Below are 72,089 nucleotides of genomic sequence, written 5' to 3'. Positions count from 1 at the left end.
TGGCAGCCTAGTGGGGTGGGTGCATGTCTCTAAGTGCCTTGCAAACACTCTGGGAGTGGTTCAGGCACTGCACAGAATAGAGCCCAGTACACGGCAGCACTGATCCACTTGAGGATTCATGTCCTGAGAAATTTTGATGGAGAGATCTAATTTCACATCCACAATGGCATTCAATTCGTATTCAGAGAGGAATGCTTTTCTGGTATGGCACTCAGGGATGGGATGCAGAGCCCAGAAAGCCTTTTAAGTCCTTAGTTTTTGTTCATTACCAGTGATACACATTGCTCAAAGAGAAAACCCAGTTAAGGATGTGAATGTTCTGGTTGGTGCCTCTGGGGCATTTATAATGCAGCATCACCAAAAAATGCCTCTTACCAGTAAACCAGCTGAGGAGTTGTCTCAAAGAAGCAGGCTGTGTCTATACTATGCATTAGTAATCTCAAATACCAGTACATAGTGTACAGTTAGTTAAAGAAACACACACACACACACACACACACATACACAGAGAGAGAGAGAGAGAGAGAAACAGAGACAGAGAGAGAGACAGAGAGAGACAGAGACACAGAAAGACAGAGTGACAGAAAGAGATGAGAGACAGGCAGGCACACACCTAGTCATAGATAGATAGATAGATAGATAGATAGATAGATAGATAGATAGAGACAGAGAGAGAGAGAGACAGAGAGAAAGAGAGGCAGAGAGATAGGGAGAGTGAAAAAAGACAGAGAAAGAGACACACAGAGAGAAGACAGGTACATACACAGAGACAGACAGATAGACAGATATATAGACTGACAGACACACATGGATATGCAAAACCCTTGGCAAATGGCACAGTTAGAAACAAGAAGACCAAAGACTAAGGAAAGACGTTTATGGGATGACACTGTCAGAAGAACCATCATGAGAATGGATCAGAGGGTAGCCTTATAATCATTGGCTGTGTAGGGATATCAGGAAGAATTTGAGTTTTTCTGGCTACTTGCTGGCTCTGTTATCTTTGACTAGTTGCTAAACCTCTCTGCCTCCCAACTGTGTAGGCAACTGTGATGAGATGTGTAGTAGATGCTGAATAAATCAGTGTAACGAAATGGAAAGGGGTGGGAGAGTAGACAATGGAGAAAGCTAAGTGGAAGTGTGGAGTGCAGAGCAATACTGGTGGATGGAAGTGAGGCTGCTGACAGTCTATTGCAAAGGTGATCTGGGGAGGATTGCCAAATAAGGTGAGGGATGGCAGGAAATAGTGTGGGTGGGTCCAATGTTCTGGGACTTTTAGTAAAGCAGAAAAATCAGTTTCCTGGAGCATTCAATTTTCTGGTGTGAGGAATTTATGGGTGTTGATAACCTCCTATTTATGGCCCAGGTCTTCATGCTGAAGTCATTTCACAGCAGAAGCCTCTCTGATTTCCACATCTGTTTTGCACTTCGCTCCTACCACATGCATGGCCCTGGCTCCCCCCAGGGTACTCTCCTGCTTTCTGGCGAGGCTAATACTGAGCCTGATTTTTCACTATGTCTTCAACACATAGCACAGAATCTGGCCTTGCATGGGTGCCTAATAAATAGAGATGGAAGAGAGAGGAAAGGGGTTAAGAAAAGAGAGGATCAGAGACAGTGCATGAGAAACATGGAGATGATGGTTCAGAGAAGACCAATACTTTGAGAGCAGGTGTGGAACATGGAATGAGTCTTTCAATACGTAGCTTTGGGTCCTGAGGAGAACGAGTAAATATTCAGCTTTCAGATACTGATTGGCACAGAGTCTTAGTGCAGTGACTACATAGAAGTGCATTTTCCCAGAAACCACAGCTTCTTTCTGTTTTGTACGTGTTTTCAGTGGCTTTATCATAAATATAAAAAAGTTCTGGTGAGATAGTTCATTGGGTAAATGCCCATGCCTCCAAGCTTGGTGATCTATGTTCAATTACCAGAATCCATGGGGTGGAAGGAGAAGACCAACTCTTACAAGTTGTCATCTCACGTCCACACACATACACTGGTACATGCACAACCATACATATAGACACATGTGCACATACTACATGACAATAATTATTTTTAAAATACAGGAAGCTAACAACTAAAATAGACATATCTTGAAAAATAAGGGAGGGGGGCAGACCCTAAGCCCCACTGCTCAATTTTGCCAATTAGCACTAATTCTAAAACGTACATGAGGGTTTTTTTTTTGCCATATTTCACATGTCTGTAATCAGAATGTATCTTAGAATCAATGACATACTACAATTATAAATGACTGTGGTTTTTCTTTACTCATAGGAGATAAGCCAGTGTTGTATGCTGTGGTCAGTTCTGCCTTATAGACGATGAAGAAGTAAACCCCTTAACTGACTTGATGATTTGCCAAAGGCCACTCTATAATTTGGTTATAGATCTCATTTGATACTAAGAACCCGGATTTACTCACACTAAGAGAATGGGTAGGTTTGGAATGGCTCTTAAAAATCTCTAATCTTAAAATTTCATATCCTGCATGATAGTATTAGTCTTCATTCTGATGCAATAATCCCATTCTGTTCTAGGGTTGGGGAAACAACAGCTACGAGTCAAAAACACTAATGTTTTCTGATCAGTGTAGCACACAGGAACATCCAGTTTTTATATGCATCCCAGGAGAGGTGTGTAGAATATATTTGCCACCAAATTGGTTCAAAGAAACACAGTTCTACCTGGTGAACCTAGGTGTATGCAGTCTGGATTCTAGGCAACATCCATTTTCATCATCCTTCTTTAGCCATTTATCAGCCCTGTCAGCCTGTACACTGAGACCTTCACTTGTGGGGACAAGATCAAATTGTTAGATGTTATTGTGTTCAGTGACAATGCGGATTCTAATGTTGTGATGCCCTGCATGGCCTTGCAGGACAAGCTAGAAGCCCCAAGGAAGTACATTTCTTTGTATTCAGCTTGATATGTGTGTCTTGCAGTCAGTCACCCCCAGCTCCAAACAGTGAGTGAGCAGATACAAGTCTCTGAAGGGAGGAAGGTTTGGAAGCCTGAGACTTAAGCCAGGCTGCTCAGTGAGTTTCTTGCTGCAGAATGCTCATTCACCTTTATGTAGTTGTTATGTATGTGTGTATTTTGTGCCAGTCTTATAGAGGATAGTTTTTTCATTCTCAAAGGCTCCATTCAACTCCTATGACCCTTTGTCATTTGTGCTTTGTGGAATTTATTATACTAATATATGCGGGATAAGATAAAGGAAAATGTCCTTAAATTTATGAGGAATTTGTTAAGTTGTTGAAATATTTTCAAGGAGCTCATGTAAAGTGGTCACTCACATGGCCGCCTGGTAAGTATGGCAGTGACTGTCCTTTTAGGGTGCCCCATCGAGCAGTCTACAGCCCTTGCTCTGAAGCCATCACCTTCTTTTAAAATTTTCCTCAGAGAATTAAATGACCCAGCCACTAATCAATCAATCAGCTCATTTCAACAGGACCAAAGAAGCAAGTTGAATTCAATGCAGAATTTAGAGGCCTCTTCCTCCATATAAAGCGTTGAGAAATCAATTCACGATGAAGTACACTTGGTTATTAAGGGTGTCATGACCTGCACACATTGCTTGTGGTTGCTTCTCATACACAATAGTCATAGCTATGATCTAAGTACACTTATGTTCCTTTGAATCAAACTTTCATAAGTAAGTAGCTGAGGGTGTGGTCACAGATGTTGTGCTAGAACACCTTGGGGGGTTATCAAAAATTCAAGCTGTGTCTATCAGAATGTTCTTCTTAAGGAAGTTAGAATCAGCATCAAGAAACAGTGTTTTTTTCTGCATCTGTGCCTTTGACAAGGAACCTACTGGTTCATATGCTAATGTGAAGGAAGGAGAGATAAAAATTGAGAGCAAAACATGCAAAAGTGAATATGTAGAAAAGAGGAGAGGAGAGAGCCCTTATGGAGTTTTAGTAATTTCCATTTTTTCTTATTTAATTATTAATGGATTTCTGTTCTGAATGATCAGTATTTCACAGTAATACTAGGGATACATACATCAACCATTTTATGAGCATGGTACCAATGCAGCGCCGCAGAGAAGTGAAAACAATGTATATGTGCCCTTGGATACTCTGCTTTTAGGGCACATGGAATCCTGTTGAGAGGAAGAAAAACACCAGCAGATCTGTCTTAGCTATTGCTTCATTTTCTACATCTCTATCTACCCTCAATCAATGTGCTTTGAATATATAAATGGGAAATTCTGGACATAAAATGCTTAAAAGGGTTAGATTGGGCACCACCCAAAATTGTACGTTGAAGTCTTTCATCATTCCTTTTTTTCCATGGTGTCCACGCAGTCTATACTATCTACCTGCTAGTCACTTAGCAACATCTTATATGGACTGTCTTTTCATACCTCCTGTGCTCAGGTATCTCAAATTACTTATTTATGTGTTCATAAATAATAATAACAACACTATAATAACAAGACTAACAATTTACACATACCTAATACAGAAAACCTACAAAAAATGTCCTTTAGGTAAAAAGTAAAAGTTCTCAATAACAGAGGAAAAAATTGGAAGTTGAAACAGTCAAAGTTTATGGTACAATAAAATATTTTGAGAGAGATGACATTTTTGTAATTTTTATTATAGGATATTGTTACATTTTAATTATTTAATTATTTGTAAACTTTATCATGGTCATGTAAATAGAGGAAAAACATGAGGGTATATGTGAAGTCCAGTCCCATCCGCAGCTCACTGAGAATCTTCAAATGCATCCTCACTTTCAGGTTAAGCTGGATAACTGCGCAGATGGATAACTGCACAGTCCTTAAATGTACTGCCAAAGTGGCAAGCCCATCAATATACATTTAAAAAAGGTAAATTATTGTATAAATGCTGGAGTATGACAGAATGAGCAGGCTCATGGAAATAATTGTGAGGATGAGTCAGTTATGGACAGTTTAAGATTATACATAGCTAATAGATATAATGACATAGGTCATACATGGCTAATAAATATAATAAATGATTATACATGGGCAATAAGTGAATGAGTCAGTAATCATCAGATTGCCCAGTCTTAGGGAATTTAACCAAAACACAGCTCACATAGGACTATAGCAAGGATACTCCTGATAGGTTTCCAGAATCTGCCTCAAAAGAAGGGAAAGACAAGCCTCTTTTCCAGGAATCCTGGCCACGAGACCAAAGGTAGGGCCATTCCAGCCAGGCAGCCTCTGTACAGAGCAGATTGGCATGACTTGCACATCATTATTGCCTGAGTGTCAAATCAGTGTATGTATGTAGTTTAACAATCTTATCTCCTGCTGTTGATAGATTATATTCACTGAAATCTTTAAGCTAATGCTATGGCTGGAGAGTTCTGGGGCTGTGTTTTAAAAACCGTTGACAAGGACTTCGGCAGTGTGGACACACCCACATCTCTGAAAGCTTGAGACTAGGATAAAAGACATTTCTTTGCCATACCCCATTCCCAAACTCTAAAGTGCATGAGCAGCAAGTCTATAGCCTATAGGAGATCTTGTTTTTCTCTATTCCCAGCCCAGTGCTGACACCCAGGGAGTGCTGAGGAGTTAAGAATTGGGACTCAGAAGTCAGAGCTGCTCTTAGACACTGATTATAAAGTAAATGGGAGTCCTGGATGAGAGAATGTCATTTGGTCACTGTGTTGGCAAGGCAGTTATACACCATAACTATTCATCTTTACTGTACTTTAAATGATTATTATCAAGGGTCAAGAAGATAGCATAAAGGATCCTGCACAGTGTGTGGGACACAGCAAGGTAGAAAATGGTATTTTTAATATCCTTTAATAGGAAAGACACATTTATTTAGCTATTCATGTCTTGTTGGAAACAGAGGTGAGAATCTTGACAGTATTCTATGAGATCAGGCACAACAGCTGTTTTTAAGTAGAAAATATACAGAAAAACAATCAAAAGTTTTTTTTTTTAAAAACTTACTATAATTAAAGTTTAATTTAAGATTGCTTTTCTCTTGTATCCAATGAAAGGTTACATTTTTAGCAGCAGTCCCAAAAAGGAGGGAATTGGGACTTCACAGTTTCGGTTCTCTTAAATTTGTATGTAGGTGGGGCCCTGACTGACATGCCTACAGTCCTATGAAGTACATGGAGGAGGGAGTTTTCAGCTACTAGAAGCATTTCTGAAGCCTGCAGACATCCCGACTCTTCTCTGAATGTGTTGTGGACAAGCAGATCTGCAGATACAAGATTTTGGTACTGGTGCAAGCTGGCTGCCAACCAATAGGGTTTTTCATTCCATATATTTGGAGGATGGGAAACCGCTTTTCATTTTAGAGGGAGTTGTGATGCTTAAGTTGAAAATGGACTTGGCAATTCCTGAACTTTCTTAGATCTGTCCATGCAGTGGGCCTTCATTGTATTCTCTAGAAGTTTCCTTTGCAGCAATGATAGGCTAGGAATAATCCATTCAGAGAAGACATGTTCCCAAAAGAGGAGGTCAGAACAGTGACTCAGATACAACTAGGCAAACTCAGGGAATGATGTGGGGGAGAGAAGCCAAGAGAAGCTTTACCAAAACGGCACCAGTGTTACTGGTGGTAGTGCACACATTCAGTCAGCAGCAGAGGCAGGTGTTTTTTGGAGTTTGAGGCCAGTCTGATCTACAGAGTGAATTCCAGGAAATCCAGGGCTACATAGAGAAACCCTGTCTCAGACCCTCCCCAAAAAATCTCCCACAAAAACAAAACCAAAACTCAGCACCAATCAGGTGTCTAAAGAACAGCAGGTGACTACCTCAATTCTAGAAGCCAGAGGCCTGAAGTCTTGCTATCACCAGGGTTGTGTTTCTCTGAAGCCTGAAGGGTAAGGGTTGGAGTCCCCCTACCTTTTTCCAGCTTCTTGGCCAGTGATCTCTGTATTCCTTGGATTATTGTATCCTTTTCAACTCCTGTTTTCATGCAGTGTTCTTCTTGTGTGCCATCATCCTGTCTTTTTCTCTGTATACATTTGTCTCTGTTCAAATTTCTCCCCTTTTGTTAAGAACAGCTATTTCTGGATTAGACCCATGCAGATCTTGTGTTGATCTCTTTTAAAATAGTTTCAAATAAAGACACATTATGGAGTACGAGATACTGTCTCAACGTATCTTTACTTTTTTGGACTGGGGGTACAATTAAATTTACAAAAGTTAACAAGATCATGCTTCTAAGTGGACGGGCCATTCTTACTATGTGGAGCCCACTATTGAAGGTCTGGAATGTGTTTCTTCATTTAAATGTTTGAGGGATCACTAATTATTAAAAATATTATTTTAAAAGCTGAGATACTAAATATGAAGGGAAGAAACTTCTTGAATGGTACTCAGTAAAGGTACACAGCTGTGGACCTTGATATCTGGGAGGATGGGGTGGGGGTGGGGTGGGGTGGGGTACATAATCTTAAGAGACTTTGGTGTCTCTGCATGAGGACCATTTGTGTATCATCTCTGTTGAGCATCCCTGATGAGACAGCTGTGTTCTTCTGGGCTCATCCTCAGAGTCCCTGTTATTTCCCATTTTAGTCCTTTTCATTGAATTCTATCAGATCACAGATACAGGGAATCTCTGGGGTTTCTTCTGAAGATTGTCCCATCTGCAAATAAACAAGAGTATCAACTTTGTAGGGTCATCGTGGGTGTTTCATGAGCTATTTTCTGTAAAACAGTTGACATGTGCTTTGCTAAATATAAATTCTGGGTGGGCAAGATAGCTCAGCAGGTAAAGGCACTGGCTGCCAATCTGTATAACCTGATTTGATCCCTGGTACCCACTCACATAATAGAAGCAGGAGCCAGGAAAAAAGTGCTGAAAAGATTATTCATGTTCACACAAAAGCAGAATCTAGGAAATAATTCTAACTAGATTGAGCTTTTAGAATGAACTGCTTAAATAAACAAATGATAAAATAAATCTAAAGATATCCTACTTAGGGTAAGCTAAGGGATTGCAATAATAAAACATATTTCAAACTTTTAAGACTCTAAATCAGTAAGTAAGTGTTACTTATTAACTGTGCTGCAACTTGAAAATTTGCAAAATGAATATTGGAAAGTAATTTAAGAAAGTCGTTTTAGATTTAGTTTATATTAAAGTTTAAAACAGAAAGTAACCCAAATGGCAATTTCATAAAACCTAATTTCACAAAAGCTAATAAGAAGAACAAAAGTACTTTTCCCTTTAGAGAGAAGTATGTAAAAGAGTAAGGAGTTCAGAAGCAAAGGTTAAAAACTAAATAAAGTATCTTGGCCACATAGCACACTCCTTATCACAGCAGTCTCTGTATTTCAGTTGTCCTTAGGAATTAAGGATTTTTCCAGATGAGAAGTTTTAATCTGTATCATTGTTTAGAGAAAAATACAGCTTTTGATATTTAAACTAGTTCACTTTTATATAAACTGCTGAGTAATTCCATATGGAATGATTATTTTAAAATGCCAGTAAGACACAGGAAATGAGAAATGAAGATAAAAGAAAGGAGAAAGAGAAAGATAAATATAGGGAGTGGGTTGGGGGAATTCTCTCCTGCTAATGCTCTACAATTTCCTGGCCCCAGGGAATGTGCTTTTATCTCTACAGTACTGTGTTTTCTGTAATTTGACTTAGCATTTGTTCAGTAGATTAAAAACCCTTGTCTCTTTAGGTTTATGATGTTGAGGCTGGTACCTCCCCCAGCCTTAGGAATTCTGCCCCTAAATCACTGCTACAGCTCCTGGCTGAGACAGTCTAACTTCATGTCTATATTTGCCTGACCCTTATCTTAGACCATGGGAACTTGGTAATGCTTTCTCCTGCTTGTCTAAGATGTTCTCAGGCCAGAACTAAAGGGGGGGGGGTCTTTTATCTCTAATCTAAATGCTTGTTATCAGAAATATCTGTTTGGCCATGGCAGAGCAGCAATCTGGCTGTGTGCTATGTGGGGTTGGAAGTCACATGACTGTGAGGACACTGAATAGTATTCCATGAAACGTCCCTTATCTTTGCCCCTTCTGGTGTTCCTGTACTAATTCTTCTTCCCATAATTTTCCCTGTGACATATTGACTTCCAACCTTTTATATATAAGTGAACTAGTTTAACTATGAAGAGCTGATACCCAACAGACTGCTATTCTTTCCCACTTTCATGTTCTGTGTTGATGATCAAAGCTTGGTGACTACTACATTACTTAGTGGAGGTGTCTAACAAGGGGAAAACAGTGAAGCAAAGCAGAGACATCTGGGAAGCAGCCAAGGCTGCCACACCAACCAGCTCTAGTTTTGCTTTCTACTGACTCCCACTTTGTTTTGTCTGAGGCAGTCCTGGCCATGGGTAAAAATTTAGTCCTTTGGCTTCTTCTACTGGCCAATGCATGAACACAAACTCTGACAAGGGTAGCATCCAGTTTTCTGTTTTTGTGGAGATTCTCAGCTTGGTCTCTCCCACTGCTCTGTACTGTTGGAGGCAGAAAGTGGACAGTGATCAGGGGAGGACGAGGCCTACCTTCCTGAGTAAATCTAATTCTCCTTCTCTGTGGACCTGGAGTGTTTGGAGATGGGGCAAAGTTGAGAGAAAAAAAAAAAAAAAACAAAATCATGCTTTTACCATGGCATAGTTCGATTAGAGTTGTCAGTTAATTGGGCTGTCAGAGGTTTGAAGAACTCTCTGCCTTGGTGTCCTTTTTGAAGGCTTTCAAGAAATCTGTTTTTCCTCTCCTCAAGCATTTGGTAATAGTATTGTATTTTTCTATGATTTCCTTAACATTAAATTCATTATGCCTTACTTCTTTTTATTTGCATATTATATAAATGGGTTTAGAAAAAAGTTACTCAGTATAAACTGTTATAAAATAATTCACCTTCTGGGCTATAATCCAGAAAGTTTGCCAATCTGTTTGTCTTGAGTTCTCATAAAAAACAGATGGTATTATTTTACAGGGCCTCAATGATGGACACTGAACTGTCTTTTAGTTTATTGCAAATGAATGTAGATTAAAATTTTGCCAAATTTAAGGCAGTAGAAAACGTCAACTACAATAAGAAAGTAAGTTAGTGTTCATATGGAAGTTATTTCCATAACTATAGAGACCATGCACTGCAGTGACTTAAGTGTCATGATTCTATTTGATGAATAATAAAAAGCAAGGCTCAGAAAAAATTAATGCCTTTGCTGATATCATAAACAACATTAGAAGACAGAACTAGAATTCATATCTATCTTGTTCTGATTCCAAATAACAACATGATAATATGCCTTGTAGTGTCCTGAAATAGATCAAAAAAAATTTAAGAGATGTTACTCCATAATTTCAAAATTTAAACAGGCAAAGCTTCAGGACCATGGTAATTAAAATGTTTTCAGGAGACAGGGATATTGTGACCATTCATAGACCTCCAATTCAGTCAATCTGACAGAATAAGTAGGTCCAGACTCTTCCCTCCATATTACTTTTTTTTTCCAAAGAGGAATGAGTCCTGCTAAATCCTGCAACTGACCCTCAATAACTTTCTGGAGATGAATCTCTTAGAGGTCATTCTCATTGGGCATCTTCAAGAAGTGATTCCCTTAGTTTCAATTTGTTTCCTTGATTTTGAGTCAAAGCCAATTCTATCATCTCTATTCCTGCATGGTTTTGTAAATGACAAAGAGCTCATGCCTTTCCTACTCACATGAAGACATAGAATATATAATATTCATGTTCTCATTAAAACTGATGCTTTACATTTGTCCTCTGAGGTGCCGAGTTTTGCTTGGCCATGTGAAAGGGAAGGTGTGATGTAAAGTTTCTTGCTCCTGGAATAGAGCCAGCAAGGTGTGGACCTCCAGGATCATTGGTTGCTAGGCATAAGGCTTGTTCATATATTTCATTTTATGGGTCTCCTTTGGGGAAATGTCCTCTCTGCCAACTTAACAACTCCATAATAATCAGAGACAGCATGAGTCCAGGAGGCAACAGTGTGTCTAATGCCTCAGCAAAATAGTAGAATGCTGAGACCTTCAGGACAGTCCTTAAGACTGTGGGAAAGAACTCTGAAAACAAGAGTTCAAATATATATCATTTCTCAACTATGGAAAATATAAGGATGCAATATGAATTATATGAAGGACATCATGGACCTTGAAAAATAGAGGCAATTGTAGTGTGAGCCAGCTTATCAGAAAGACACAAAGACAGGCAGATTCCTGAGTTCCTCAATTAGCTGGGACAGAGCTAGTTGAGGTCCAGATATGGTCAGAATGGTACTCTCAAGACAGGATCCTACCCAGCTAAGTTTATTGTTTGTACTATAAGGAGATCTCTAAATTCATTTGCTGTGTTTTTTAAAAAGGTGGATTTGTTTACTTTTTCTAAGAATCAAGGGGCTAATGTAATAAAATTCTAATTCATGTAATAATCAAAAGGGAACTTGGAGTAAATGACTGAATTGATATGTAAAGAAACAGCTGGGTTTTTGATCTTCATGAGATGAGCTATCAGAGAGCAATAGCAATTCTTTTTAGATATTTTTCTAGCAAGAGCTGAAATGTTTGAAGATCTCTGGAGAGTGAACACAGCTCTTTAAGAATTTTTCATAGTTCTTTTAAATTTTTTTCTAAGACAATATCTGACCTTGGTTGGAAATCATAAGAATTACTTAGAGAGTTGACACAGCTCTTTTAGGCTTTTTTCTAGCAGCTCTCCAGAGAGATCTGCTTGTGGAGAATTCTTTTAGATATTTTATAGAAAAATCCAAGAATTTTTTTATAGCAGCTTTTCTGACTTTAGTTGGAAAACTCATGAGTTATGCAGAGAGATTTGAGAAAATTCTTTCTAGCAAAAGAAAGCTATCTCAAGCAGAGAGCGCTCACTATCTTGAGAGAAAGCTTTCTCTAGCTATCTCAACTAGACTACAGATCGAAGAGCTAGCTACAGAAAGCTGTCTAGGGAGCCATTTCCAGCAGACTACAGGTTTTCAGCCTGAACTCACAATTTGACTTCAAATTTATTTATTTATTTATTTATTTATTTATTTATTTATTTATTTATTTTTTGCTGCTCCCAAATATGTCTTTCTCAGAACCCCTCTCCAAGCTGAGGCTGGTTCTTAGCACTGTGGTGTGTAAGTTAAAAAAAAGTTAACATAGGTGATTTAATTGGAGCTCACAATATAGAGTACATTATAACACACTGAAAGCTAACAACTGAGTAAGTCCATTATCATCTTCTGTCACTCCTCCTTCGGAATATCCTTCGAACTGGGTCTGGTAGGTCTTCACTTGATCTAGACTAAAATAATTTTATGAACAAAACCCTTTATATCTTAGTTTGCTTTCTGTTGCTGTGACAAATATTGTAACCAAACAGTAGCTTGGGGAAAAAATCTTTTATTCCATCTTACACATTTAAGTAACAGTTCATCACTGAGGGAAATCAAAGGTAGGATAGGAATTCAAGGCAGGAAGTAGGAAGCTGTGCCTAAAGCAGAGGCCATGGGAAATCACTGTTTTTTATCTCATTTCTGTTTCTCTTGGCTTCAGATTGCCTTTTTATGCAACTCAGGACCACCTTCCTCATAGGTCAATCTGATAAGGACATTTTCTCCACCAAGATTCCCTCTAAGCCAGTGACTCTAACTTGTATCAAGTTGACAAAAAACTAACCAATACAATAGGTCAGGAATTTTAATGATCAATAATTTTAATGTCCTCTTTATATATCCTAACAGTCTGTCTTGCTAATGGTTCAGAGTATAGGTATGGACTTGATAAAGTCATGTTGCCCTTTGTCCAAATCTTAGCTCTGGTGCTTAAATGTTGTGTGATCTTGGGCAAATTGCTTCATTTGTCCGGAGGTCACCTGTAAATCGGTGACTAGTTATTTGGTTGTTGGTATTTGTTCATATAATCAGAAATAAGTAATGGGTGATATTAAAGATTTAACATGCCTCACATGTTACCACAGATGTATGGCCTAGGGGATCATCAGCTACAACAATACATATGGGGTCACATTCATATAGTTCAAATTCCTATGATAATGCTGGTTTTCTCTACTATTCACAAAGGATGTTTGGTCTCCTGCCAACACACCCAACAATATTTCTGTAATATTTAGTATACACCCATCAATATTTATGGATCTTAGTAAGGAGTATGTTAGATGCACTCATGAACAGTTTCATGCTGGAGGCTCTTACACTCTCAGGTTCATCCTATCACTGTTCTCCCAGGTACCATGTCTGCCTGACACAACTACAAGTATGATTTTCCTGCCTTGACGTTTACTCTCTTTCTGTTCTTTAACTGGCCATTTAGAACCCTCATATTTCTTTATTCAGCATCCCTGCTAGCTGGATTAACTCACTGTCAAGGAATGCCTAAGCTTGTATCCCAGCAAAGCTGCCTGGGGCTGTGTACCATACAGAAGGGGCATGAGGTAAAATAGAGAATAGACCTTTAAGTATATTCTGAGTATCCTGGTAGAGTAGAATTGTAACAGAATTATGACATAACTTATTAAAAGTAATTATTTTAATACGTAATCACAGCTCCGGCTTCCTCTCTCCATCTTACACTTGTGTGCAGGAGGCTGGGACAATGCAGAGTCTAAGACAAGGCCATATAGAGGATGTTTAGGTGGGGTGAATCAGCATTTTGATGATGTCTTGTGAGCCTGTTCTTATAGCCACACCTTTGTAACTAATTCAACTTATGTTCCTATCGTCTTCCTTGGGATCAGGTTCCTGGAAATAGATTTCCCAGCCTCTGATCTATCTACTTCTGGATCACAAAACCATTCAGTCACACTCAGATATCCTAAGCACCAGCAGGGAAAGTAGCTTAGGTGCTGGTTCTGAGTCTTTCTTGGTAAACAGAGCCTATGTCTAGGTCTAGTTTCTACTATATTTAACTCTTCGGATTGTGCTCCTGACATGGCCAGCACAAGCTACACTAGTGACAGGTGATCTTCTAGGAGGAAATGGAGACCATAGTGGTGTGACTTAGGCAGATCATGACATGTAGATTTGAGACAGCAAAAACATTTATGAAAGGAGACTTTTTGAAACTCCATTTTTACCTTCAGATGATGAAACCTTCAATTCTACTCTAATGGTCACCACTTTGTTCTACATGATTCATTGAAAGCTAAAAAGCAACTCAGTTTTTACTATACTGTACATTAGTGGAATGCCCTGGAACCATGACATCTTCTTATCTCCTTTTCCCTTGGCAAGAGTCAGATATAATGAACACATTGAGATGAGTAATTCCTATGAAGTTTATTTAGTGGGGATAAATCAGCATTTTCATGATGTGTTGAAGGAATTGGATTATAATTGGCAAGGCTACTGCCCTATGGTGATAATTGTAGATTCCAAAAGAAATGAAGGCACCAAAGTGTACAGTTAATTACTTTATAAAACATGCACAGCCTTATAGATGGACGAGTTCAACTTATAGAAGCAAATTAATACAGATAATTTAGAAATATTCTAGCTTTAAACTATTCAGGTTATTAAAATTTTGTGGCATCACTTGAATTACTTAAAACAATAACTATAAAGGACCATTTTAGGGATTCTAATCTGTGGTTTGCTGTCTGTAACATTAGTAGGTTCTTCATGCTTTACATTTTCTCTTTTCATTGGATTAATATTAGTTACAACTCAAAGTGATGGCTGAGTTCTACAGTTACTTATTTGCCTGAGTGTTTTAATTGTACTTAGAGATAGCCTATTCATCCAAGTCCAGTATAGAGTGGATGCTTTGTTCCTAATCACAGATTGTTCTTGTCTTTGGGAAGCACACCCTCTCAGCCACTGTGAGGTTTATCAGCCCCGCTTGGCTTCCTTGCTCCATCAAGACATTCATTCACTTCTCTGTTGCCTAAGTCTGTCCTAGTTTTAATGAAGCCCTGTCCTGCTTAGTCCTGCATGGCCATAGTCTCTCCTGGAAAGATGTCCTAAGCATGGAGTTTTAGAATCTAGTGCTTCTAAGATGTTCTTGGTGGAAGAGTTTTAGAATGTAGGGGAATGCTGCTCTTGCTACATCCCCTTTGGGACATTCACATTGTGATGAAGTTCTGCTGTAAGAAGCTTATTTTGATGAAGTTGATTGGTCATGATTTAGATGCTCAGGAATTGCTCTGTGGAGTGTGCCCTAGGAGCCATGTATTGCAGGTGTGGGAATCTGGTTATTAGGACCAAGTTATCACTGTCAGAGCATTTAGACATTTCTTCCTTACTTTATATAAAGTACTTCTGCTCTTGTATTCCTTTCCCCATGTACCCCCATGGACTTTACTCAAAGGTGACCTTTGATTGACAGGAAATGATTAAGAAACTGAGAGATTATTTTGATCCACCTAAAAGTATGCAACTTGTTTGACTTGAAACGATCTAACCTAGCAACTTGGTCCTCAACTGGCCCTGCCTGTCCTTCCTTTTAATTCTCTAGTCACCACCTTCATTAAAAATGCTGCTAAACACATTCAACTTCAAATACTTGTCATGGGCCTTTGATTTTAGTTCCTATTGCTAAGCCTGGCCTTTCCCGGGTGTGCAAGTCGCAGCTGGTAATGATGGGGACCAGATGATGCCCTAGTAGCACATTAAAGCTTTTTTTTTTTAACCAGGATGTGGTTTGATGGTTTTGCCTGGGTATTTTGTTGTTGTTATTCTTTCTTTTGGAATGTAAGTTGTGGCCAAGAATTATTTCCCCGATTGCATTTTTGTGCAATCCCTCTGCATTTGAGGCTTGAGCATTATACAAAAACACAAGTCAAGCTTATAACTATTCTCAAGATAACTCGTAGACTGTGTCTGGTGACATTTAGCATGAACTTTTGCTTATTCAATAAGTATGCTCTATTATGTTCAATGTCCAAGTGCCATGGCCACATCTTGGTCTTTCCTCTTGTATACAGGCACTATTATTCCACATATTCTTTTTAAGAATTAATTTGTAGGCATAGTTATTTGGCTAATCAAAGAGAAATACTTACCTTTTCACAGTAAGTTCACATCGTAAGGTGATGCAATGTGCATGTGTTTATCACGTGAAATACTGAATTAAATGCATTGTGTACACTGTAAAAGCTATTACTATTTCAACTACTTATTTTGGTTTGTTTCACTATAAAATTGTCACATGTTTAGTAGAGATAATTTAAATAAATAAAAAAGGGCTAACCAAAAATTATAATATTCTTATCACTTGAACACACACACACACTATTTTTTGTGTTTTCAAAAACATGAGGTTAGTAAAATTAACACTCCAGCTATCTGTTTTAATAACATACCTGATAGTCTGCCTATTCCTAATATATGTGCAACTCAGAAACTAATTGTTTCATATTCAGGAGCTCTTGTTGTTAAAGTTACTCCATACTAAGATGCCAGTTTTCTTATATGCATGTTCTCTCTATAATTTACCTTTACCAGTTGCTAGATTTAAAACTAATTTTCTCTTCAAATGTATACCTCCAGCTCTGGAGTCTGAACACATATACTTGACTACCATCTTGATATTTCAATTTCATTGTCAATATCTCAAGTGTAACCAGGCTAGCACTGAGTCTCCAAGGTTCCTTTATCAACATTTTATATTCTAGGCATTTATTCTTCACACTTGAACAAGGAGAATCTCACCTACTTGGTGCTCAGCTATCACCTTCTATAACTCATATGGGTCTGCAAAAATGGTCTGGAGTAATGCCAGATTTCTCAGGGTAAAGCCATTATTTTAAAATGCCATTTATAGAGGTTAACGGTTCACACCTGTGAGAAGAAGATAGAATCCTGTCACCTCTCATGCTGTAGACAGGCATGAGTTTGGGAGAACAAAGGTTTCCATATTGTATAAAAAGGAAGGACCTTTGTGAATGATCAGCAATGGGTATCAGACTTCAACTTTTTTTTTTTTTTTTTTGGCAGCAAAGTCAACCCCAAAGGCTGAAATTTTTGAGCAGTGAATTCCTGCATAGGTGCCAATAAAGAGTACTCAGCAGGTTGAGTGGACAACAGCATTCTCAACAAGGCAAGAAACCAGGACACCTCAATGAGGAGGAATAGGACTTGGGCAGCAGGCTGCCTTCTGGGGTGATTGCTAACCCATTTGCTCTCTTCTTCAAGGAAGCAGCTAGGATGAACTTGTGGAAGTGGTGGTGTTGTGTGGGCTGCTGTGAGAAGAGGAGATGGATAAAGGAAGAAGGAAGCAAAGCCCATAGAGTCCATGACTCTACCACTGTGCCTAATGACACTAGGCACAGTGATTCCTGTTTATGCAGAGTGGTATCCTCACTAGAGAACATTTAGTATCTAAGGTTCTAAGTGTCAAGAGTTCTCACCAGTCATCATGGCAGCCAAGGATGTCTGTCCCTATTTTTAGGGGCGGGAAGCTAGCTCAGCTTCTTGACTGTTTTCATCTTTAGAGAACCCCCTCTCCCCTCCTTTCCCCTTCTCCCTTCTCCTCCCATTTCCCCTATCCCTCTCTCTTTTCCTTTCTCTCCCCCCTCTCTCAATTTAAAAAACAACCTTTTACTGATTATGTGTTTCATATAATACACCCCTGCCCTGCCCATCTCTCTCCCCAAATAACACACACACACACACACACACACACAGAGAGAGAGAGAGAGAGAGAGAGAGAGAGAGAGAGAGAGAGAGAGAGAAAGCAGAGAAAACATCTCAGTGTGGAAGCTGTAATATGCCACAGTGTGTCCAACAGTATATCCCTTTATCCATACATCTTCACTTGCAAATGTTCATTGCAATGAGTCATTGTTCTGGTTAGAGATCTCTAGCTTCTGGGACACCGTCAATATTAGATCCTCACTGGGCCTCTTCCCAATTATCCTGTTGTTGTCCTTTGTCATGGAGATCCTTTAGCTTTGGATCAGCTGGACTGTTCTTTTCACAGTTCTCAATTGCCACTAAGGCCAGTTCCACAGTGCTGCCTGGGTGAGGCACAGGGCCATCTCTCCTGAGTGCTGTTGCAGGTGAGAGCTAAAGCCAGCTCAAGAGACTTGCAGCCAGTGAGTGGCAGGGCCAGTTCTGCACAGCCCCCTGGACATCCATGTGGCCCCCAGAGTCTACCCTGACCAGAGACATCCCCATGTTCTCTAAAGGTCACATGAGCAGCATACATCAACAATGACCATGGCTCTGTGTAGTCATAGGCCCAGACATGACCTTCAGTGGCAACTAAGCCTAAGCCCTTACCATGGTCCCAGGTAGTGGGGCTGGACACTCACAACAGGCTATTCCTCTCCACCCTTGAGTCTCCAGTTCCATTTCTCTTTATAATGCTCAAGCTGCTCCACTTCTTGAGACACTCTCGTAGAAAGAAAAGGCAAAGGAGAAAGAGGTACACAAATAAGTGTTCTTACCTCTTGGTGTGGCCAGGCTTCAGAGATTGTGGTTTGATGGTTTTACCTGGGTATTTTGTTGTGATCGAATGGCTTCACTCATATGAAAGGATAGGCGGGCTGACTAGATTGTATGTCAGCTTGACACAAGCTAGAGTCATTTTGAAAGAAGGGACCTTGATTGAAGTCATGTCCCAAACAGATTGGCCCATGGGACAAGTCTATGTTACACTTTCTTTATGATTGATGTGAGAGGTCCCAGCTCACTGTGGACAGCACTACCCCTGGACTAGTCATCCTGGGCTCAGTAAGAAAGAAAGATAAGCAAACCATGAGGAGTAAGTCAGTAAGCAGTTCTCCTCCTTGGCCTCTGCTCTGGGTCCTGCCTCCAGGTTCACGTCCCAACTTCCCTTGGTAAACAGAAGTCGCTGTTATCTGAAAGTACAGGGGAAAAAAACCCTTTTTCCTCCAAGTTTTTTTCAGCCGTGGCATTTTTACCACAGCAATAGAAATCCTAATTAATACAGAAATTGGTACCAGGGTGTGACAGACATGATCATGCCATTTTGGGAGGGTTGGGAAAGGACTTTGGAACTTTGGGTTAGAAGAGCCATTGAGTGTTTGGAGCTTAATTGGTTATTGTGGGAAATTAGATGCTAATACTGAGATCTATATAAACAATGGAGGCCTTGCTTGTGACGTTTCAATGGGAACTTTGAGAGTCCTTCAAAGACTTTAGTAGAATGGTTTGAGGTTTGAATTAAGAACAACTAAGATGAAAACTTTGTTTTCCTGGGATCCAGTTGATGCTGGTCAGCTGCATCTGTGACTCACAAAAGACCGGGAAATTGAGGCCTGCAAATATGGAAGTATTTCCTCAAGGTCTGCACATGGAAGCTGTGATGAAAGCGCTAAGGCTGTACCTAGTGCTGGCATTTAAAGTTGGTAATTGTTGCGGCCCGCCCGCGGTCCACAACACGAACGGTTCAACTGAGAATGGCAGTTCCCTGCAAAGAGAGGTAACTAGATAGGGCGGAAGAAACAATGGAGTCAAGACAAAACTCTGATCAAGACTCAATTTAATATTTCCAGACACTCAGTTTATAAAGGAAGGGGGAGGGAACCCAATTTCCCGCCAAGTAACTCAGGGTCCAGTAGCAGGACGAACACGTGTGTGCCTCCAGGCAGCAAGGTCAGGTTCCAGCAGTGGGCGTGGCAGGACGAATGAGCCGGTAGCTCCACCCTTGAGCAGGCAGGTTCCAGGCTGGGGGAAGGGAGGCCACATTTCCCCCCATTAGATAACAAAAATAAAAATAAAAAAGGGGTGGCCTGTGGCAGAAAAATTATCTATGTTCAATAGTTCTGCCTGAGTTCCTAGGGCTAAAGAAAAAACCTATTTCCGTGGGATTCCCTAACTATTCTAATGGTAAACTGTATCTGGCTGAGACTGTCTTAAAAGCACTGACTGAAATACCAGCACTGGGCTGTAGGCTCTGACTTTATAATGCTAATTAGTGCTGAATAGGTAGCTACCTGTTTGCCTTTTAAGTAGGGCGTTGGAACCCTGGCTGAGTTTAGCTAAACAATTTTAGAATAACACTGAACTGATAATTATCCACAATTTTGGGTGACAGGCAGGGGAAACAGTGAGAAGCGATTAAGACTGGCTGGCTCCTAGTACAAGGCCAATTGGCTTTTTTATTTTTTGGGTGGGAGGCAGTGAAGGGCTTGCCCTTACAACAGCAAGGTCTCCAATCTCTCTCCCCCCTATTAATTAAGTTTAAATAGGTAATGCTTAACAGAGGTGATCAAATGATTTTTTTCATCCATAGATGAGTGGGCCTTTAACCTTGACTTGGGTGGACATTAACCTGATTCCTCCCGTGAGTATTGTAACAACTCACATCTGTGGCTCTTGGTATCTTTTGGGGAGGGGAGGCAGAGCCGTAAGTATTTTGGTTTTTAGCTGGAGTCAGATACCAACCTCTTTCAAATCAGGTGTGTCGCACAGGGAACTCAGAAATGGTCAAACTGGACCTTCCCTCCGCAGTAATCTCCTGCGCCAAGCGGTCCCCATACCGTATTCATATGATTATGAATCAGTATCACAATTCTGAGTTATTGCGAGGTCTCTATGTGAGACTTGTCAACCTCAGATTTAGCAAGGCCTAGACAAGAATTATGTCAGTATTAACACCATTAATTTTGGTTAAACTAGGAGCTGAAAGTCTTTTCTCTTCATCTCTGTTATTCCCAGTAGCCTGAGGAACTAAGGACACCTTGCAGTAACAGCAAGGGTGAAAAGCCAGAGGCCAGTTAAGGGACTAAGCCTATATCTATCAAAATAAGAACTAATCTTTGTAAATATATATGAAATTTCTACTTCCCTAGCTCTCCTGGTAAATCTAAATCTTATCTTAGACTGAAAAGCCACATGCTGGGATGTCCCTGGAAGGGAGATTAGCAGAACCACCTGTTTGCTCTTAGGGGCGGGGAATGTAGATTGACCTGCTTGAGAGAAGGAAGAATACTAAACAATTAGAGTGTAGTAATGTAAATTTTCTGTTTGGAGAAGTCAAGGTACTTTATTTGGATGCAAATTGTAAAGCTAAAGTTTATCTCCGGCCTTTTGTAGGGGAATTGGCTCAGAGGAAACAGTGTTTTTTGAGAGCTTCCACTCCCAGCTCAAAAGGAATTTTAGTTTGTAGAATGATACTTACGAGGAGAGACAGAATCTGTGTTTACCTGACGAATTAATCTCTCTGGTAGCCACCGTGCTTCATCTTCATCTCGTGAAAAAACACAAACCGAGCCTCTTCCCCAAATTAGGACTGGATCTGGACCCTTCCATTTATTAGTCAGGGGGTCCTTCCATTTTACCAATGCATAAGAATTAGAAGTAACTGGGTGCCAGTGGCGTTCCGCTGCAGACTGACCTTTAATGTCAGTTTGCAAAAAGTTTAGGACAAATAAGGTAAAGGCAAGATGAGCCTTTGGTGACTTTGGGGGATATGCTCTGAATTAACTTTGCTAGGTAATTTAGAATATAGGAATCTCTAATAATTGAACTGAATATTAGACCAGTCTAAGATTGAGTTAGAATGGCTGGTCACACTGAAGAAGAGTGAAAAATCATTATGACTCTATTAAATGACTAATTTTACTAAGTCTGAATATACAGTCTCTGATGTACTATTGCCATAAAGTTAAAAGGCTAGAAGCTAGTCTAAACTGGAAAAATGACAAGCAAGGATGGATCTAAAACATGAATTTAATCCTTTAGTCCTTTTAATCAGGACACTGAGTTAACTTACCTGTCAGCTCAGCACACGAATTACCAATATGCTTCTGTAGAGTTCTGTGGAGAGAACTTGTTTTTCCCTTTCCTAATAAGGTAGCTGTTTTAGGATCAATCTATAAGCCAATAAGTAGATCCTTTTAAGATACTAAAAAGCATTTATTAAATTTGACATTTTAATTTCAAATTTTGAAAATAAAGGTATGTTTTAAATAGTGTGCATGGAAATGCACTAAATAGTATATATGGGGATACAATTTCTCTTTTGTCTTTTAAGAGGTTAAAGTTTAAAATTTTACAATATCTAACCTTTTGAATTAATAACTTTTTGGACAAAACATTAAAATATTTGGCTGTAAAGGGGCAGTGACTAATTGCACTTTCAATTATTTTTCTTAAGGAACGGTTGTAACTAGAAGGCTAGAAAAGTTATTAAGAGTCACACGTGCATAATTTATTTATTTATTAACTAAAAATATGTATAAGCAATTGTAAATTTGAGAATTAATAGTATCTGAGGGACGAACAATTTTAAGTAATTATGAGCTCAGAGATATAGCATTGACTATTAATATATAAATTAAGGTTTGATTGTTCAGCATTTTAAAACACCATCTACAGCACACAACCAGATTATTTGTGCTGGAATAGGGGCAACTGTGTGTCTTAAGACTCCGCTCCACAGCAGCTAGTTGGGCCCACGTGGCCAACGATCGGCTGGGAGGATGAGAAAAATGACTTTACAATAATGTTTTTTCTGGCCAAAGAATTGTCTTCGGCACAACTAATTTTTAATTACCAATTAACAACAATTATAAAAGCTTTCTTTATTTCCTGCAAAACCCCTTGCAGCAAACCAAAACACCAAATAACAAAAGGATACTGTCTCTGAATCTTTTGGGTGAGAGCAAGGATTTAAGGTAAACTTCCCTTGAGAAGCATTAGTTAATAAAATACTTTTCACTTAGGAAACGATATATACTGAAAGATTAAAACTTTTGGCTTCTTATAAAGAAGCAGAAACAATAAACATTTTTCTTATATAATGTAAAGCTATATTAGCCATACGTAGAGGCAAAATTTTCTAGTGATTACCAGTTTACTAGAAGCAAAAATCTTTGAATTTAAGCATTATTTTAAACATCTGAATAGATCTGTAACACTGTTAAAAAGAAATTTTCTTGAACACAGGGAAAAACTTTTTTAGGCATTGTTTGCAAAACAAAAGAAAAGGCCACAAGCCGCTCTGGGACTGCTCAGAGCCCTGTATTGACTCAAAGGTAAAATACTTTTTAATCTGAGCATCAATCTTAAATTTGCAATCAAACTGCAAGCTGCAGTCAATGGAACAATGGCAGTTTTAACCATAATTTTTAAGTTTTTGTGCAAGGTTAGGATAATACCTATAACTTTGGGAAAGCAAAACCTATGTTTAAAACAATTTATCACTGTTAAAATCAATATTAGAAGCATTACTATCATATTACGAAGTTTGGATATCAATTAATACCTATGAATATCTATTAAAGCAAGCTTTAACGCTTTAATAAAGAGGCATTGCTTTATATCTTATCTTAAATTTTACTATTTAGGATAGGAACCACATTAATCATTATCTAAACTAGAAATATCTTAAGAGACTCAGCCTCTGAAGCTTAATCTCAAACTTTAACTCGCTTCAGGGCCTCACCAACTTTCTCCCAGGTTCCACAATCTATCCTTTCTTCTTCTTTGAACCATGGACAACAGCTATCTCTCTTATCTAAAAAATTTCTGACTTTGAACCCTTCTTTCTTCCACCTAAGCAGTTTTCTAAAAAACTGCGGCACACCGCCTGTCTCCGTATCTAGTTCCGATTTACGAACTGCTGACCCCAAGCAGAAACAGTGTTGGGTCAGCACTGCTTCAAACTTGTTCGTATCCTACTGCATCCCCGCAACACTTTCAAAACTGAAATTTTTTAGGCTAGCGCTAGCATGTGTACCTGTCCGTTGCTCCGATGCTCCTCCGATACGACGATTCTTTCCTTTCTTGTGGAGCTCCACACAGCAATCGTTTCTCTTAGCATCTCTCTGCCATTCTTCAGGTCCCAGTTCTGGCGCCAACTGTTGCGGCCCGCCCGCGGTCCACAACACGAACGGTTCAACTGAGAATGGCAGTTCCCTGCAAAGAGAGGTAACTAGATAGGGCGGAAGAAACAATGGAGTCAAGACAAAACTCTGATCAAGACTCAATTTAATATTTCCAGACACTCAGTTTATAAAGGAAGGGGGAGGGAACCCAATTTCCCGCCAAGTAACTCAGGGTCCAGTAGCAGGACGAACACGTGTGTGCCTCCAGGCAGCAAGGTCAGGTTCCAGCAGTGGGCGTGGCAGGACGAATGAGCCGGTAGCTCCACCCTTGAGCAGGCAGGTTCCAGGCTGGGGGAAGGGAGGCCACAGGTAATGAGTAATAGTTTCCCAGGTATTACTGGTTTTGAAGGTGTGGAGTGGTCATGGAGAGTTGGTGAGGTTTAGAACCATGAGAAATCAGGAGAGGCTCTTAGGGAATGGGCAGCCTCAGTTATGTAAAAGCTTCGGAAGTGAAGACGCCATGGAGAAAAGATGAGGCTTGGCACCATATGGTAGTATTAGAGTCCCCAAAGAGAGGTTGCACCAATAGATGGATGTGTTTTCCAGTTGCAGTGGAGACTCCAGCATATTGGAGATGCCAGTGTGGTGGACATTGTAGACATCACCAAGAACAGCAGCAGGTAAGGAGTTGATCTGGCCTGATCCCACTAGACAAGCTATGTGTGGTTTCAAATGGAAGATTCAGAGAGGCACCATTGCCAAATCCCTTTGGAGTCCAGAGGATTGTGAATGGGTTTGAGACACCAGGCACTGAGCTTTTAACAATGTTGGGCTCTGGTTTTGATTTGATTTGATTGTGGCTGTGCCTTGATTATTCCCTCTTGGAATAAGAAAGTATTTAACTTTTACAGGAGCCCATAGTTAAGAGATTATAGAATTTTAGAGAGATTTTGGTTTTAGCAATAATCTGGGTATTTTAAAGATGCTTTGAATGCTGGAAAAGTTTTAAAGAGACTAAACTTTAAAAAATGTTTTAAAGAGACTAAACTTTTAAAAGACTATAGGACTTTTAAATTTATGGGTTTTACATTATGATATTAATATTCACATGTTATACTGGGGACAAATGAGAAAGGACAGGTTCTAACTGAAAAGTGATGTGTCTATATATCAGGTTAATATGGGGTCAATTGTGCTGGCTAGTTTTATGTCAATCATTTTTAAAGAGGAAACCTAGATTAAGAAAATGCCTCCAACAGATTAGCCGGTGGGAAAACCTGTGCTGTACTTTCTTGATTGATGATTGATGTAAGAAGACACCGCTCATGATGGGCAATAGCACATGGTTGGTCTTGTGTTCTATTAAGAAAGCATGCTTACCAAGCCATGAAAAACAAGCCAGTACGCAGCACTCCACCATGGCTTCTGCTTTCAGTCCTGCTTCTATGTTTTTCCCTGACTTCTCTTAGTAATAAAGTATTAAGTGGACATAGAAGGCAAATAAACCCCTTTCTCCCCAAGTTGCTTTATTGCAATGATAGAAACCCTAAATGAGACAACGGATGTATAGGATAATCTTACTTGAAACTAAACTTCCAATGAGCATCTAATTTTATTAACACCAATTACAGCATGACCTTGGACTATTCACTTTCCTGAACCTCCATATTTTTTTCCCTCTGAGAACACTGATACCTAATTTTTTATAATGTTTTAGGAAAGAATAGATGAAATAACTCTATGAAAGAGCAAATACACATTTCAAAAGTCAACAAATGACAAACACTCCTGATTAACTCACCTATTATTAGAGTATTAGATAATTAAAATATCTATGCACATATATCTATACCTATATTCACATCCATATTCATATCTATATTATCTATAAATATGTAGATAGATAGAAGATAGATAGATAGATAGATAGATAGATAGATAGATAGATAGACAGATAGAGAGACAGAAGATAGATATGTTATATACCTGGGGAAAACAAAACCCTAAAGAACCCTGGGATATTCCTTAAAAAGCATGGAGACAGTCCAGAAGGAAGGAATGTATTCTTTTTTTATTTCTATTAAGTATTTTCTACATTTACATTTCCAATGCTATCCCAAAACTCCCCCATACCCTTCCCCCAAGTCCCCTACCAACTCACTCCCATTTCTTGGCCCTGGCGTTCCCCTATACTGAGGCATATAAAGTTTGCAAGATCAATGGGCATCTCTCTCCAATGTGGCCAACTAGGCCATCTTCTAATACATATGCAGCCAGAGACACGAGCTCTGGGGGGGTGAGGGTACTGATTAGTTCATATTGTTGTTCCACCTATAGGGTTGCAGACCCCTTTAGCTCTTTGGGTACTTTCTCTAGCTCCTCCATTGGGGGCAGTGTGATCCATCCAATAGCTGACTGTGAGCATCCACTTCTATGTTTGCTAGGCCCCGGCATAGCCTCAGAAGAGACAGCTATATCTGAGTCCTTTCAGCAAAATCTTGCTAGTGTATGCAATGGTGTCAGTGATTGGAAGCTGATTATGGGATGGATCCCTGGGTATGGCAGTCTCTAGATGATCCATCCTTTCGTCTCAGCTCCAAACTTTGTCTCTGTAACTCCTTCCATGGGTATTTTGTTCCCAATTCTAAGAAGGGGCAAAGTGTCCACACTTTGGTCTTCGTTCTTCATGAGTTTCATGTGTTTTGCAAATTGTATCTTGTATCTTGCGTATTCTAAGTTTCTGGGCTAATAACCACTTATCAGTGAGTACATATCATGTGAGTTCTTTTGTGATTGGGTTACCTCACTCAGGATGATGCCCTCCAGGTCCATCCATTTGCCTAGGAATTTCATAAATTCATTCTTTTTAATAGCTGAGTAGTACTCCATTGTGTAAATGTACCACCTTTTCTGTATCCATTCCTCTGTTGAGGGGCATCTGGGTTCTTTCCAGCTTCTGGCTATTATAAATAAGGCTGCTATGAACATAGTGGAGCATGTGTCCTTCTTATCAGTTAGAACAACTTTGGGATATATGCCCAGGAGAGGTATGGCGGGATCCTCTGGTAGTACTATGTCCAATTTTCTGAGGAAAGACCAGACTGATTTCCAGAGTGGTTGTACAAGCTTACAACCCCACCAGCAATGGAAGAGTGTTTCTCTTTCTCCACATCCTTGCCAGCACCTGCTGCCACCTGAATTTTTGATCTTAGCCATTCTGACTGGTGTGAGGTGGAATCTCAGGGTTGTTTTGATTTGCATTTCCCTGATGATTAAGGATGTTGAACATTTTTTCAGGTGCTTCTCTGCCATTTGGTTATTCCTCAGGTGAGAATTCTTTGTTTAGCTCTGAGCCCCATTTTTAATGGGGTTATTTGATTTTCTGGAGTCCACCTTCTTGAGTTCTTTATATATATTGGGTATTAGTACCCTATCTGATTTAGGATAGGTAAAGATCCTTTCCCAATCTGTTGGTGGTCTTTTTGTCTTATTGACGGTGTCTTTTGCCTTACAGAAGCTTTGCAATTTTATGAGGTCCCATTTGTCAATTCTTGATCTTACAGCACAAGCCATTGCTCTTCTATTCAGGAATTTTTCCCCTGTGCCCATATCTTCTAGGCTTTCCCCCACTCTCTCCTCTATAAGTTTCACTGTCTCTGGTTTTATGTAGAGTTCCTTGATCCACTTAGATTTGACCTTAGTATAAGGAGATAGGAATGGATCAATTCGCATTCTTCTACATGATAACAGCCAGTTGTGCCAGCACCATTTGTTGAAAATCCTGTCTTTTTTCCACTGGATGGTTTTTGCTCCCTTGTCAAAGATCAAGTGACCATAGGTGTTTGGGTTCATTTCTAGGTCTTCAATTCTATTCTATTGGTCTACTTGTCTGTTGCTATACCAGTACCATGCAGTTTTTAATCACAATTGCTCTGTAGTATAGTTTAGGGTCAAGCATGGTGATTCCACCAGAGGTTCTTTTATCATTGAGATGAGTTTTTGCTATCCTAGGATTTTTGTTATTCCAGATGAATTTGCAGATTGCCCTTTCTAATTCGTTGAAATTTTGATGGGGATTGCATTGAATCTGTAGATTGCTTTTGGCAAGATAGCCATTTTTACTATATTGATCCTGCCAATCCATGAGCATGGGAGATCTTTCCATCTTCTGAGATCTTCTTTGATTTCTCTCTTCAGAGACTTGAAGTTCTTATCATACAGATCCTTCACTTCCTTAGTTAGAGTCATGCCAAGGTATTTTATATTATTTGTGACTATTGTGACAGATGTTGTTTCCCTAATTTCTTTCTCAGCCTGTTATCCTTTGTGTAGAGAAAGGTCATTGACTTTTTGAGTTAATGTTATATCCATCTACTTCACTGAAGCTGTTTTTCAGGTTTAGGAGTTCTCTGGTGGAAGTTTTAGGGTCACTTATATATACTATCATATCATCTGCAAAAAGTGATATTTTGACTTCTTCCTTTCCAATTTATATCCCCTTGATCTCCTTTTGTTGTCTAATTGCTCTGGCTAGGACTTCCAATACTATGTTGAATAGGTAGGGAGAAAGTGGGCAGCCTTGTCTAGTCCCTGATTTTAGTGGGATTGCTTCAAGCTTCTCACCATTTACTTTGATGTTGGCTACTGGTTTGCTGTAGATTGCTTTCATCATGTTTAGGTACGGGCCTCAAATTCCTGATCTTTCCAAGACTTTTATCATGAATGGTTGTTGGATTTTGTCAAATGCTTTCTCTGCATCTGACAAGATGATCATGTGGTTTTTGTTTTCGAGTTTGTTTATATACTGGATTACGTTGATGGATTTCCGTATATTAAACCATCCCTGCATCCCTGGCATGAAAACTGCTTGGTCAGGATGGATGATTGTTTTGATGTGTTCTTGGATTCGGTTAGCAAGAATTTTATTGAGTATTTTTGCATCGATATTCATAAGGGAAATTGGTCTGAAGTTCTCTATCTTTGTTGGGTCTTTCTGTGGTTTAGGTATCAGAGTTATTGTGGCTTCTTAGAATAAATTGGGCAGAGTACCTTCTGTTTCTATTTTGTGGAATAGTTTGTGAAGAACTGGAATTAGATCTTCTTTGAAGGTCTGATAGAACTCTGTACTAAACCCATCTGGTCCTGGGCTTTTTTAGGTTAGGAGGGTATTAATGTCTGCTTCTATTTCTTTTGGGGAGATAGGACTGTTTAGATCATTAACCTGATCCTGATTTAACTTTGGTACCTGGTATATGTCTAGAAATTTGTCCATTTCATCCAGGTTTTCCAGTTTTGTTGAGTATAGCCTTTTGTAGAAAGATCTGATGGTGTTTTGGATTTCTTCAGGATCTGTTGTTATGTCTCCCTTTTCATTTCTGATTTTGTTAATTAGGGTGCTGTCCCTGTGCCTGCTAGTGAGTCTGGCTAAGGGTTTATCTATCTTGTTGATTTTCTCAAAGAACCAGCTCCTCTTTTGGTTGATTCTTTGAATAGTTCTTCTTGTTTCCACTTGGTTGATTTTGCCCCTGAGTTTGATTATTTCCTGCCATCTACTCTTCTTGGGTGAATTTGCTTCCTTTTTTCTAGAGCTTTTAGGTGTGTTGTCAAGCTGCTAGTGTGTGTTCTCTCTAGTTTCTTTTTGGAGGCACTCAGAGCTATGAGTTTTCCTCTTAGAAATGCTTTCATTAGCTGGGCATGGTGGCGCACGCCTTTAATCCCAGCACTCGGGAGGCAGAGGCAGGCGGATTTCTGAGTTCGAGGCCAGCCTGGTCTACAAAGTGAGTGCCAGGACAGCCAGGGCTACACAGAGAAACCCTGTCTCGAAAAACCAAAAAAAAAAAAAAAAAAAAAGAAATGCTTTCATTGCGTCCCATAAATTTGGGTATGTTGTGGCTTCATTTTCATTAAATTCTAAAAAGTCTTTAATTTCTTTCTTTATTCCTTCCTTGACCAAGTAATCATTGAGAAGAGTGTTGTTCAGTTTCCACCTGAATGTTGGCTTTCTATTATTTATGTTTTTATTGAAGATCAGCCTTTGTCAATGGTGATCTGATAGGATGCATGGGATAATTTCAATATTTTTGTATCTGTTGAGGCCTGTTTTGTGACCAATTATATGATCAGTTTTGGAGAAGGTACCATGAGGTGCTGAGAAGAAAGTATATCCTTTTGTTTTAGGATAAAATGTTTTGTAGATATCTGTTAAATCCATTTGTTTCATAACTTCTGTTAGTTTCACTGTATCCCTGTTTAGTTTGTTTCCGCATTCTGTCCATTGATGAAAGTGATGTGTTGAAGTCTCGCACTATTATTGTGTGAGGTACAATGTGTGCTTTGAGCTTTACTAAAGTTTTTTTAATGAATGTGGCTGCCCTTGCATTTGGAGCATAGATATTCAGAATTGGAGTTCCTATTGGAAGATTTTTACCTTTGATGTGTATGAAGTGTCCCTCCTTTTCTTTTTTGATAACTTTGGGTTGGAAGTTGATATCATTAGATATTAGAATGGCTACTCCAGTTTGTTTCATCAGACCATTTGCTTGGAAAATTGTTTTCCAGCCTTTAGTTCTGAGGTAGTGTCTTTCTTTTTCCCTGAGATGGGTTTCCTGTTAGCAGCAAAATGCTGTGTCCTGTTTGTGTAGCCAGTCTGTTAGTCTATGTCTTTTTATTGAGGAATTGAGTCCATTGATATTAAGAGATATTAAGGAAAAGTAATTGTTGCTTCCTATTATTTTTGTTGTTAGAGTTGGCATTCTGTTCTTGTGGCTGTCTTCTTTTAGGTTTGCTGTAAAATTACTTTCTTGCTTTTTTTAGGGCGTGGTTTCTGTCCTTGTTTTCTTTTGTTTTTTTCTCTGTTATTTTTCCTTTGAAGGGCTGGATTCATGGAAAGATAATGTGTGCATTTGTTTTTTTTCGTGGAATACTTTGGTTTCTCCATCTATGTTAATTGAAAGTTTGGCTAGGTATAGTAGCCTGGGCTGGCATTTGTGTTCTCTTAGTGTCTGTATAACATCTGTCCAGGATCTTCTGGCTTTCATAGTCTCTGGTGAAAAGTCTGGTGTAATTCTGATAGGTCTGCCTTTATATGTTACTTGACCCTTTCCCCTTACTGCTTTTAATATTCTCTCTTTATTTAGTGCATTTATTGTTCTGATTATTATGTGTCAGGAGGATTTTCTTTTCTGGTCCAATCTATTTGGAGTTCTGTAGGCTTCTTGTTTGTACATGGACATCTCTTTCTTTAGGTTTGGGAAGTTTTCTTCTATTATTTTGTTGAAGATATTTGCTTGCCCTTTAAGTTGAAAATCTTCATTCTCATCTACTCCTATTATCCATAGGTTTGGTCTTCTCATTGTATCCTGGATTTCCTGGATGTTTTGAGTTAGGATCTTTTTTTCAAATTTGCATTTTCTTTGATTGTTGTGCTGATGTTCTCTATGGAATCTTCTACACCTTAGATTCTCTCTTCCATCTCTTGTATTCTGTTGCTGATGCTTGAATCTATGGTTCCAGATTTCTTTCCTAGGATTTCTATCTCCAGCGTTGCCTCATTTTGGGTTTTCTTTATTGTTTCTACTTCCCTTTTTAGGTGTAGTATGTTTTTGTTCATTTCCATCACCTGTTTGGTCGTGTTTTCCTGTTTTTCTTTAAGGACTAGTAACTCTTTAGCAGTGCTCTCCTGTATTTCTTTAAGTGAGTTATTAAAGTCCTTCTTGATGTCCTCTACCATCATCATGAGATATGCTTTTAAATCCTGGTCTAGCTTTTCAGGTGTGTTGGGGTGCCCAGGACTGGGTGAGTTGGGAGTGCTGCGTTCTGATGATGGTGAGTGGTCTTGGTTTCTGTTAGTAAGATTCTTATGTTTGCTTTTTGCCATGTGTCAATCTCTGGAGTTAGTTGTTATAGTTGTCCCTGGTTAGAGCTTGTTCCTCCCGTGATTCTGTTAGCCTCTATCAGTAGACCTGGGAGACTAGCTCTCTCCTGAGTTTCAGTGGTCAGAGCACTCTCTGCAGGAAAGCTCTCCTCTTACAGGGTAGGTGCACAGATATCTGGCGTTTGGACCTGCCTCCTGGCAGAAGATGAAGGCTCGAAACAGGGCCTGTCCCAGAAGCTGTGTTGCTTCTATAGTCCACACTCTCACCTGTGCAGGCTAGTCTCAGAGGGATCTGGGAACCAAGATGGCTTCCCCAGGTGCTCCGCCAAATCAGACACCTCTACTCTGTCATGGAATGTGCCCGGATGCCTGGAGCCTGAAACAAGGTCTGCCTCAGAAGCTGTCCTCTAGGGACCTTGGGGGTGTATGCCAACTCTGCGCCCAAGGTGACCAGGTGCTGGCGCCGACCGGAAGAGTCCTGTGACCCTGGTCAGACCGGGTTTTCTGCTTCCTTAATGCTGTCTCAGGTCCTGCTTGATTGGAATTGAACAGAAGTTGTGTTCCACTCACCAGTGGTCCTAAGTCTCGTGGAGAGTCCTCTAGGGATCTTGGGGGTGTCCGCCGACTGCGCCTAAGGTGACCCGGTGCTGGTGCTGACCAGAATGGATTTGTGCAAGGAATGTATTCTTATGTTATTATAATAAAACATAATTAGTATTGTTACATTATAACAATATAAACATAAAGAAGATAAAAGTAAAGCGGAGAAACATAGTAATTCATTAAAAATGGTACAGATTGCTACTGGTGCTGCCTTCATGGCATCCCTTCTTATTCAGACATTGTTATCTGCTCTAGCTTAACCCCCCTTCTTTTCTGCTTATTCCTCCTGATTATTTAGGGGACATCATTCCTGCACATTTTTCTCTTTCAGAAATGTTCCTTGAACCCTATTAATATTCACATTGTCTTGAAATTATAAGATATTACTATATGTTTATTCAAATGTGAATCTAAGTAAAATAGCTAAAAGAATTGCTGGAGTACAAAATGTAAATGCCTCATTCTTATATAATAATTAATCAGACAAATACACGCTTTCCCTAACTGCTTTCATTTCATGTTACAATATCAAAATTAATGAACAATTCAACTAATTTATCTCAGTTGGAGCCGAAAGATCACGATACCTAGTTCTGACAAGAAATACTTTAATTTCTTTTAATAGGAGCTGAAAACATAGGAAAGGGGCCAGTGATTTCTGCTTCTCTTCTAGTGTCTTCTGTCTTAGCCCCAGAGTGAAATATACCCATCTTAGATACGAGTCTGGCACTCAGGTGACCTCACAGGGGCTGAAAAAGGAGTAGAATTATCCAGAGAGACAAGAAATAAACATGAGGCCATTGCAGAGATTTATGTTATATTTGAGCTGGGTGGTAATGGCATACTTAGTATATATATGCCTTTGCAGCTGCTTTAGAGGAATGCTATATATTTATCTCTTGGCTCTAAAAGGGAACAAAGAAATATAAATATCAAATACCTGGCAAACACCCAGGTAGTATATACCATGTCTGTGAAGAAAATTAGAGCACAGCCACCCCCAATGTGGCAAGGATAAGACCAGTCAACTCAACAGTGATACTTCAGCTTCAGAAAGATGGGCAACAGCAACAGATAAGAAAGGTTGGCTTGGACCATGTTGAGCATCATAGTTGGGCTATTGTTATCATTGGATTGATTGATGAGATCATAACTTTGGTTTTACAGAGAATTTCATGAAGAGTCTTGCTGTAAAGAACTGAGGATCAGGCTCCTCTGACAACAAATCTCAAAAAAAAGTGTTTACCTTCCCCTATTCCCTTTCTGCTTGTGGAAGAAGATGAACCATAGACTACTCATCTACCTACTCAGGGTTGTGGTAATCCCTCTACCCTGCCAGTGGTAACCAAAGGAAAGATTGACTTGGCTCTTCTCAGCATCTGCCATTGGAACACCCCCCCCCTTTAAAAATACAAATTTTACAATAGGAGATTTAAAAGACAACATACATAGAAAATGGAGCAAAACAATGTAAGCTTATTTGTAACCACTCAGTAATTGGTATTGGGAACTGCAATTGTGTCTTGGTCTTGGCCATTCCCATTGCTACTTAAATACAAAGGAACCTGGAAGCTTGTGGGTCCTCTGAGTCCTTGGATCCAGTATTACATCATCAAAGAGTGCAGATCATTTGCAATCACTGATGTGTTGAAATCTACACATTGCTGTCTAGTTTGGAAGATTTTCCTATAAGCTTGATTGTGTGTGAATTTGAAAATGAGCTTGAAAATATGAATTAGATCATATGAGATATACAACTCTCTTTGGGTATCCAGGTAAATCATCACAAAAGCATCCATTCTGGATCACAAGCAGTAGATCTACATTTGGGGGAAGGTACTTTACTTCTTACAAGGCCATGGGCCATTTGTAAGCCAGTGATGTTTTTTGACTCTAAGCAGCACCTGGCTGCTCTACTTCTCATAGGCTAAGAGGTTGCTTCCTCACCTGTCTAGGGTATAACCCTTCCAATCAGCTGCTCTGTTCTGGAGTATGGAGACCGCTGGGCACCTCAAGGTTCAACTGCTCTAAAACCACGAGCTAAGCTGATCCTAAGCAGAAAAAAATCTGCATGTTCCTGGCATGGAAAATAAGACCTGTTTGTTTTTAACATTTGTTTTCTGCCTCCAGAGGAGAAATGGGATGAACACAAATAATTTGTGCAATACGAATTGTTTCTGTATACCTAGGTTTAAAGATCTGATTTTAAATTATAAGATAACCTTAGTCCTTGTGACATTAAAAAAAAAAAAAAAAGAAAGAGAAGGGTACCTATGTTGGCTTGAAAAGCCTTTATGGCTATTGTTTCCAAAGGATCTGTTTTCTTGTTCAGTGTTGTGCAGATTATTGTTGTTGAAGAGAAAGAAGATAACTCCTGTAAGGTGTACATGTCAGAGAAATGGTGTGCTGGAGAGATGAGTGAGAGTGTGCCTTGTGGAGGCAAAAGTGTGGATTGTGAGAGAAAACTTGACAAATGCAGTCTGATTCCAGATCCATTCCAGGCTCTCAGGATAGGAGTACTTCAAGGCCTCCTGCTGTGGATCCACAGGGATTTGTTGTCAGTGCCTCAGTGGCGCCAACTGTGTTGGAAAAGTCACCTTCTCTGTCTAGACTAGACTCTTAATAACTGCCATTCTTTGCCTTCTGTTGTCCCTTCTCTGTCTAGCAGCCAAGAAGGAGCTTTTAAAAGTCTAGATCAGATATGAGTCTCTCCTGCTGGAAAGCATCCAGTGCCTTCCATCTCAGGTGAAATAAAACACAGGCTCTTTGCACTGCCGGTCAGGGCTTTGTGCGATCTGCCCTCTGCCTAACTAGGTAGAAAAGTTCAGTCATTCAGTGGTGTGTGTTGCTTGGGCAGAGCATTTTTTTTTTCAGTAGAGTATTTTTCATCATCAAACATGATAGGGAAATTTATATGTGTGTACTTAGTAATTTCCAAAGATAATATTAACTGGAATGTTACTTGACATTTTATTGGAACATTTATTGAATTATATTTTCCTACTTATCCCTGAATACATTCAACTGTAAAGATTGAGGTTGTAAAATCATACTTTGGTTCCATTATTCTATGTCCCAGACACTCAAGTACTTCCTTAGGAGGCAGTTCTATTCATTACATTTGAATAACTTCTACAATAGCTCCTAAACAAGATATATACTAAAGTGAAGGGCACTTTGGCCTAAGGGTTATTTTGAACTGAAGACAATTGAAAAACAGCAGATACAGGAAGAATTCTTTGGCCTTCACTTATCCATCTAAACATTAGGTATAAATTTTCTTTGGAGAAAGACTCTTTCCTGATCTTCCATAAGAGAGAAAGGGATGTCTTGTTACTATGATGGAAAAAGATGTCATTATCAGGAGGGGTGTGCATACATTGACTTTACTGAGAGAATCTGTCTTTCAGGGACTAGATTGCCCACATAGTTTTAGCCACATTAGCACAGTGTTTAATTGATCATATTTGAAGATCCAGTTTTCTTTCCTTTGTTAGAAGGATCATACCATGATGAATCTAATCACTCTTCCAATTTCACTTCTTAATTGTCAAAAATATTAATAAAATAGGTGCATTTTCTTTTATTTAGTGTATTGTTAATTAAATTAGCACTCTTAAATTTTTTGAAATTAAGACAGTAGAGAAAAAATGTTCTTTCTTAACAAATGCATTTCTTATCTTAATGAGATTTCAAAGGACACCCAAAAAATCGTATTCTAGAAGACAGACTAAACCATAGATGGAGTAAACCAAATTGTGTAAACAACCAAACAGAACCTAACCTTTTACTTGCACCAAGTGCACACTTTGAGAGGTTTTCGTAGTGACAGGGAGAGTTTCTGGTGAACTTGTTAATCCTTTATTTTCCTCTGTAAGGGGCAAAGATCAAGTCCATGATGTTCATCTTCCATGGCCTAAACTCAAGAGGTTCAAGGAGGCAATGGAAAATTATATGGTAAAGTGCAACTATCTAGGAGGATAAACTTCATTTGAAAACAAGTTCGGTGGAATGAACAATTTGACTCCAGCAACCACATTGTCTCTGAAATAAGTAGAGAAATGGTCTCAAAACATGGATGGATAACATAAGCAAAAGTAATGAGAGGAACAGGGATACAATGTGAGTACTGCAGTGCTTTTTAAAGCTAGGGTTAAGTGAGTTTAGGAGCTTATAAAGAAGAGAAGCTTAAAGTTTGAAAGACAGAGTTCAGTGAATAAATCAAGTGTGATTTTAAACTCTTAAACTTTAAGTCATTGCAAGAGTTTAAGGCATTTGGAGAGATGGTGTGCTAAGGTTTGCTTTACATATAGAATGTGGATAAAGTAAGAGACTAGCTGTGACAACAGAGAAGAGTAGCTTCCATTTAGGAAAACATTGAATCCATGGATTTGGCTGTGTATGAAATGTATGAGTTTTTCTTGACCTTCCTGGGAAAGTGGTCCCTACTGGTGGAAGATTGGTGGAAGATTGCACAGTCTCTGATTGAACCCTGTGGTATTTCTGGACTCTTAGGTTCTAATGGCCATGCCGAAATGAATATCTTCAACCCAGGATAGCAGGTGCAATATCTTCAGAAACTGGGACCTGCAGATGAACTACAAATGAACTTTAGAAGAGAAATGCTGAGTTGTAAGTATGCACCATATTGGAGAGCTCTGATGTTATGACATCACAGGGTACTAATAAAAACTGAGCATCTTATTAGCCTACCAACTTTGTTCTTAGGTTTTATAAACTGGTTAAAGAAAATGCAGAAGGAAGAGTAGAGGACTTCCTTATGAATGTGCTAAAATGAGAATAAGGAAAAAGATCAGACATGGGAGAAGAATCCAAGACTAAGGAGGGCATGTCTGTGGAACCCACGGAGTAGAATTATCTCATTGTGTAAATGTCCATCATCTAAAGTATAATGCAAAGATAAAATTACAATGCATGTAGATTTTCATTTATTGCAGACCACTGGTAGGAATATGAGTAGCTCTAATCACTATAATGGCCTTGCCTTCTACTTATTTTCTGCACTTTGGAAAGAACATCTAATGGAATAATTTTTGTTAACATTATTTTAAAAAATTATTCCTACTGCTTAGAAAAACTTTAATGAAGCATGAAAGTCAAATTATTCAAAATAAAGAGTCACAGATTGGGACCTGCTGGTCTTTCTACAGGCTTTTGGTTAGAATAACAGACTATGAAGTATAACATCACCACACTAAATAGTCTTAGGTTTGCACTTCATAGAACCTTCCTTTAGCTCTCATTTACAAGAAGTCTCCATATTGATTTCTTCTTAGGGTTCCTTTGAGACATCATCATCTACAGGCATGCAGTTCACTTGAGGACAATCAATAATCTATTCTGATCCTGATCAAATCACCTGATGTCTGTGTGATCGTGTATCCTCCCACGCTAGAAGCAATCAGGCAGAGAATTATGAGGGCATTGAAAGATTAGCCTCATCAGTTACCTGCTGTGGCCATCGGCTTTCTGGATATTCATGAGGAAGAAAGAGCCTGCTGATTGCCATTTAAATTACATGAAGATATATTTGTCTTTTAGAACTTCAAAGCATTTAAAGGTGGTGTAAAGCCAAAACACATTGAAGAAGGCAAAGAGATGATTTATCAAATATTCTCCAAGAGACCAACGTATACACAAGCTGCACTGTGGAGCAGATAAGGGCATTTTGTGCCTACTCATTCTCAATTTGAAACACAATGTAATTCAACCAATATTAATGTATTTCTCCAGGTGAGAAAGGGCGGGGGGCTGGGACAGAGGCTGTGGTACTCAAACTCCTGGGCACAAAGACACTGCTGGGAGCCTTAGGAGTTGAGAATGAGGGCTCCTATCCTCTTATGTACCCAGACACTGCTGAGAATGCTGAGGAGTTGGAATCAGGGCCCATGGGCCTGTGAAGAGCCTGGGGTAGGGGAATCTGACTTAGCTAAGAATGAGTGCCAGGAGGGCAGAGGGACTGGGAAACTTAGGTATATGTAGGCAAGTGGAGGACACGTGATGTTTGGAGGATATAAATAGGACTCCCTCCCACTCACAGTGATCCTTGATGAAGGAGACAGTCCTTGCTTATCCAAATTGCTTTATCTATAGCAGATGAAGATGCATATGACTTACTCAGGGTGAACCAGAGATTAAATACCTTTTATAGGAAGGAATGCCTAGAAAAGGATGCGCATTGGCTAAACAGTCAGTCTCTAGGAACTGCATTAACAAGGAGAACTCTAGGTTCTATGCTAGGAGACAGGATGTCTTCTTCGTGGGGCATTGGTGCTCATGTGCTCTAGGACAGGAATCAGGTCAAGAACTAGACCAAACTCCTGTTGTTCTCAATTATGAATTTTATTGGGGTTCTGAACTTTGCTAACCCATTCTTCTGTTTGGTGGCATGGTCACCATGGGGTGACCCCTAAAACAAGTTTTTCAAAAATTTGAAAACCTGAATGGCAGTTATAATGACACAAGAAAGAGGATTGGAGTTTTGAAGTTCTTCTCACATCTTGTAACACACACACACACACACACACACACACCATTTTAGTGCTTGGCCATAGTTTCTTCATGTTCTACTGTTCTGGCCAAGAAAATTCTCTTTTGGCCAATGAGACATGCCTAACAAACATGCAGGCCAGGGTTGTAGGGACCAGGGAGATGATGCCCTTGAGTGTAACCCCTAAAGGACAAATGAGGACTTCAGTCCTCTGGTAGGACTGACTCAATCATGTGGAGATACCAAGTAAAACTGGGCTTTGGGTATCCAGACTAATTGGTGCTCACTAATAAATACTACATTGGCTTTCTTCTTGTTTCAGCCTTTCCTATTTAATAATATGTATTTCCTGGCATCTATTCTTAAGTACCATAATTGGGATGATGTCCAATCAAAAACAATGAGCAGTCACAAAGCTGCTTACTTAACAAGTTAGGCAGTATACTTAAAAATTAGAGGGGATGGAATAACTTAAAGAAGAAATGTACCCAAACACTTGGTCTCCTCATTGTTCTGGCAGTTGGTGGTACTGCCAGAGGAGATCATGGAACTTTTAGGGCATGAGTCATTGCTAGTAGAAGCATATAACTAGAGGTATGCTTTGCAACCTCACTTTTCTTCTAGCTCACAGTCTCTTGCCTCTCTCTGTATTGAAGAAGTGATCTCTCATATTTTTTGGCTGCTTGCTGCCATGACTACCCATCATTAATGGACTCTCTCCCTGGAACTATAAACCAAAGACAAATTATTTATCCAATACTTGGATTTGGGCATGGTATTTTATTACAGAGTATTGCAAAGTAACTAATACAGAAGTTACTGGTAACTAAGAGTGGGTTTATACTATAGAGAACCTGACCATATTGTTTTCTGGAGGGATGTGAAAGGCTTTGAAAATTGATTGAATGCTATAAGCAGAGTTTAATATGATGTTCTAGTAGGAGGCTGGAAGGTTTTAAGGGGATGCAAGAACTTTATTAGCAACTGTGCTGAAGTTCATTCATGGGTTATTTGGCAAAGAATTTGTCTTATTTCTGCTAGTGTCCTGAGAACTTGTCTGAGGCTAAATTACAAAAATACTTGTAATTTTCATTTCTTTCAATTCCTACTTTCAATGATGGTTCTTAAATGCTTTAACCTCCCTTGTAGTCCACTACCCACCAGGGGTAGTAGAAAGGGAAGGCTACAGGATAAGTGGACCTCTTTAGAAAGGTTCTTTGGAGCATTCCACATCTGTGTAGTCTGGAAAATGACAGTTCAGTTCACAGGTTAGCAAGCAGTGACAGCTCAGTCCACTAGCAAGCACTTTACAGATACACCAGCAGTCCAATTCAGTAGAGTCATATTAGCAATAGAGGTGACACATCCTAGCAGAAAAAGGTAGGCCTCAGTCTTAGCTTGAGTCAGCAGGAGGCACCAGGAAGAACACCAGGAGAAGTTCTTGGCTGTGCCTCTCTCAGGGAAATGAAGATCAGCAAAGACATGAGACGCACAAGCATTGCACAGCTAGCTGTACTAGCAAGCCAAGCCCAGCCTCTGTCACTGTCTGTCAAGTCCTTTTGTACCCCCCCAAGTATCACATGTTCTCCATGTGCCTTGCCTTAGCACATGTCTTGCCTTCACATGGGTCTCCCCTCAGCATGTGCATCCAATCAGCCTAAGTCTGCTGAGTCCTGAAAAATGGATCTCAACTATGCAATGTAAGGAAGACCAATCCATGCATATCCTTAGCAAAGAATCTGTCATCATGTGTCCGTTCATGTGCTTGCTTTAGCAGAACATCCTCTCTCCTATGTCTGTTTCGATGAAACGTTCCTTCACAAGTCTGCCTTAGTCTTTCATGCCTGTATCTACTTTAACAAAATGTTCCTTCATGTGTTTGTACTAGCAAAACACCCAACTGACTTTCCAAAGAATCCTTAAGTTTCCATGTCAATACTCATTTTTGTAATTTAGTAATATGCTATAATATAATATAACATAATATAGTAATTAGTGTAAAAATACAAATGTGTGGGGCCGTGAAAGGCAGCCTGTTTTGGTTGAATGAGGCTTGTTCTGGAGACCCAGTAGGAAATTCTACAAGGGACAGAGCAATGAGCCATGTTCTCAGAGATAGGTGCCTGACACCATAGAGCCCCCAACTCCATAATTCTGTGACTGTAAGTCACGCAGACAATGTCCCAAGCTCCTGGCATTCTGGTTAGACTCCACCTCCACAGTTACCTGACTATAGCCAGGTATGCTCCTCTCTACAGTTACCTGGCAACAGCAAGGTTGCCTAGCCCACTATAAAAGGGACTGCTTGGCCCCTCAGTGCTCTCTTTAAGCTCTCAGCTTTTTTCTTTCATCTCTAGCCCTCTTTCTCTCTCTCCCTTCTCCCCTCTCTCCACATGGCCATAGCCAGCCTCTCTCCCTCTTTCTACCTTCTCTCTTCCTCCCTGACTTTCTACAATAAAGCTCTAAAACCATAGACTGTCTCTGCTCATCAAGGTCCATTGTGCTTAGATGATGGGATAGGGTTTCCCCTAAAGAGCGGTGTCTAACCTCCTGCTGGAAGGCCTTCCTATGCTCCAGCCATGAATTGGACCAAGGACTCTCACCTGCGTGGGAACCACACAGCACCCCTTCTCTGCCTGTCCTCCCTTCCCTTTGGCCCTGGGGATGACCAAGTTGCTCCCGGGGCCCCCATTTTGTTCTTAGCTTTTCCGTAGTATCCATCTGCGTCTGAGATGCCCAGGACTGAGAACCTGTTGTCTTTGGCCTCAGAGACCTCAGACTGCCCCTTGTCCACCCCCTGGCAGGCTGGGTTCAGTGACTTCCCACAGCCAGACACCCACCGGGGACCGTGTAGAAAGTGTGTGGCAGTTCTTTCACGTCTGCCCTCCCAGAGCACCGGAACTCTGGCTGGGTGGGGGTTTTCTCCCACTCCCTCTATTACCCCATTCTCGGTGCCCTACATAAATGGACTAATTTCTTTGGTACAGAAAATTTTAAGACAGCATATGGTTAAGTATGAGAAATGGTTGTTACTGATTGTGCTTATGCAGATGTACAACGGAAACAAGACCAAATGGGGGGAAAAGAAAAACAAAATGTATGGTTTAGAGAGAAAGAGACCTCAAGAAGCCTAACTTTACAGAAAACTCATGTGTTGAAAGAGATGTTTTAATTGTTAATGAGAATTAGCACCACTAAGGAGTGGCCATCTGTGTTTCCCTAGAACAGTGGGAAGGGTAGGTACCATTAGGGCAAGATCCCACCTTGATAAGCTTCCAATTTATGAAAGTCTTCTCCTTTCATAAGCCTAAAAGGTTGCTTGGTTTTAGAAAGCAATTGCTACAACCTACAAAAGCTATTGTAACTGTAATTCAAGGGAACGTGAGTGTATATTTGTAGCTGGCACCTAAACTTGCTGGTATCTTTTACACAGCACTAGCTTTGGGGGAATGAAGCACAAAAGATTGAGAGGCTCATAGTCTCTCCTCTGCAGTTTTAGAGAACAACTGCAGCCAGGCAACCTGTGTTGTAGAGACTCTTGCATTAATCTGTGAAAATGAAGACTGGGTGATGGTAGAGACCACATAATGTTGGAATTTCCAGAGCTGTAAGACATCTGCTGAGGCAAGTTTTACACAGGGTGTAGAACCAGCCAATAAGAGAGATGGATGTTGCAGACAGCAAAGCCGAAGAAGTAGAGCTCTCTAAATCCATTAACTCTAAAGCCCCACACACTGATTGTGAAGCGACAGGATTTGTTATTTGCCCTGCTGGATTTTAGAGTTGTTTTGGTTCAAATATTTCCTTGATGTTCTTCAATTCTCTGCTTTTGTAATTCTGTGTTTTCTGTGCCATTGTATGTTGGAAATAATGTGATTTTCTTTTTGAATGTAAGGAGGCCACAGTAAAAACATTGCTTTGAGTCTCAGAAGATAGAGGACTTAGCAACCGTGTTGAGGCTGTTTAAAATGATGGGGGCTTTTAAAGTTGAGCTAAATACATTTTTATTGTGATATGGCTATGACTATGATATCCAAACCAGGGAGTGGAATGTGGTGGTTTGAATGAGAAATATGCCCCATAATTGCATGTACCTAATTACTTGGTTTTCAATTAGTGGTGCCGACTGTATAGGTTATGGAACTTCTAGGATGTGAAGCTTTGCTGGAGAGAAGAACATCATAGAGGACTGTCTTTGAGAGTGTATTGCTTGACAGTACTTCCCATTCACAGTTTTTTGGCTCTCTGTGTTAGTATGTGATCTCTCTACTTCCAGTTCCGATGTCTCTCTCTGGAACCAAAGGACAGAAACCCTCTTTTCCACAATTTACTTGGTCACGATGTTTCATAAGAGCAACTAATAGAAAACTAATTAACACTGTATGTATAGGAGAAATAACAGGAGCGAAGAAAGGTTTTGTCTTTTTGCTTTATGCCATAAATTCTAGAAAACATTGCAATTTTAATTCTACTTATCAGAAAAACTTTTACAAATTATGTACTAGTGGAAACCAAAGGCATGGGGGTAAATTAAGTTATAGATGGCCGTGTGCCTATTGGATGAGGATTCAAGTCCTTTTCTCTGACATGCAGGAAGAACTTTGAAATGCAATGTTTTGTTGTGTCTCTGGTGTTTTTTTTTTTGGGGGGGGGGTTACATATCCCAAATGGAGAGTTCTTCCTCTCTGGGGCATGTTCCTGAGACAGTCACAATATAACACAGGAATGCTTCTGTGCTTGGGTTGGTAAATGGGAGGAAGAAAATTATTTTTATATTATTATTATTAGATGTTTTCTTTATTTGCATTGCAAATTTTATCCCTTTTCCTCATTTACCTCCAACCCCCCTAACCCTGTCCCCCCTCTCCTTGCTCACTAACCTACCCACTTCTACCTCCTTGTCCTGGCATTCCCCTACATTGGGTCATTGAGCATTCACAAGACCAAGGGCCTCTCCTCTCATTGATGTCCCACAAGGCCATCCTCTGCTACATATGTGTCTGGAGACATAGGTCCCTCCATATGTACCCTATGGTTGGTGGTTTAGTCCCTGGGAGCTCTGGGGGTACTGGTTGGGGCTGCAGACCCCTTCAGCTCCTTGGATACTTTCTCTAGCTCCTCCATTGGGGACCCTGTGCTCAGTTCAATGAGTGGCTGTGAGCATCCACTTCTGTATTTGTCAGGCACTGGCAGAGCCTCTCAGGAGACAGCTATATCAGGATCCTGTCAGTAAGCACTTGTTGGCATCCACAATAGTGTCTGGGTGCACTCTCAGACTTCAGAAAACCTAGTTTTGAAATCTTTTGGGTTTATAAGACCACTATCCAGGAGTTTAGTAATGTAGCCACACTGAGAATACTAGCACCTGTGAACCAAGGCATGCTTTACTCATACCCTGAAAAGTATACTAACTGAACCACAACAAGCTGAGTTTGTGGGCATGGGGCAGTTTTTGGCCTGCCCGTGTACATGCAGAAGGCAGACAAAGCATGTTTCACTAACAAAAGCTCATAGTCCATGGAAGGCAAATTAGAATGATTTGGATATTAATAAAAAATGATATTGTATACTACACATTTTCTAATATAACTAACACAGTGCCTTTTTAAAGTAGAACTTGAGATGTAGGATTCCCTCAAATAACCACCCATAAGCTGTGGATACTGTCCATTGCAAAAGAATTTAATTAGTGTAAAAGGTGTTTGACGATAATCTCAGTCTATGGCTATCCTTGAGAGAATGCAGATAAATGCAAGCCACATTTTCTTGCCTCTGCATCTGTAGCTTATAATTTTATCAGAGAAAGAGAGAAAGAGAGAGAGAGAGAGAGAGAGAGAGAGAGAGAGAGAGAGAGAGAGAGAGAGAGAGAGAGAGAATAGCATGCATGAACTGTTGAGATATGGTACTGTTTTGAGGAAGCAGGGAGATGGAGCATGAAGAGAAAGAACATGGCGTCCATGAAGGAAGGTGTACCATGAACAAGAGTAAAAACCTAGAAACAATTTAGGGCTGACACTGAGAAAAAGCTGGCCTAGGAGGAATGAGATCTGTTGAACGCCATGCCAAGCTGCCATGGCCTCATCTACAGTGAGGCCACAGGATCACAACTCATGTACTAGACTCCAGATTGACAGTTCATGGAAGGCAGAGTACAGTCTCTGAAATGCTGGGTTTAGCCACTTCATCTCTTTGTCCAACCTCTCCCTAGTTTCCTTTCTTTGGAAGGAAAATCAAACCTTCAACATGGTCTCTATAGCCTGTGTGTTCTGTACCCTCCTACTTCTTTAGCTAGCCTTCTTCACTGATCCTTCCATCCAATGATCCTCCCCAGGAATCCTTGTTCAGGTGGGCCTTTAGCCATGCATTATCTCCAGATCTACACAGGGCCTTTGCTTGTGCCAGAAAGCCTTCCCCTTCACTTCTCTCCATTTGTGGAGCTGGCTGATGCTCCTGTTCAGACTGTAGACCAGAAAGGATTTTCTAAAGCAGAGACCTCTGTCTGCCTAGAGTTATTCGCTAAACTAGATGCTCACAAGCATTTTAATTCTTAGATTCTTGAGACTAAACTTGTGGTTGTGCCCACCATGGAACACTGCGGCTACTGCTCCACTGCACTGGTTTACAGCCGAATGGACTAATTGGTGAAGGGAGAATAAGCATATTGCTCACAGGGACTTGTATCAGATTGATATCCACAGTATTGTTATTATGAATTTGAGGAAATATAATTGCTTGTTTTATTTAAGAATGTCCTTTGCCTGTTCAGCCTTTCACCTTGTTTTTTGGAATGATTATTAATGTATTGGGGCAGAAATTCTATATTCATCCTTATCTTTATTCCATGAAGTCTAGGGTGCTTTAAAACTGAAATCAGGTGGGAAACACTCCAATTTTGTGGTTCAGTTCACCTTTCAGTTTCTTGCATTTCTCTTTTATTTTGAACATTGTAAGTGGTTTGAAGAATACATATGTTTTTGCATTTATATTGCTCTTATCATCAACAGAGCTATAAGATCTTTTAAAAACATGTATTAGTACTTATAAATAGCTTTGTGAGATACAAAAATATGTGCATATGAAGGCTCTTAAGACAAAGATGTACAGTGAGTTCACCGAACAGCAAATTGAATCTCCAAAATCATCATATTGTCAAAGCGAACGCCTACAGGAAGCTCTGTTGTTCTAAACCCAATAGCAGCACCGCTTTGACAGATACATGGATTTGGGAAGGTCTTCTTTTAAAAACCCCGAAGATTTGAAACACTTGCAAGTAGAGAAGGGGAGGACAACATTGATTTTGCTGTTGGTAACTTCCTACAATATTCAACTGGCCCACAAACTAAGCCTCTTTCCAGATAGGCACCTATAAAGCTTAGATTTCTCCACGACCTCAAGTTTGTCCTAGACCGTGGGGAGTCTGACGTGTTGTAATGTAGTTATTTCACCGCAAAAAAACCAAAACAAAACCCTTTCTAATTTCTACTAGAATATTTTCTTTGACCCCTGTGGTCTCTCAAAAGGGAATATTTGGTTTTCAAATATTTGCTGGTTCCCTGGTTCCCTTCTGAAATTGATTTCACCTTGAGTTCACCTGTGATAAGAGAGTTCCTCTCTGCTGGGTGCCAAGCCTTTGGAATTTCTGAGGACTGACAGCAGTGTTCATATACAAAGACCGGTATTACTTTCTAACTGAGACAGTGCTTTTGTAGCGAGTGGAATCTGGCCTCCAACTCCCTCCTCATGTATCCCTGGTTGGCCTTAAACTTGTAATTTCTCTAGCCATCCAGTTGTAGCTTACAGAAATTTCTGCATGCCCAGTTTGTTAAATATGACAATCTTTGTAAGTGCTTAATATAAAAGTGTATATTTTTTACATGTGTGCATCCCTATGCCAGATCAAATTTGATCATGTAAAATTTTATGCACATATCAATTAGCTAATAAATAATTAATGCAGTTATATCTATCCATTCTCCCATAAGTAACCCCAGTCCACTGAATGAATCACTAGGATGGACGTGGATGGAATTTTGCTTTAATTCTGTGACCTTTCCTATATGGAACAAATAGAAATAAACTCCTCTGGAAAATCAGGGAACAGTAAATATTAAAAAAGATTACTTACTATATATGGGAGACCAAGACAGTATTCAACTTAGCTTGGGTTATAGAATGAGGCGGCATTTCAAAAAAAAAAAAAATCAAACCATAACAAGCAAAAGCAAAAATATGAAAGAATGGCCATGGTTTTAAGAAAAGTTGCTATGGTAAGTAATCATCATAACAGGCATCTCTTGATCATCGTTCTCTTTTTGAAAAAGATAAATTTTTTTATGTGTGTTTGCATATATAGGTGTGAGTGTATGCCACTTGTGTGGGGATGCCTGTAGAGGACAGAAGAGAGCTTCGGAGCCCTTGGAACTGGGGTTATAGATAGTTGTAAGCCTCCTGTTGCAGGTGCTGGGAACAGAACTTGGGTCCTATAGAAGACATCAAATGTTCTCAACTGCTGAGTGGTGTCTCCAGCCCCTGAATACTGTTCTCAATCTTCTGGTCTTTTAATCATTTTAACATACCCATATTGTCTGTCTGTCTGTCTGTCTGTCTGTCTGTCTGACTGACTGACTCTCTCTCTCTCTCTCTCTCTCTCTCTCTCTCTCTCTCTCTCCGTCTCTCCCTCCCTTTCTGTCTTTCTTTCTTTCTTTCTTTCTTTCTTTCTTTCTTTCTTTCTTTCTTTCTTTCAGGAGGGTCGTGAGAAAGTCATTCAACGTTCTAGCCAGCATATAGTTTGTCTGATCCAGCCTTGCAGTCTTTGTCTTTCAATGAGAATACTGACATGCTCGTGCTAAACGTATCTGACGTAGTTCAGCTTTGTTCTTGCCGCACCTTGAAAAATCATTCTAGACTTATTCTTATCACATTTTCTTTGTTTGTTTTCTATTTCTTTCACTTTGTTGATTGCTAACCACATGCATTTTCATTATCTATTTAATAATTATACTCGAAATTATAATTCCCATCCTTAGCTTTTCCAGTCACCTGTAGTGTAGTACTTTGAATTTCCCAACAGTAGGATATTAAGATACTCAAGCCGTTCACTCTCTTTCTTCATTTTATTTTACTCCTGATGCACATTTTAATTCTTTGTGTACTTTAAGCCCAAAATGTCATTGTGTTCTAAAGACAAGGTCAACTTTGATTTGCCTTATGTATTTACCCATTCAGCATTCCTTACTTCCTAAAGTTCCATGCCTCCGACTACAGCAGTTTATCTTTTACTGAAAGATCTTCCTTGGACTCTTTCAGTCTTATCCTGCTAGAAAATATTTTGATAAAAAAATTCACTTATATTGTTTTTTCTTTTATGCATCAAATCCTCTTTACGTATACATGCACAAGAAGTTGAGAAAAAAAGTAGCGTATCACTTTTTTTCTTCATATTTTCTGAACGATTACATGTTATATAATTGTGATAGACAGAATTCTAAAGCAGTTACCCAAGACCCTGCACCATGCATATTTAGTGTTAATTTGAGTTCTATTAAGGAACTATGTAGAAATCATTAAGGTCATAGAGCTGAAAATAGGAAGAGAATCTTTGGTTGTGTAAGTGGACTTGGTGGCTAGCAAACTAGAAAAAAAAAAGGCCTGTTTATAATTTGAAGCAAGTACATGGTGCACTAGGGAAGCAGAGGGTTGGTTATGATGGAGGGTTTGTTATGGCGCAGGCCTGTGACTGCAGGACAGAGGAGGCATAGGTCATGTGTAATAGAAATTTTCTTGATGTATCATGAATGAGGGAAATAAGGCAGCCTATGATTAAAGTTGTTCTTTATTTCACTTGTAAAGTCAAATGAAGTTATTATCTTCACTTAACATTGGCAGTAGAACCTCATTACCATATCCTGATGATGGAACATCTATAAGGAGGGAAAATAGAGCTGTTTCACTCTGTTTTCAGCAGAGTCCTCTTGGCACTAGATTCTCAGTTATGGATTGCATGGTTTGAGGTATTCGATTCGATTTTCAGGTAACCAAGGTTCTGGAAAGCAGAATTCTTAGTCTCAGTAATTCCTAAATGATCAGGTCATCTGAGGTCTACTCAAATAAGCAAACTCATAATTATTTCACAGATTTTTCTTGGAAATAAAAACCAAAACTTTAGACAACAGACTCAGCTGCAGCTACCTATCATTCTCCCCTTTCTTATGATCCTTTCAGAGTTGTTCCCATCTGGAGTCATAGTTGGCAGAAAACTGAGTTACTTGATGCTGGTAACTATTCACAGATTAGTCATTTGGGATGTGGGCTTTGGAGTTGGACAGAACTTGTATAGATTCTGAGCTCTGTTTCACATAGCCATTTATTTGGTATTTCAAAATCCATTTCTCTATTGCAAATGGATTAGCTTATCATAGGTATTGTAATAATTAAATTAGAGTATAAAATGACTGTCTTTAGCAAACTAAGTGATTTAGTCACTTTAACATTACATTGTTATTATATATATATAAAAAGAAACATTGGCCTCACTTAGAATGTATCTTTATTCAGTACTTCCCAAATATCACATAAAAATAGTCCCCAAAGATTGGTTTCTGTGAATTTTTATTGTCATGAAACCACTTTTCTTGTGAGACTTACAAGTCAATCCTAAGTTTATATTATAGAAATTATGGCCCATTCAAAAATCATTTGGAATGGATTAATAATATGGGAAAATAATTGGCTATATAGAGTCACTTGTGTTCTTTTTTATTACAGATTGTAGATTATAAAAATAAAGACATGTTAAGGAAGACATGGCTGAGAACACACTTGTAACCTCAGGATTTAGAAAGTAGAGATAGGAATCCGTCAGAAATTCAAGCTTCATAGCCATTTTGAGGCTAGCCTTGGATACATGAGACCCTGTCTCAAAAACACAACAAACAAAACACATTTTTTAATAAACCTAAGAAACACAGCAGACATGTAGTAGTAACTTCAACAGTAGGTCAGAGGTTTGTCCACAGAACCTAGCAGGCTGGTGCAGGAGAATCTTAAGTTTAAGACAAACCTGGGTACTACAGCCATTTCAAGTGCATCCTGGGTTAAACAGAGTGACCACGTTTGTCTTTTAAAAATACAAAACTATCAGAATTAAAAGAAATGCCCGAGTTTGAATCTTTTCACCAAGTGATGTCTGTACAACTTCCTTTACTTTCTACAGTCCAGTTCCAATACATGTATAATGGTGCTAACCACCTCTTACGGTTGCTGAGCACACGAGAAAGTCAATAGATGTAAAATACACAGTAGAGTGCTGAATATCCAGTTAATATTGATTATGAGTTAACTCTGGTCACAGCAACATCTTGGCTGTTTTTCCTGTGCCTATCAGATATCAATTCCAGTGTTATCCAGGGGAAGGGTAGAGGGATGACAGGCTCTACTGTCCTTATGAAAAAGTAACATTTGCAGGTTCTGCTCTGTTGTTTACTCTGCAGAGCTCAGGAGAAACTTGACTCTTGCTATGCATTACTTGGATGACTTCTTACTTACTCTCCTTAGCAGAAGTAGATGGCCTGTGGGAAAGCATGGATGCAGGGTCCACAGAGTCGCTATGGATCCATTTGTCTTCATCCATCCCTTTGTGATGAGATGCAGGGCTGACCTCAGTATTACACAGTATTTCCCACTGTGTGATGGAAGAGTCCTCCCAAGCAGAAGATGGAGAAACCTACTCCATGTGCAACATGTGATTATTGCTTAATAATGTCTTGAGTCAAAGAATGAAGACTGGACTCTGCCCAGTCAGCAACTCCAAACATCCAACTCTTTCATCATGTTGCATAAAGACCTAACACTAATCCTCCTTAGGCCTTGGGAGGAGAAGGCTCCTTCAACTTTTGTAGAAAATAGACATGTTTTACATAAAAAGAATACAAGTGATGGTGTATAGCCAAATATTTTCAATATTTTTAACCCATTCCAAATGATTTTTGAATGGACTATCAAAGAAATATTTAAATTTTAGCCTTCTCTCCTAGTTAAGTAAATACATCCCAGTTTTAAAGAATCTATTTTATTGAGGCACAACTTCATACAACATAGTGGAATGCCCATCTGAAATGTGATGTTAAGTGAGGTTGACAGCTATGTGCAGTTTCTGAAACCAGCACCAATCATTATGAAGCACATCTCTACCATCCCCAAATGTGCTTGCACCTATTGCAGTGAACAGCTGCATCCTGTCGCCAGCTGCTCACCCTATGGGTTTTTTCTCTTGATACAGCTTTTATTTTCCTTCATAGACTTTCATGTAAACAGCATGTCACTTGTACTCTTGGTGTCTGGATGGTTTTACAAACCATACCAATTTTACCATTTGCAAGGCCACTGTATACACAGGAATTTTGGCTTCTTGTCTTGCTCTCTTGTCTCTTTTATCCTGTAGTATTCTATTTTTACCCCAATTTGTTTAGCCATCCACCTGTTGAAGACCGGGAACATTGGTTGAGGCTACTGTGAACAAGCTGGGAGAAGCATTTATATCCACATCCTGTGTGGGGCATATCTCTGCACTGACAAAATCTGAGAGGAGATGAACATGTTCTCATAACCACCCCCTGCTGTGGCTATAAAAGCCTTGTTTCTGTTTCTAAGATCCATTATGCTTTCAGTCTCTGGAATATGACCCTGCGTCATCTGTTTGGCCACTGTGTTCCCAGTTACCCAGGACACTGGGGGGGGGGGGGTTTGAAATATTTTAGGTGGCTGTTTTTAGCACTTTCTACACTTCTCTTTTTCTGCCTGTGAGCTGTCTAGTAATGACCAAAAGTGGATAGAAATGCAAAGTATATACAGAATTTCTTTGAAGAACTGATTTAATATCTTCCATGGGAAGATTCCTTCCCTTCTTTTGGTCTAATTCAGATGTAGTCCTTTTACAAGTTCTTACTTACTAACCTCCTGGTGTTTTTTGTTGTTGTTTTGTTTTTTTGTTTTTGTTCTTTTTTTGGTTGTTGGTTTGTTTTTTTTTTTTTCAAGACAGAGTTTCTCTGTATAGCCCTGGCTGTCCTGGAACTCACTTTGTAGACCAGGCTGGCCTTGAACTCAGAAATCCACCTGCCTCTGCCTCCGGACTGCTGGGAATAAAGGCGTGTGCCACCACGCCTGGCTCCTCCTGGTGTTTTCTTAGCCATTAGTCTTAGTGCTGAAGCTACCAGGAAAGGAGCCAAGAAGCACTGCTGCAGAATGGAGGCACACATTTCAACCCCCCACACACACACACACTTTTACCTTGACCTCTGAACTTGTGATCTCAGTCTATCATCCATATGAGAGATGAGGTGTTCTTTTGCTCTCTAGATTATGGTGAAATTTCAACTCTTTCTGAAATTAGGGCTTCCTCTTCATTGGTGTGTATTTGTGTGTGTGTGTGTGTGTGTGTGCTTTCAAAATCAATTAAATTCTTTCACTTAAGCCCCACTATGATGATAATTCTAAGACACCTTCATACTTAGCTAGCTAAACCCAAATAATGGTGTATTGTTGGAAACGATCCAGATTAGACTTTCAATGCAAGTGCGAAGAACCAAAGTCAAGTAGATTAGTAGCATCCAGGCCTTCAGCTCCACTTGATGAGAAAGATTCTGAATGTGAAAGACTTTCAGTAATGAGTAAGCCCTTTAGGTCTTTATTAGAACAACACATGAAGGGCACAGAAGATACCCAACCAAACTGTGCCTTGAAAGAGTGACTAAGAGCCTAATTGATGTGAGAATCAAATGAATGTTATGGAACCACTTTAGAAGGAAGGAATTCCTTTCCATTTATGTTTCATTTAATGGAATTCATTGAAGCTCTTCAAATTTTTCTATAAAATGTCCACTAAAAGGCATGAAGTCTTAAAGGATTAAATCATCTTTTAAAAAAGGGATGGTGACACTCTTTCTTTTCCTCAACCACATGAGAGAAAGAATGTTCTGCTGTAAATTCCGATGTAATCTTAACTGTGGGGACTTTGATCTGAGGGAGGAGAGTGTCTTCCTAAAGAGTTCAAGCTGGTGCAAAGCTGCCCAGAGCACGCAAGGCACTGAGAACTCAAGGTTCTCACAGGAAGCAGCAGGATGAAGGTGCTGGACTGACACATTCAATAAGTCGGTCACAGGGGCAAAATATGCTCAGCCGGCCCATAGCTCTACTCTCTTTATGTCAGAATGTTGGTTTGCTGACTTTTTTTTTTTAAATCACTCTCCAGGATTTATTTTACTTATAGATTTTACTTAGGAGTTGCTTCCTGTTTTACATAGGCAGCAGGGGAAGGAGGGAGGGGGGAGTTCAGCCTGATGTTGGAAAAGCCTGAGGTCTCTCATTGTTACAGCTGGACCCCTTCCAATAATATTTAAAGAGGGAGGTGGAAGGTGAGAAGCAAGGAGAACCAACCCTCAGTCACGATGGCAGCCAAGGCTACTGACCCCTTCAGCACACAGAATGTAGTTCTGACAAATGCTTTGATATTCTTGTCCAGCTTTATCATCTGTGCCATTTCTTGGTCAGTTTTTATGGGTGGGTTGTGTTCCTCCTTCTGTTGTTATCTCATGATTGTTTTGCATGGTCTGGAATGTTTATTGTATGTCTGACATTATATGGTTTTCTTTTATTTTGTAATATCTATGAATCTTAACCTCTGCTCTGGAACATGAATGTGCTTCTGGGAAACAATTGCTCCTTTCAAAGTCTGCTTTGTAGCTTTGTTAGGCAATACCACATTAGCTTTTACTCTAATTTTGCCTAGCTGCTTCACCTTCCAGGCTGGAGAGATAACTCAGTAAGTAAGAGCACTTGTTTTTTGAGCATGGTAACCTAGGTTAGAATCCCAGACCCATACACAAAGCTGTGCATGGCTTCTTTGACCTATAACTACAGTATTTTTGGGGGGGCATAGATAGGAGGATTGCTGGCCAGCGACCGAACTTAAGTACCAGTGAAAGACACTGTCTCAAGGGGCAAATGCAGAGAGTGATAGAGCAGAACACCCAGTCTTCATCTGGTCTCCATGTGTATGTGGATGCACACACATATGTACACACACATTCCCCTTCTCTCTCTCTCTCTCTCTCTCTCTCTCTCTCTCTCTCTCTCTCTCTCTCTCTCACACACACACACACACACACACTTTTTTCTACTCTAAGAAGTGAGAATATAAATTTGTGTATAAATGAGTATGAAGACTATTCTTGTTCCTGTGTGAGCATGAAAGCATTTTCTTTTCCCCCATTGCTTTTGAATGGTTATTTCCATGACTGTGGATAACTCCTTGTTTATACTTGATTAATACTTAGTTTTTTATCCAAAGGGGAAAGCCTTTCCAGATACCTGGAAATCTCTCTGTGTGCAGGATTATCTCTAGGATCTTGGACTATAGTTTACAGTGTTTTTGTCTCTCCTCTATTCATCTCTATTGTATCAGCTCCCCGTGACTATTTGGGGCTCCATCCTTCTGCTGGAGCCCGGAAACACCACATGGTAAGTTAAGGAGATCAAGGGCTCTACTTACATGCTTCTCCTCCTTGGAGGGTGTTTATACATTAAGATCCAGTATTTTTCTGTTTCTTTTATGTACTTTTAGTTGCTTACAGCTGGCACTTAAGCCTGGTCTCTGCTTTTCATCTTGGCTAGATGTAGATAGCAAATGTTTTGACTTTATTGCATGTTTTTCCATTTTCCACGAATGGAGTGAATCTAACATGTGTCTTTGGCTATGCCAACTTGGAATCATCTACTCATGAACATTGACATTCTTTGACAGTATGGAAACGTCTTCATGGAATTGACCTTGATGTACATTTTCTATATGAAAGGCAGTTATTTCCATCCTTCGTCATCAGAGTCTCCTAAGCATTCTCCAGCTACTTTTGGGAAAATCCCAAACTCCTAGCTAGGAGAGATGACACATTCCCACTACCACATTGGTCCATGTCTTAGCTAGAAAGGAATCAGATTATAGTGCGATTTAGATATTCTGTAACAGTGGCACCGGCCCACATACACTGCTTGCTCATATTACCCAAGAAGCTCAGATGGACAGCACCCTGTCTATTTCATTATCAGCAAGAGTCCTATCAATTCCCATAGTGGGTAGGAAATGCTTCCTAAGTGGCAACCCTGGTGTCTACTAATGCCAAGTAAAGCTCACCTATTCTTCCCTCCTGTATCAGAGAAGTGATGATCTAGAGTGATGTCATGGAGGATCCGAGGGGACAAAGACACCAGGTGTCTATTGTCCAGCTGTATGGATTCTATTTATACTGTTCCCTGCTCTTCTGGAAAAGGGTTAATCTGTCGGCTAAGAAAATTGATTTTCTTTACGTTTTCCTCCCTTTGCCAGGGCAGATGCAGGCCCATTTATCAACATTTTAAATCAAAGTTGTAAAGACTATGCAATTCTGACTTGCCAACTGATGATGTCTGGCAGAGACTATACAACTTCTGGGGCAGCCGTAGGCACAGTACAGCTGCCAGTATCTTCACTAACACTCCTGCCTTACCAAGTTCACTCTCTCAGACTTGGCTGCCAGCTCACCTGGAGCAGACCTCAATGCCCCTGGAACTGCTGTGTCTATGTTTACAAATGGTGCAACACAGGCTCAAGTGGTCCTTGAGTGAGATGGATAAGCAAGCTCAGGCTTTGGTCTTCTCCTCTCTTTCCAGGGTTGAGCTGCTGTCTACTCCCTGTTTCAACATCCAGTATTTTCTCCTGCTACTTATCTGTCACAGGTTTTAATTTAGCCCATTACAGAAAATGGGTATAAATTCGTAATGAGGAAAAAACCAACCCCCTATTTGCATGTTAGCTGGCAGTAGATTACTTTTGCCAGGGGACACTTGACTGGATCAAAGTAAAGGGAGCGTATCTTAAGAACTTAGAGGCATCTTAAAAATCTTACTGTTATCCCACTTCCCAGCGCCAGTGCAGCTGCACGGGGGTGGGGCGGGGGTCAGTCTACCTCAGCCTTTAAAGCATAATCTTATTCTTCACATGCATTTCCTCTCTGGATCAAATTTGAAATTAATTAGCACTTATTGTGGGCTGATTATGTGCTTAGCACTGAGTAAGTAGTTTCACAAGTTCTTTATGTCTCATTAAGCCACAAAGGCAACTCTGTGAAGTAAATATTTAATCCTCATTTTATAGATAAGCAAACTGACACTGTAAGGGGTTAAGTGACTGTTGACGTTCAAGTTGCTGAGGCCAGATTCTAACCTCTATCTAGTCCCTACACACACACACACACACACACACACACACACACACACACAGTTTGGAAGCAAAAGTAATTAACATGAAGATTTGAAGACTCTGTGCATTAAGCTGCCCACTTACGCTCAGCAGGTCTATTACAAGATCATTATATTTATAATCTATGGAATTATACACACAGTTTGCAATCAGATGCACACAGAGTTCAAACTACTTAGTTGGTCATGCTTTAATCTGAGCACAGGAAAGAACCTCTCTGTATCCATGGAGCATATCATGAGGCATAATTGTGGGTGGTGAGTTTGAGGAGAGAGAAGATATGTGCAAACTTTTAAAGTCTCCATCTGTGGAGACACTGCTGATGTTACAGTCTGGGCTTCTGTACATTGAGAGAGTAGTTTGGTGTAAGTAAAATACGATAATGGGAAGTTATACTGCTCACAAATGTGATCTGCTTGCTCACTGAGCGTATGCTATTTTTATTGTATGAAGAAATGTCGGTGCTATTTTAACCTTCCCAAATTCCATGGCATATGTATTATTTGTGAAGTTGGTGCCTGTGAGAGATAAAGTCAGAGACTCAAGTTGTATGCCTTTGCATGGGTTTTTGGTGTGTAGTCTGTAGAGGAGTGCGTATTTAAAAGAAATTCCTTTTAAAATGTTTGTGAATTTAAAAATTACATAATTTTTTCACGTCCTTTTTCTCTCTCTTAATACCTTTCGTATACCTATATACTTGCTCCTTCTCAAAATCATGGCATTGTCTTTAATGACATTGTCTATAATATATATGTAATACAATATATAATACATAATGCATTCTTCATATTATATAAAATATATAGTGTATAATTATATATAAATATGTACACACACACACATATATACACACACATATATGCTTAAATATATAAATACAACCTACTGAATCTATTTAGTGTTACTTGTATATATTTGAGTTCAGAGCTAACTGCTTGATATTGGATAACCAAATAGGGAGCTCTTCTCTTGGGAAGTCTATTTCTCCCACACTCAGTATTCCTTGGTTGCCTGCAGTTCTTTGTCTATGAGTGAAACGCCATGAGATTTCTCTTTTCTATGCTAGCATATCTGGTGGTGCTGTACTTTTTCAGGTATTGTTTAGGTAACCAAACTGCTAAGGCATTTTGAGTATAGCTTCCTCGTCATTTCTAAGAAACACATCACCATAGCAGATTTCCTCATCCCCTAACTCCTGCCGTCTTTCAATGTTCCCCAACTCTTGAGTTCAGGAGCTGCATTATAGACATAGTAACTGTGTCTGGGTATCTCACAATTACATAGTCTCTGCTTTTTGATCAGTTGTGGTTTTCTGAAGTTATCTCCACCTGTATCAAAGAGAAGTTTTTAGTGAGTGGTGGGCTATGTTACCTGTGTGTATAAAAATAAATATTTAAGATTATACTAGTTTAGTAAATTGGAGGTAGTATATTTGTCTCTAAAATCCATGACGTATTATTTATCCCTGGGTATTTCTAGTACAAAGCATGATTTCCCTCTATTGAGAGGACATTAGTCCCATTAGAGAAATGTTGGCTGCAGCAAAGACACGAGTGCCCCTGCTGTACCCTATGGCTAATGTACCATGTGGTTCTAATTCTGGTTTACGGGTGTCGCAAAAGGGTGGCACTGTGGGTTGGTTCTTGCATAGAAATTTCTATAGTATTCCCTTGGATCTTATATAGAACTTTCTGGTACCATGAAAGCCAGACCTCAGGGAGAAAGCTATCAAATCACATCCACTGTGGGTCCTCTGGGATTTGCATTCCAAATGCAGAATGTTTTAGAAGAAATTCCTTTTATGCATATGTGTAAGGTAAACACTTTAGGGAAATGTTAATACATTTACTGAGTAAGTCAAGTTATTTTATATTTACATAAAGATAAGTAGGTAGAAATACTTACACGTATCTTAGGCTTCTTTACAGTGCTCTGAAATTTAGAAAGAGATGTTACAGACAATTTAGATAAATTAGAGACATATCTCAGAAGATGTGCCATCTCCCCCTCTTCCTTTGACGTTCTGCAGAGGCTGTCTTTAAATCCGTCTTTCCATTTATTTGTGTGTGTGCAAGAGCACACACGTGTGTGCACTCAAGTTGTTGTAATGCTCTGAGCGAAGCAACTGAAAGGAAGAAGGTTTATTTAGCTCAGAGTTCCCTTCAGGGCAGGGAAGTATCAGCGTCCCAAGGAAGCCAATCCCATGCATTGCGACCCCAGTCAGGAACAGACAGCAGTGGTGGCATGCATGCTAGTGGTCACTGCTTTTGTCCTTTTTTTCAGTTCAGGTTCTGAAGCCCTGTGAATGGTGTTGCCCACAGTGAGTGGGTAAGTTAAGCCTTCACAAATATTACTAGAAGCCTTTCTCCAAAGTGATTCTAGATTGTGCTATATTTGAAAAATTAAAGCTAACCATCACAAGCAGTAATAAAAAGAAAAGTTTTGTTACTCAGCTCTTATATGCCAGTCCTTTTTGTTTTTTAATTAATTATGTATCTGTTTTAAACTCCAGATTTTATTCCCTTACCAGTCTACCCTCTGACTGTTCCACATCTCATACCTCCTTCCTGCCCCCTGTCTCCACAAGGATGTCCCCAGCCCCTAATCCCCACCCCACGAGACTTATAAACTCCCTGGGGCCTCCTGTCTCTTGAGGGTTAGATGCATTTTCTCTGACTAAATCTAGACCCAGCAATCCTCTGCTGTATATGTGTTGGGGGCCACATATCAGCTGGTATATGCTGCCTGGTTGATGGTCCAGTGTCTGAGATTTCTCGGGGGAATTATATATAAAAATATTATCCATTTTTTTAGGTTTTCCAGTTTGAAGGAATACAGATTTTTAAAATATGTACTGAGAATTCTTTGAATATCCTCAGTGTCTATGTTCACTGTAATGTTACCCTTTTCATTTTTAACTTTATTAGTTTTGATCTTGTCTTTGTGTCTTTTGATTAACTTGGCTCAGGGTTTAGGTCAGTCTTGATTATTTCTCAGAGAACCAACTCTTCATTTCATTGATTCTCTTGACTTCGTTGTTGTTATTGTTGTTTCTATCCAATTGATTTCAGCTGTGAGTTTTATTTCTATCTACTCTTTTTTTTTGTAATTCTTTTCTTACTTTTTCAGAGCTTTCAGGTGTGTTGATTTACTAATCTGAACATCTCTAGATGTTTTTATGTAGGCACTTAGTGCTATAAACTTGCCTCTTAGACATGTTGCATAGATTTGGATATGTTGTGTTTCCACTTTCATTCAATTCCTAAATATTTTTAACTTACTTCTTGATTTCTTTTTTTTTTCTCTTGATTTCTTTATTGACCTAATTTTTACTAAATAGCGAGTTGTTCAGCTTCCATGAGTTTGTATCCTTTCTGCTGTTGATCACCAGCTTCATGGTGGTCAAATAGGATGCAAGGGGTTCTCTAAATTTTCTATCTGCTGAGACTTAATTTGTAACCAAGAATGTAGTCAATTTGGGGGGGAAAGTTTCATGAGCTACTGAGAACAAAGTATATTCTTTAGTGTCTGGTTGAAATAGCCTATAGCTATCTGCTAGGTCTACTGGATTTCTGAGCTTATTTACCTCCAACACTCATCTGCTTAGTTTTGGTTTGGATGACCTGTCTTTTGGTGATTGTTGGGTATTGAAGGCATCCACTCACTGTGTGCACACCAAAATATGAATTTAACTGTAGTAGTCTTTCTTTTATGAACATAGGTGCTTTTGTGTTTGGGGAATTAATGTTTATAATTGTAATATGCGTTTGGTGAAATTTTCCTTTAATAAGTACGTAGTATGTAGTGTTCTTCCCTATCTCTTTTGATAAGTTTTGTTTTGAAATTTATTTGTAAAAATATTAGAATGGCTACTCCTGCTTGCTTCTTGAAATTGTTTATTTGTAATACATTTCTTCAATGCTTTAAATTTTAAGCGATGTCTATGCTTGATGGTAAAAAGTTATTTTTGGATACATCACAAAGATAAATCTTATTTTCTGATCTATTCTTTTAGTCTGCCTTTTTATTGAGGAATTGAGACCATTGATGTTAAGAGTCATCAATAAGCAGTGTTTTGTTGATTCCTGTTATATTATTGTTAAGGTATCATTCCAGCACACACAGAACTCTTTACTACTTTGATATTTGTTCCTTGAACATTCCTGGGTATAGTTAACCTCTTAAGATTGAAGTTTCAGCTAAGGTCATCCCCACGGAGTCCTGAGAGCCTCTCATATCCCAGGTCTCTGGGATTTTCTAGAGGTTTTGCCTACCCCCCAAACCCCACAGTTACATGTTTCCATTCATTCTCCTGGCCCTCTGGGCTTCTCTCCCATCTCTTTCCATACCTGATCCTGACCCTCCTTTTACCCTTACCCTTCTCTCTCCCACTGAGGTCCCTCCCTCCCTCCCATTGCCTCCTGTGATTATTTTGTTCCTTCTTGTAAGTGGGATTGAAGCAACCTCCCTCCCTTGGGCCTTTATTCTTCGTACACTTTATATGGTCTGTGAGTTGTATCATGGGTATTCTGTACTTTTTGGCTAATATCCACGTATCAGTGAATACATACCATACATGTCCCTTTGGGTCTGGATTATCTTGCTCAGGATGATATTTTCTAGTTGCATTCATTTGTCTGCAAAATTCATGATGTCCTCATCCTTAATAGCTGAATAGTATTCCACTGTGTAAATGAAACACATTTTCTGCATTTATTTTTTGAGCTGAAGGACTTGGCTGTTTTCAGCTTCTGGCTATTACAAATAAGGCTGCTATGTGGAGCACATGTCCTTGTGTTATGGTTGAACATTTTTTGGTATATGCCCAGGAGTGTATACCCAAAGATGGGTCTTTGGGTAGAACTATTTACAAAATGCCCAACAGTGGGGAGATGGAACCTGAAGAGAACACCTCCAGTAGATAGACAGTGCTCCCAGAGGAGGAATGGAGTCACCTATTTTCAAAAAATTTGACCCATAATTGTTCCTATCTAAAAGAAATGCAGGTACTAAAATGGAGCAGAGACTGAAGGTAGGGCTATCCAGTGACTGACTCAACTTGGGATCTATTCCATGGGCAGGCACCAAACTGATACTATTACTGATGCTATGTTGTTCTTGCGGACAGGAGCCTAGCATGGCTAATCTCTGAGAAGCTCTACTGGGAGTTACTTGCAGCCAACCATTAGACTGTTGTCAAAGAACCTAATGGAAGAAATGGGGGAAGGATTGAAGGAGCTGAAGGGGATGGCAATCCCATAAAAAGAACAACAGTATCAACTAACTGGGACTTCTCAGCTCTCAGAGACTAAGCCACCAACTCAAGAGGATACATGGGATGGTCCGTGGCCCCTGGCATATGTGTAGCAGAGGACTGCCTTGACTACCCTCCATGAAAGAGGATGCTCTGAATCCTATAGATTCTTAATGCATGAGGGAAGGGGGATGCTGGGACAGTGGGTGGGTGGGTGGGTGGGGAAGCACCCTCTCAGAGGCAAGAAGAGGAAGGATGGAGTGATGAACTCTAGGAGGGGAGACCAGGATAGGGGAAATATTTGGAATGTAAATAAATGAAATAATTTAATAATAAAAATGACTGGTTTGTCCTCTAGTGTCTTTTATAGAGATAGATAGATAGATAGATAGATATTTTCATGGGATGCTTTTCTTTCTCTATCAATTGCAGCTGACAATTTTACTTGGTATAATAGTCTAAATTAGAATCTGTGGTCTTTCAAAATTTGTAGAACTTATGTCCAGGCCCCTCTGGCTTTCTGAGTGTCCATTGAGAAGTTACGCACTATTATAATAGGTCTGCCTTTATATATTGTCTTTTCGCTTCCAGCTTTTAATTTATTAAATGTATAATTTAATATCTATTTAATCTGCCATTTAGTGTTTTGACTATATGTCATGGGGGATTTCTTTGTTGGTTCTGGCTATTTGGTGTTCTTCGTGCTTCTTGTACCTTAATATGTATATTCTGGTTTAGACTGGAGAAATTTTCTTCTATAATTTTATTAAAATTTTTCTTTGCCTTGCCCTAGGTTTCTTCTTCCTTTGTAACAATTATTCTTAGATTTGGTAGTTTTATAGTATTCCCACTTACCTGGATGTTTTGTACCTGATTTTTTAAAAAAATCTTCTTATTATTATTTTAGATTTAACATTTTCATTGATTGAGATATACATTATCTTGACTTCAACACCTCAGATTCTCTTCTCTATGTCTTTTGATGTGTTGGTTAAGCACATTTTCATTTCTACTTTTATTTGTAAAAATAAAATTTGTAAAAATTTCATTTTTACTTTTATTTCATTTGTATTTTCTTTAGTGATTCTATTTCTTCCTTAAATTATACTTTCATGTCTTGAATGCTTTGGTTATTTCATTCAGCTGTTGGTTCGTATATTTATACATTACATGAATGGATTTATAGCATCTTTAAAGCCCTTGAACATACTTATAGTTGCTACTTTGAAGTCCCTATCATGTGTTTCAGGTAAATTGCTTTTCTCAGGGCCTACTCTAGAAGGTTGCTGGCTTCTGAAGGCTACATGTTCTCTTTACTGTTCCTGTTCATGTTTTTTGCTGGGGTCTCAGTATCTGGCGCTACAATGTTTGAAGTGTTTCTTGGTTTAGATAATGGTCTTTGTTGAATATGTGTTCTGTTACTATTCTTTGGTTGCTGTTGTCCACTTTAGATCCTAGCCAAGAATGATGATGACTTGGTCCTTGTTAGAGAGTGCTTCTATAGTTCAGTGGTTATCACAAAGAAATGGAGATGGGCTAAAAGGGAAGGCTGAAAGAAAGAGGAGTACCCTGTATCTTCTCCAAGTGGTAGAGTCCTCAGATGATGAGGTGATCTGGAAGGAAGGACTTCTGATGGCAGGATGTAGCAGGACTAAGAGAAAGTCTGGAGACACAGGTAGGATAAGAGAAGTTTCCTTTTGCGTTCCAGCCTAGTATGGTCACTGGGCGAAAGGGGGTGTATCCCTGGTGGAGGTGGTTCTTCGGGTCTGAGGATTGTACAAAGGAAAGAGCATGGGATCAAAGGAATGGTTGAAAGGGCTGCTGGGAAAGAAGCTTTTATTTTTATTAAATTGAGTTTTGCCTGTTTTTCCAAGGCATGAAGGTACACCTTTAAGTTATTTATTTGAGATCCTTTGATTGGTTTAAATGTAGACACAGTAACTATGACCTTTCCTCTTAGAACAGCTTTCACTGTAGGGGTTGACATGCATTGTTTACATTGCTATTCTATTTTCCAAAACTTTAAATTGTGTATTAATTTATTTAAGGTTTCATTCATTCAACAGTGCTATTGTTCAATCTTTTTGAATTATATAAACAGTGAGGTCTTTTTTTAAAAAAACTACTACTGGTCTACCTTTATTCCATTGTGTTCAGATAGACCACAATAAATAATTTCAACTTTTTTCATATTGGTTGTTTTGATTTTTCACTTGTATAATCGATTTTAGAGAAAGTTCCATGGGCTGCTGAGAAGAATGGATATTCTGCAGTGTTTGGATAGAATATTCTATAAATGTTTGCGAGATCCATTTGATCAATGATGTCTGTATTGGCTAATTTTATGTCAACTTTACATAAGCTAGAGTCATCAAAGAGAAGGGACATGTATGAGAAAAATGCCTTTATAGGTTTGGGCTGTGGAAAACCTATATATAAGGCATTTCCTTAATTAGTAACTGATGGGTGGAGCGGCCCATTATTTGTAGAGGCATCCCTAAATTGATGGTCTTGGGTTCTATAAGCAAGCAAGTTAAACAAGCCATAAAGAGCAAGCCAGTTAGCTGCACCTCAAGTTGATAGCCTCTGCATCAGGTCCTCCCTCTAGTTTCCCTGGGCTGTGTCAGACCTTGTCCTGACTTCTCTCAGTGATGAGTAATGTAAGCCAAAGTTCCTCTCCAATTTTGTTCTTTTGATCATGGTGTTTCATCAAGATAATAGAGACCCTAACTAAGACAATGTCCTTTATCTCAGATGTTTCAATTTGGGTTTTAGTGAGATGACCCAACTATTGGTGGGTTACTAAAGTCACCGAATCTTATTGTGTTGAAGTTAATTTGTGTCTTCATATCTTTGATTATACTTTTCAAATTCTAAAGTTGTGTCTGGCTTTGCTGGTGAAGTGCAGAATTTGGAGGCAACAAATACATGGAACCTGGGTTTTAAAAATATTTATCTATTGAGAGTGTGTACATGTGTGTGTTTGAATGTGTCCATATCACACATGGGGAAGATGGGGGACAACTTTAACAGTCAGTTCAGTCCTTCTACCATGTCAGTTCTCATGTCATCAGGCTTTGGAGTAAGTGCCTCTACCTACAACCCATCGCACTGGCCCTGGCTCCTATTTATTCCAGCGTCCTAGCCTATGTCTTTTAATTGGAGACTTGAGTGCAATTGTATTTGGTTATTGTTGAAAGGTTAGTTCCTGTTATTTTTTATAGTATTTGATGACTTTCTACTACTTATTTATTTAACTACTGGTCTAGCATGGTTTAACTTTCTTTTTTTCCTTTTGGAAGAATGAGTTCATTTGAGTTTACATTTCCAGAAGGATAAGAGTCCATCACAGTTGGAAGCCTGGCAGCAGAAAGCAGGCACAGTAGTACGAATAAGATTCCCAGAACTCTCATCTTCATTACAAACACTAAGCAGAGACAGCAGATTAGAGGAAGGGTAGGTACAGCTTTGAACCAGTGGTCCTCAGCCTCTGAATTGTGACACATTTGGGAGTTGAATAACCCTTTCACCATGGTTGCCTAAGACCATCAAAAATCAATTGTCCTATTCTTTTCTTTTCTTAGCTATTTTATTCCTTACACTTCTTACACTCCTTATTCCTCACTAATCCCTTCTGAGCCCTCAACACTAGGTATGACAGAATAAAGGTTGGAGGGGGAAAGGGGACATGGATCTCTTTTGACTACTTCCTGATGATTAGGGGCATTGAGTTCCTTAGGACAAGTCCAATCTTCATTATTAGCCTATCTCCAACTTCTTCCAGTCTTTTGGTCACTACTACTTGACAAACTACATCAACAACCAGGAGTAGCAAGGCAAAGAGCAGACTCCACAGGTCCTCTCAGGCCTCTCTATTTATAGCCTCTCCAGTGTCGCCAGAATGAAACTATCTGCAAATGGCAAAAATCACACTAGTGCATGAGGTAAATCATAGTCACCTGCTATGAAGAAGCTTCGTAACCCATACCTGGGATTAAGACAAAACATTGAAAACAGGGAGAGGGAACTTATAGAGCCCACCTCCAGCAGGAAGACAGGACATCAAGTGAGGGATGGGGTTGCCATCCCACAGTCACACCTCTGACTCATAATTGTTTCTGTCTGAAAGAATTACAGGAATGGAAATGGAGAGGAACCCGAGGAAAAGAAGGTCCAGTGACAGGCCCAAAGTGGGATCCAGCTCAAGGGCATGTCTCAAGGCCTGATACTATTACTGAGGCCGTGGAACACTCACAAAAAGGGATCTATCATGACTGTCCTCGGAAAGACCCAATAAGCAACTGAATGAGTCAGATGCAGTTATCTACACTGAACCAATGGACAGAAGCAGCTGACCCCTGTTGTTGAACTAGTGAAGGCTGAAAGAAGCTGAGGAGAAGGGCAATCCTGTAGGAGGATCAGCAGTCTTAATTAATCTGAACTCCTGATATCTTTCAAACTCTGGACCACCAAACAGACAGCATACACCAGCTGATATGAGGCCCCCAACACACATACAGTAGAGGACTGCCAGGTCTGTGTTCATTCAGAGATGATACACTTAACCCTTAAGAGACTGGAGTCCCTAGGGAGTTTAGAGGTCAGATGGGGTGGGGGGTGGGAGCATCCACATGGAGACAGGGTGGGATGGGGAGGAGGTGTGGGATGTGGAGCAGTTGGAGGGTGAATGGGAAGAGGCAGAGAATGGAATATGGAGTATATAAAATGAATTACAAATAAAGTTAAATTAACGAACAAAAAATACAAAACATATTCACATAACATAACTGGTTTTTCTTCATTATTTTTCTTATAGACATATGGTTAGGTTTATTTTTCTCTTTATTCTCATCTACCTTCTCTCTCTCTCTCTCTCTCTCTCTCTCTCTCTCTCTCTCTCCCCCCCCCTCACCTAACAAAATGAAAATGAAAATAAGAGAAAGGGAAAAGTGAGAATAAGAACAGAGTAAGACAGGCAGGCTGATAAATTCATGTTGGGTAGTGAATATGGGAAGAACAGCCTAGAATGGATAGGCAGCATAAATGCAGAGTCTGAATGGAGTGTCTCACTGAGTGCTGGCTGGATTCAGAATCATTCTGAGTCCTCCACAGGTCTGCAGTGCCACTCACACTTCTGGGTGGTCTTTAGTAAGTGTGATTCTACTCTTACCTCTTGGCTGTTTTTCATTGGTTCAGCAGCAAATGGTGCTTATTTTTCTGACCGATCCTTCTTGGATCAGGCTACAAACAGTAGTCCTGCCCCTTGGAAAATCTTCCCCAATGCTGAAGTGCACCTTTGAGTCTATGCAAGTGTTGCACTGTAGAATTTGATGCCAACCATCTTCCAGTTTCCTAAATACTGCACAGCTTTGTTTACAATTTTCTTCTCTACTATTTAGAGATATTCTTCATGACACCAGCTTTGCAGTCACAGAATGTATATATTCAGGGAGAGTCGTCAAGGTACCCATTCAGCAAGGGTATTTGGTAAAAAGGCATCTCATGGCTGCTTCTTTCTAACATAAAAGCAGTGAGTACTATTAACCCCTGAGCTGTCTTATTACCTCCCTTTAGAATTTTTATTTTTTAGTGACTTTACTCTGTCCATCTCCTTTTCTGTTGCTCCCCTTTTCACTGTGAGAACAGATCTTCTTGACTGTGCCAACCCTTCGGATGGACTGTGCTTTGGAAAGTTCCCTATCTTACTTGGCCACTGATGCTAGAGAGTTTCAGTACCACAGGTCTCTTCTGATAGCTCTTATCTAACTTTACTTGGTTTACTCCTTTGAGATTCTAGCAGACCATGTCTACTTGCTGTCTACCATTCTAACAATCAGTATTTTTGTTTCTATTATTTAGAATAAAGCTGATATGGATGCTGTGGTGAAAGGCTTTGATGGACAGATTCATTCTATCTTTGGGGACTGTTCCTAGAGATGGTGCTCTGATACATGACACAAGCTGACACTTGTGAATACCGATGAATGGCTTTTCAAATTACTAAACTAATTTCCACTCGAATCAATAGTATTTGAGTTTGAATTTTTTACGATTGGATCATCGTGTCATTCTGGTCTTTATAAATAAAATGTAAACTTCCAAAAGAAATGACAAAGAGCAACTTTCACAAACTTAACACCCAGACTCTTGTAAAATCATGGTCCACTTTTTTACAACAAAGAAACAAATGCTCATACTTGGCTCAGCAAAGCACAGTCTTCTTTACTGAAGTTCCCTTAACTGTCATCTAATATTCTTGTTTTTCTGGGATCTGATGTTTATATCAGGTTGTGACATCTCCTTTGTCTCCCCTTAGCTGTAGCAAGTTCTCAGACATGCCTAGCTGTGGAGGAACTTGTCTGTTTTGATTAAAGCTCTCACATTTATCTCTTTCATCAAATGTTCTTATATTTGCTGAGTTACCAGACTCAAGTCATTCTGCACAACAGAAAAATAGGTCAATAATGCTCAGAGGCAAGGAATATGGCATTAGAAAAACCAACTCAGCAAGAAAGTAGAGAACTCTTGTCCAAGGTCTATCTTGGCAGGCAGCTGATTTAGGAGTGGTTTATATAGGTGGTTAATGGCTAACTCTCTGCTCAGGGCACAGGGATCATTCTCAAATGACTGACCACATGATGCACTTTGATTCTTGTCAGCTTAGGTTCTGAAATTCTCAAAGACTCGTGCTATTATTTTCCCGGGATGTTCTTATCACTGATTATTTCGCTGATGTGCAATTTCTGACATAATACATAATTGGTAGGCTACAGCAGGGCAGTTGTTGCCCTGGGGTCCTCTTGCTGATTGCCAAGTTCATAGGAAGGAGAGAAACCAGGGCTTCAGAACTCATCTTCTGTTGTCTTCATGATTAGACTGAGATCATGGGTTTGGAAGATGAGGTCTACAGAAATGTAAAGCCATTTGTCTTCATGTTATTGTCAAGGACACACATTATCAGCGCGACTCAGAACTGCTGATGCTAACTGTGATCACTAGGTTGAAATAGTTTGGCAGATCTTACTGAAATAATGTTTCTTTTGTCACTACTCACTGGCCTTCTTTCTGTCTGGTACTCTGTGGAGGAAGTCTAATGATGCTTAAAGAACAGAGAGCTAGATTTGAATTCCTTGAGAAAGGAGAGTCCACATATTTTTTTTCTACATGGGGAATTCTCTTATCTTAAAATATATTTATGTTGGGGGCTAGAGAGATGGCTCAACAGGTAAGAGCACTGACTGCTTTTCTGAAGGTCCTGAGTTCCAACCCCAGCAACCACATGGTGGCTCACAGCCATCCATAATGAGATCTGATGCCCTCTCCTGGTGTGTCTGAAAACAGCTACAGTGTACTTACATATAATAAATAAATCTTTGTTTTAAATATATATATATTAAATATATATTAAATATATATATATTTAATTATTTACTATATCAGTATGGATTCATATGTGTATATTTCATTTTTTCAGTTCTGATCCAATTCTACTTCATTTTGTTGCTCAAATTGTTGTAGGTTGGGCCACTAGCAGCTCATCAAGTTGTGACCTATGCACATAGGTCTGCCTTTGGCAGACTACAATTTCTCTCTCTCTCTCTCTCTCTCTCTCTCTCTCTCTCTGTGTGTGTGTGTGTGTGTGTGTGTGTGTGTGTGTGTGTGTGTGTGTAGAGGGGGTGGTATTTAGAGACATTCCTTAGTCTCTAACATTTTCAATACCCTATATTAAGTTTGTGTGTTTCCTGCTTTAGTCTCATAATAGCCATGTATCTAAGAACCCCCTGTTCCTTTTATTTTCCAGTATTAGAAACTAAGATCCAAGTGCTAATCTCATGGCTCCTAGAGCACTGCCAGCATCTCTGATCTCAGCTATTCTCTCCATGGGATTTTAATTTTCTCTTCCCTGATGAGAGACCACGCTGAACACAACCTTTTATGTTCTCTACGATTTTGTCTTGTGGTTTGCTTTTTATGAACTGTCAAATATCTCACTATTTTTGTTGTTTTCTTTTAATAATTAAAGTGTAAAATTTCCTCCATATTTTGAATGTGATGACATGAGTCTATTAAATTAACACATAGATGTAAATGAAGGTTCTTCAAATACATTCTTGAAGTCTGTGGTGGTGTAATGAACTTCTAGTTGTTTTAAATGTATACCCAGGGGTACTGAGAAACTTGGAAGCATGTGCAAGTAACATACTAGGGCCATTTTGCTGTTTTCTCTTCCTTTTGTCACGTGTTTCTTGATTTCTCTTCTATTGCCTTCTTTCAGGATACATGGATCTTATTGGGTTCAATCATCATTTATACAGCATTTAAGTCTACAGGTCCTAGTTGATGTACATTTTGTAGTGGCTGGTCTAGATATTTCAGACTCGATGTTTAATTTATGGTAGTCAAATGATAGAAATGTTCAATTAATACTTTCAAATGAAGCATAGAAGTATTAATTCCATTTGACCTACTTTACTTCCTTACTAAGCTGTAATTATCTGTGCATTTTCTACATGTACATCTTGACTACCCCCTGGGTGCTGTTGAAAGTCAGCTGTAGCCATCCTGTAGTGTTCTAATTTACTGTAGTGACTTCCCACAGCTACTCTTTAAGGTTGACTTGCTAGCACACATTATTGTAGCTTTCCTTTGACTAAGAGTATGTATACTAGGAATATATATATATATATATATTTCTTGTTTTGATGAGCAACATTTGAGTTTCTTAGACATTTTAGATGTCAAAAAACTCTGGATTTTGTTTTATATTTTGAAATGTTAAATTTTTTTCCATTGAAATGTTTCACAAGAGCTGAGAGCCATATATGTTACCACTGACCTGCAATGGTTTGTGGCAGAAGGCTGAGAGAATGTGGCTCTTTCTCATCTCCCCAGTTTGTCAGGTCATAGTTTAGATCAGGTCTGTGCCACCAAGGATGAGATTATTGTCACTTTCGTGGAATTGAATGGATGTCCAGAGAGGCATGATGTTGTAAGGACCTGTAAGTTAAGACCACCTGACCCCATCTTTTCTACTGTTTGATGCCAGGTGCAGTTAAGACTCAAGTTCTTAAGCCATACCAGTTGAGGTGCTGGTAAAGAGCAAGTGCTGGTGAACCCTGCTTTCCATTATTTGAGTCTTCTGCTGCTGTGGGAGTTGAGGTTTATCTCACTTCTAGATTCTGCTGGACCAATGTGAGCTCACTTCTAGATCCTCCACACACAATGTGCAGGACACTTGGGGCTCCTCCTGCATCTCCTAGTCAGGAAAAAAAGGGTGAACTCTGTACTCAGCCTTACTGCACCCATCTGTCCAGGGATTGGAGTTTTGCTTGCTTGAATCATGTAGATAGATGATGGAGGACCAAATCTGTCTTTGGTCTTGCTTCCCACTAGGTGGGAAGCCTTGAGCATCTCTGTCTGGTTGGACTGCCAAAGGTAAGGGACTATCTAAAAATTGCCATTAGGAGCCAGAGAAATGGCTCAATAGTTATGAGTGTCTGCTGCTCTTTCAGAGTCTTCAGGTCCCAGAACCCACATGAGGCAACTCAGAGCTGCCTGAACTTCTGCTCCTGGAACTCCAACGTTTTCTGGGCCTTCTCAGGCACCTATGTATAACATAAAATACACTCCAGACATAGACACATAAGTTAAAAAACAATATTGAAGAACCATACCAAACTAAAATAAAGTTTATAAATGTTTTCATTTGCTCAGAAAAAAAAAAGTCAATACTAGGTTAAAAATAATTCAAGTGACTTTGATAATGATGGTTACAGGACTGCCCTTTTTCGAAGCGATATGTTCCCTTATCTCATTTTTATGCTTTAGAATATATCATATAATGAAATATGAAGTGCTCATATGCATGATATTGCAGAATACCTCTCAGTGAGAATACACTGTGAAATCCACAGTCCCACCCTTCTCAGATGTTAAGGAAAGAGACAGCGCTGGGATTTGACTTCCAACTCTTGTTATTCTCCATTGACCAGCTCAGAATGACAGAGTGAGCAGTATTCTTTTAGAGTAAACTTTTCTTACATTTAGTTATATATATTTTTAAATTGCTTCTATTTTGATTTAGGTGTTGTGTCTGTCCCCCTGAATGAAGGATGACATTGGGTCCCTTGGAGGTATGTTTACAGACAATTGTCACCTACCTGGTGGATACTGGTAGCTAAACTCAATCCTTCTTGAGAACAGTATAGATTAGACTAAGACTTTTCAAGATAATTACACCAGAAAACTTTCTATTTTTAAACACTAACAAAACAGATCACTAAATCCTTGTGTTTTAGTGATTTTTGAATCTTTGGAAAATGCATTTATTATCTGTTCATGGTATTTTAAAAGATTAATTACTATCTTTATCATACTTTCTTCCTTAATCTTCACATTTCTGCAAGGCAGGGAAGGTTATGCATGCTTTATTTTAATATAGAGAAGGAAGTTTCCATTTGCCATGAACAGCTGCATAGCCCAGATCCTACTCAGTCCTTGGAGTGCTTGGATCCACAGCTGGGATCTGGTACAGCCCAGGCTGGTACTGGTCAGAAGGGTAACGAACTGCAGGGCTGGACCAGCCAGAGTCATTCTGTGTTTAAGATACTATGAAGACTCTTCCAGGACGATCCTTTGTGACATTGCCTAGACAATGAATGTTCAGCTACGAAGGAAGGAATGCTTGACTGTAGAAGGCCAATGGGTTCTCAGTAGTCTTTATGCTTACCCATAGTCATAAAATTTTGTCTCATATGCATTTGAACACTGATAATCAATAAATGTCAAGAACAAAACAAAATTCATATATTTTAGCCCAGTCTTTCAGTGGTCTCTCTCGGGGAGCTG

At 39.5% G+C, this 72,089-nt stretch overlaps 1 long non-coding RNA gene across 2 annotated transcripts; it reads left to right on the top strand.

The window, feature by feature from the left end:
* Window positions 1-18,287: 18,287 nt before the first annotated feature.
* Window positions 18,288-37,629, top strand: LOC110308852 (uncharacterized). 2 transcript variants are annotated; one of them, XR_002379615.1, is made up of 3 exons: window positions 18,288-18,342; window positions 36,705-36,821; window positions 37,487-37,629. It is a non-coding gene; the product is annotated as an uncharacterized LOC110308852 (long non-coding RNA). The 2 variants fall into 2 exon arrangements; XR_015045341.1 differs by lacking the exon at window positions 18,288-18,342 and adding an exon at window positions 24,330-24,393.
* The last annotated feature ends 34,460 nt before the right edge of the window (window positions 37,630-72,089 follow it).

The sequence above is a fragment of the Mus caroli genome, unplaced genomic scaffold, assembly GCF_978045245.1.
Source record: "Mus caroli unplaced genomic scaffold, Mus_caroli_1 scaffold_2, whole genome shotgun sequence".
NCBI lineage: Eukaryota > Metazoa > Chordata > Mammalia > Rodentia > Muridae > Mus > Mus caroli.
The sequence above is the reverse complement of the archived record's forward strand: the minus strand, read 5'-3'. Positions and strand labels throughout refer to the sequence as shown.